General features: G+C 45.9%; 3 protein-coding genes across 4 annotated transcripts; 2 read left to right on the top strand and 1 right to left on the bottom strand.

Annotated features, from left to right (window-relative positions):
* The first annotated feature begins 11,782 nt into the window (after positions 1-11,782).
* On the top strand, positions 11,783-30,619 carry TTC22 (tetratricopeptide repeat domain 22). Its single transcript, XM_040407765.1, has 7 exons — positions 11,783-12,361; positions 19,339-19,394; positions 21,835-21,950; positions 25,515-25,633; positions 27,522-27,683; positions 27,911-28,063; positions 28,581-30,619. Exons 1-7 carry the CDS (start codon positions 11,813-11,815, stop codon positions 29,106-29,108), a joined length of 1,683 nt encoding a protein of 560 aa, XP_040263699.1. The 5' UTR covers positions 11,783-11,812; the 3' UTR covers positions 29,109-30,619.
* A 13,503-nt stretch (positions 30,620-44,122) lies between these two features.
* PARS2 (prolyl-tRNA synthetase 2, mitochondrial) lies at positions 44,123-48,007 on the bottom strand. Its single transcript, XM_040408242.1, has 2 exons — positions 47,906-48,007; positions 44,123-46,043 (listed from the first exon to the last, which is right to left on the bottom strand). The coding sequence occupies exon 2, from the start codon at positions 46,038-46,040 to the stop codon at positions 44,649-44,651; it is 1,392 nt and encodes a 463-aa protein (XP_040264176.1). The 5' UTR covers positions 46,041-46,043; positions 47,906-48,007; the 3' UTR covers positions 44,123-44,648.
* Positions 48,008-48,070: 63 nt separating this feature from the next.
* Positions 48,071-71,865, top strand: TTC4 (tetratricopeptide repeat domain 4). Of its 2 annotated transcripts, none has more exons than XM_040407789.1 (11): positions 48,071-48,162; positions 53,479-53,601; positions 54,265-54,370; positions 55,386-55,547; positions 56,607-56,684; positions 57,806-57,930; positions 58,722-58,808; positions 61,389-61,606; positions 68,268-68,352; positions 70,881-70,963; positions 71,125-71,865. In XM_040407789.1, the coding sequence occupies exons 2-11, from the start codon at positions 53,497-53,499 to the stop codon at positions 71,225-71,227; spliced, it is 1,152 nt and encodes a 383-aa protein (XP_040263723.1). In that variant the 5' UTR covers positions 48,071-48,162; positions 53,479-53,496; the 3' UTR covers positions 71,228-71,865. The 2 variants fall into 2 exon arrangements, with proteins under 2 accessions (XP_040263723.1, XP_040263725.1); XM_040407791.1 differs by having other exon boundaries at positions 48,119-48,175.
* The last annotated feature ends 224 nt before the right edge of the window (positions 71,866-72,089 follow it).

The raw sequence follows: 72,089 nt of genomic DNA, 5'->3' as shown, positions 1-72,089 counted from the left end.
GTGTTGAAGTGGTGTCCGAGATCCCCAAGGGCCAAGCCAAGTAATTGTAAGTTTTTATAGGGGTTCTACAAAAGAGCTATCGTGGGGCAAAGTTCATATTCGTGTTTACACACGTGTTTTAAAATGAATGCTTTCTCTTATTATAAACAAGTAAATAATGACGCAATGCTGTGGGGCTGGTATGCAACTTTTTCCAGGGCTGGTTTTTATCCCCAGTCCGGCCCTGGGCAGAGGAATATCTGAGCAGGGAGAGGATGGTGCTGCTACTAGGGGGTCATACCATGTGGGAGTAATAAAGCCCACCATAATACCCCCCAGTAGAAATAATTCTCCTTATAATGTGACAGTGCAAAAAATACCCCCTTGTAATGCCCCCAGTTTAGCTAATGTCCCCATAGTGCCCCCATAATGTGCCAGTATAAATTACCCCTATATAGTGCCCCTAGTAAATGCCTCCATAGTGCTCCTCTCCCCCCTTCCTCCTAGTGCCCCCCATAATGTACCAGTATAAAATACCCAGTGGCGTTGCTAGGGCTGGTGTCACCCGGTGCGGTAGAAAATTGTGTCACTGTATATTGTGTGGCACAGTGTATGGTATATGTGTATAACATAAACATTTTGCACATGAAAACGTATTTTATCCTAATGAGAAAGATTTCATAATACAGATTTGGGGAAGGGGCAGAGGAATAGCAGAGCAGGGAGAGGCTGGTGCTGCTATTAGGGGCTCATACCATGGGGGAGTAATAAAACCCACCATAATACCCCCCCAGTAGAAATAATTCTCCTTTTAATGTGACAGTGCAAAAAATACCCCCTTGTAATGCCCCCAGTTAAGCTAATGTCCCCATAGTGCCCCATAATGTGCCAGTATAAAATACCCCTATATAGTACCCCCAGTAAATGCCCCCATAGTACTCTTCTCCCCCCTTTCTCCTAGTGCCTCCCCATAATGTACCAATCTAAAATGCCCAGTAGATGCCTTTAATGTCCCCTTCTTTGTGGCCTAAGTAGATGCCCCTATAGTGCCCACCAATAATGTGCAGAAGTGCCCCCAATAGTGTGCCAGTAAGAAGTGCCCCCATAGATGCCCACCAATAATGTGCCAGTAAAATATGCCCCCAATCATGTGCCAGTAACAAGAGCCCCCTCAATCATGTGCCAGTAACAAGAGCACCCCCATCATGTGCCAGTAACAAGAGCAACCCCCATCATGTGCCAGTAACAAGAGCACCCCCCATCATGTGCCAGTAACAAGAGCACCCCCCATCATGTGCCAGTAATAAGAGCCCCCCCATCATGTGCCAGTAACAAAAGCCCCCCCTTATGTGCCAGTGACAAGAGCCCCCCCATCATGTGCCAGTAACAAGAGCCCCCCCCCCCAATCATGTGCCAGTAAAAGTATTGTACATATAAAAAAAAAAAAAAAAACACTTACTTACACACATACTTACCTCCATGTCAGGGATGCGATGCAGGCATCTTCCGGCCTGTGTCCCGGCTGTACGGCTCAGGCTGCGCGATGATGTCTTCGCGCCGCCTGAACCGGCCTCTCATAGGCTGCCGGCTTAGTGCCTGCAGCCTATCATAGGAACAGGGAAGGGACACGCCTCTCCCTCACCTGCCCCGCTGTAGCATCCATCTGTATTACTGTCCTGAGGACGGCGATACAGATGACTATGGAGATGAGCGCTTCCACAATGGAAGCCACCCGGTGCGGCCCGCACCCGCCGCACCCCCCTCACAACGCCACTGCATAGACATTTAATAGATAAAGTAGCGTCTATAGGCTTGGAAAGTATAGTTTGTAATTGGATTGAAAACTGGCTGAAGGACCGTGTCCAGAGAGTTGTGGTCAATGATTCCTATTCTGAATTATCTGCAGTTATAAGTGGTGTACCCCACAGTTCAGTGCTGGGCCCTCTATCATTTAATTTATTTATTCATGAATTTGAGGATGGGATTAATGGCACCATTTCTATTTTTCAGATGACACGAAGCTATGTAGTACTGTGTAGTCTATGGAAGATGGACATAAAATACAAGCTGACTTGGACACTCTGTTTGGGCATCAACTTGACAAGTGAAGTTCAATGTGGATAAATGTAAAGTTATGCATCTGGGTAGTAATAATCTACGTGCATCATATGTCCCAGGGCGAGTAACACTGGGAGAGTCACTTGTCACTTCTAAGGCTACCAGGATATTGTCATGTTTTAAACGAGGCATGGACTCGCGGGACAGGGATATAATATTACCACATTACAAAGCTTTGGTGCGGCCTCATCTGGAATATGAAGTTCAGTTATGGGCACCAGTCCATAGAAAGTATGCCCTAGAGCTAGAAAAAGTACAGAGGAGAGCGACTAAACTGATAAGGGGCACAAGGGTCTTAGTTATGAAGAAAGATTAAAAGAATGACTGTAAATGTATTTAGTCTTGAGAAGAGACGTCTAAGGGGGGGACATGATTAACCTATGCAAATATAGAAATGGGCCATACAAAAAATATGGTGAAAAGCTGCTTTGTGTAAAATCCTCTCAAAAGACAAGGGGGCACTGCCTCTGACTGGAGAAGAAAGAGTTCAGTCTACGGAACCGTCAAGGCCTCTTTACTGTAGGAACTGTAGATGTTCTTGTAGATAACCTGTGGAATAGACTACCTCTGGATGTGGTCACAGCAGGAACAGTGCGCAGTTTTATTTAAAAAAAAAGGTTTAGATGAATTCTTAAAATTAAATAACAATGCTTACATTGAAAATGTTTGGAAATCTGGGTCTCACTCCCCTTTTCTAAAATTCACATCCCGACCCATCGCTTGGTTGAACTTGATGAACTTATGTCTTTTTTCAACCATATTAACTATGTAATTAGGCACAAACTGGCTTTCCCCATAGCGGGACATTATGGCACCTGGTGATGGGGGGGGGGGGTCAGACCTTATATAAAGGATTTATGGTCCAGTGAGGGGTATTCATGGCTCCCAACTCAAAGATGGCAGAAGGAAACAAGCGGACACAGATGTAGCAGGAACAATGGCTTTTACTGTTCACACTTCAGGCAACAAGCTTGATGGTTACAATAGTCTTACAAGCAGGGGCGTCGACCAGTGTCCCGAATGTATTGCTGGCACTGGCAGGGCCGGCCGGCGCTCTGAGTCTCCTGTGCTACACCGGCCCCGCCGCTCATGTGTAAATAATCCTAATCTGCCGCCTGCCCTGTGCCTGCAGAGTGCAGATTTAACTTAACTTGAAAAATCATCCGCAGATTCCGCAGCCGGCTGCTCATCTCACTAGATTCCACTGCAGCTCCGCCTCCGGTAACAGCAGGCAGTGCGGGCGGCGCTCGCTCACTGACGTCAGGCACCTGCTCCTCCCACTAGGTGGCGCAGGCGCGTGATGTCAGTGAGTGAGCGCCGCCCGCACTGCCTGGATCTGACTAGCTGAGACTGGAGACTCTGATCCGAGTAAGACTAGGTCACTATGAGTTAAAGTTACTAGGATTATTACAGTTTAAAATAATGTACAGTTGTACACTCCTGTGAGTGGAGGGGAGGGGGATCTGTGGATGGCACTGTTATGGGGAGGGGGATCTGTGGTGGGTGGCACTGTTATGGGGAGGGGAATCTGTGGTGGGTGGCACTGTTATAGGGAGGGCCGGGGGATCTGTGGATGGCATGGCACTGTTATGGGGAGGGCCGGGGGATCTGTGGTGGGTGGCACTGTTATGGGGAGGGCCGGGGGATCTGTGGATGGCATGGCACTGTTATGGGGAGGGCCGGGGGATCTGTGGTTGGCACTGTATGTTATGGGGAGGGGGATCTGTGGATGGCACTGTTATGGGAGGGGGATCTGTGGATGGCACTGTTATGGATGATCTGTGGGGTTGCCCAGACGGCTAGGCCCTTCACTGTAGTTATTAACCCCATTCAGCAGTCCCCCAGGGCCCATTCACTGAAGGGGGGACTGTGAGGAGGGGTTAATAACTACTGTGAAGGCCCCCCTTTTTTTGGTGGTGATGAGGGCGTGGCTTCATTGGATGGGGGCGTGGTTTCATAGGATGTGGGCGTGGTTTCATGTCGGCTCGTGCCCCGGATGTCTTCAGACCCTAGCAACGCTCCTGCTTACAAGAGACAACAGGCTTAGTGGTTACAGAATACTCAGTGAAGGCAACTAGCTTGGTGGTCTGATACTGATGACCTATCGTAAAGTTAAGTCAACAATATTCATGTTTTGGTTAACCTCCTCAACTACATATCTACACACATGATGTCACACACTGTACTTGTATGACCAGCTGACCACATTAGTACAGGATCATTTAAGAAATTATATTTCAGCCATGACATTTGAGGGCAACTCAACACAAAAACAATTGGTGGTGACCATGAGTATTAAATATTGGGGCAACCCCTTTAATTATTGTCCTTCTGACCAGTGTCAGACTGGGGTTCCTGGGGCCTATCAGAGGAAATTATTCTTGAGGCCCAACCCCTATATCATCGATAAACTTTAAAAGGTTTTGAATCACAGAAATAGACCCAATTGGCAAGTGACTGGCTCTGAAGGAAGCCAAATAGTTTTTTTTCTCCTGGATCTTTAGGGCTCATTATGGCACCAGACCCAGATCAGGTTTTCCAGGACTTACCGTAGATATTGACATTGATATCTTCAGGATAGGTCATCAGTATCAGATCGATGGTGATCCAACACCCCCCACAATACGCCATTTCTGCCAGTTACTGACGCCAAAAACGATACAGTGAATGGAAAGCTCTATCCACCGTGTGGTTACCGGCACCAGCGTACAGCAAAACAGCTCCCATTCACTTGAATAGGAGCTGAGTTGCAGTACCTCGGCATGGCCACTACATGGTGGATGGATCCTTCTATGGTGGATGGATCCTTCTGCTTCTGTCTATTGCTTCTGCCTCACAGCCGGCCAATGGAAGGTTTTGGGGATGTATTTTGTGATGGACTGTGGTATTTGGCTCTGTTGGGGCGGTATAATGTGCTACAATATGGTATTGCTGGCCCGGCCTTCCATCAATTTGGACCTGACTACAAAACGGGGCCACTTTTAGTATTTTTGTCAGGGCCACTTTAAGTTCCCAGTCTGCCCCTGCTGTATAGTGTCAGGCGCTGGCGGATGCCCGAAACAGCAGATCTGTGGGGGTGGCAGGTGTCACACCCCCAGTGATCTTATAGAGATCTTAGACTGATGGAGCAAGTAGTCACTTCAGGAACATAAGAATAGAACAGGCAAGCCATATGTTTTCTTTGCAGGGACAGTATGTTATAGTATGCTGTAACGTCTTCATCCTGAGAAAAAAAAAAGCTTCATGTTTTCAATGTACACATTACACTGGAACAAATTGTGTAACTTCCTTCCTCCAGGCACAAGACGTGTTGAGCCGGTACAGATGAGTCTATCAGTTGTAATGACTCCAGGCTTCTCACTCGCCATGTAACACCATCAGAGCCGAAATCCAGCGCATGACCGCACACAGTGACCGGCATTATATAACTTTCTCCATAGAGTCCTATGAGCAGAATATGTCAGTAATTTGGAGCAGGAATGCGAAAACATGTGCCTAAGGCAGTGTAATATGTAAGGAACGATCCGTTCTAAGATGACAGATATATACATACTATTATTATGTTATACATCACTACACCATCTACAAAGGCTAATAAAGTGAATCAGGTGTACAGTAACTGAGGACAATGTTTACATTACAGCACTAGCTCATGTGGATAGAATGATGGATGGATGGAAAAATGATAGCTGCTTAGTGATTAGCACTATTGCCTTGCAGCGCTGGGGTCCTGGATTCACATCTGACCTGGGACAACATCTGCATAGAGTCTGTAGATTATCCCTGTGTTTGTGTGGGTTTCCTCCGGTTTCCTCCCACACTCCAAATACACACTGATAGGGCTTATGAGCCCCATTGGGGACAGCTTGATGTTAATTTCTGTAAAGCGCTGCAGAATATGTCAGCACTAGGGATTAGTGATGAGCGAGCATGCTCGGCCAAATACTTGTTCGGCTCGAGCATCTCTATGTTCGGTACATGGCGGTACTCAGCCGAGTACCACATGTGCTCGAGCCCCATGCTCGAGTCTCCTTCCCGCACGTTTCGCGGCTGCTAAGCAGCCAATAAACGTGCAGGTAAGTACTGCCATCACTGTAATGCAAGTAGCCATGTTGGCTACTGGCATTACAGCGATTGGCTGGCCAGAACGCCTCATCGGGTGCTATATATATATAGCACCAGATGATGCAAGTTCGGGTCATTGCGAGTCAGGGAGAGCTGCGCTTAGGAAGGGACAGATAGTGTAGGGAGTTTGTGATCGCAATTTATTCAATTTTAAAACGTTTCAAAGACCCAAAAGTCCTTTTAAGGACTATTGTGTGTGATGGCTGCAATTTAATTGTGCAAAGATGTACTCAAATTATTTTTTTTATACTTTTCGAAAATAGCGATTCTTTAGCTATATAGAAGGTGTCTGCAGTGACTTGTGACATCTGTGCAGCAATACCTTCTGTGTGTCAGGGGCAGAGATAGGAAGAATATTAGTGAAAATAATATATTTTTTTCCCATAATCCACATTTTTGCTGTCAACAGTGTAATCCGTAAATTGTGTGATCTGCGCTTCAATACATTGTGTGGTTGTCAGGCCTAGATATAGGGAAAAATATAAATATAAACTACATCAGAAAACAGTGTCTGTATCGCAGATTCCAATAATCTGGGCCTAAAATAGTGTCCATATTCTGTGGTGTTCTGTGACATATACAGTACAAAATCCCTTATTTAGGGCAAATTCCAAAAATCTGGGCCTAATATAGTGTCCATATTCTGTGTGTTTCTGTGACATATACTGTCCTGCATCATAAAACTGTGTCTTTAGCGGACTGTAAAACAATCTGCGCCACATCTAGTGACAAAACCATTAATATGAAGAAGGCGAGGACTAAGGGACGGGGAATTGGGCGTGATGCTGATGGTGCACGCAGTGGCCATGTCCCTGGGCGCAATGAAACTGTGCCTGCTGCCAGTGCACCAGAAAGAAAAGAAAAATCCACTGTACCCAGCTTCATGTCCAACTTAGCTGGGCGGCGCAGGACAACACTGTCCAAGTGGGACCAGTGCGAACAGTTGGTCGGTTGGATTGCTGAAGATAATGCTTCCAGTCGGTTAAGCACCACCCTCTCTTCCACCAAGTCCAGTCTCTATAGCCAAGAGTCTGGTCAACTGAACCCTCTCTTTGATCATCCTTCCTCCCACCATGGAGAGGCTTGCCAAACAAGTGCTCCCACACTCCGATATTCCGAGAAGCTCTTTCCAGAGCCACTATTACATTTGGCCCTCGCGCCCAGCATGCTTGAAGAGTGACCTGAGATATTTTTCACGGTGTGCCGTGCCTGCCTTACATCAGCATGTGTCCCAGAACATCAACCGTGCCCTAACCGACGCAGTTACTGGGAAGGTCCACTTAACCACGGACACATAAACAAGTGCTGGTGGCCAGGGACGCTACATTTCCCTGACCGCACACTGGGTAAATGTTGTGGAGGCCGGGAGCGAGTCGTACCCTGGGATGGCACAGGTGCTACCCACGGCGAGGATTGCGGACCCTACGTCCATCAGGGTCTCCGCCAGCAGCTATATTACTGGCTCCAACCCCCACTTCTCATCCTCCGCCGCCTCCTCCTCCACTTCCACCTCCAGCAGCAGTCAGCCATCAGTCGCTAGCTGGAAGCAGTGTAGCACCGCTGTGGGTAAGTGTCAACAGGCTGTGCTGAAGTTGATCTGTTTAGGGGACAAACAGCACACCGCCGCAGAGCTGTGGCAGGGTATAAGGGACCAAACCGAGCTGTGGCTCTCGCCACTCAACCTACAACCAGGCATGGTTGTGTCCGACAATGGCAGTAACTTAGATTCTTGCCTCTTTTGTATGACATTAGTGGGGGGACTCTGAACTCTTCTATATCCCCATGTCCACTTCTTAAGAAGGGCCAATGTTTAGCAATAATCTGTTTAATGTGTATACTGTATTCTGTGTACGTAGTTACCAGGGGAATTCTCTTGTGTTGTTTTTTGTCTGTTTTTTTTCTGTAGCAAGTCAATACGTGATTTTCTATTCCCACCCCTAGCGAAAGTACTGTGTAAATAAATAAAGTACAAAATACTTAACGTATTTATTATACTAAATAATATTCAGTGACAGATGTGCAGGAGCAGAACGTTACCGCAACGTCTGGTTTAGACAAGGGTGAATCCTCCTCTCTCACTATATACAGCCACCACCCTTTACTTACCTGTGTTCCCCCGTCATCCACACCCTTGTCACTGCCCTGTCATCTTTACTCCTCCCTGACTCACCTTCCGCCCCAGTCTTGTCTCCTCTTCTGGCATCAACTTTCCCTTCAGGGTGAAAATGTAGCAATCTTATTGTAATATGATACCCAGATCTTTCCCAAGGGTAAAATAAATAAGCATGATGTATATATCCAAAATTCTGTTTACAGGGGAAAAGAGTTCAGGTTCTCATGAATGTGTAACACTCCAGAGTGGTGTTACCACTTCTGCACCTTGCTACTGTCTTTATTGGTCTAACCTCATGTCATTTTATGCATTTATTCCAGGTCCTCCACACTGTGCATGTCTAATGTTATGTAACTGTTCATGTAATGTGCCTGATTCACCAGCAGGTGGCAGCAAACACGGCAGAGCTATACTTTAGCATGACCAAGTCCATGCAGCTCTTTCTTATTTCCTGTTATGTTATGTCCATATGTGTGGCAGTGATAGGGGAGTGTCTATGTAACTAGCTGGGTGGGAGGAGCTATAAAGTAGCTGGGTGTGGTTAGGGGCGGTGCTGGAGCTGTGGCAGAGGAAGGAGAAGTGCATCTTGGGTTTGGTTGGATACAGGAACAGGAAGTGCTGCATACAGGATGGAAACAAACCAGAGGGATTGATTTACATGGTGGAAACTGGACAGAAGAGTCCCAAAAAAGCACAGGGAAAATGTACATAAGGTAAGCAACTGCATGAACATATCTGTTAAAAAAAATGATGGTCAACACTATGTGATCAGCAGGGTCTGACAACCAGCGCCCCCTCCAGTCAGCTGCCAAAAGTTGATTCTGCAACTACACAGCTCCATCTACTTTTCAGGGGTCTCAACATGTTGCCCCCAGGCCTAGTACTGTTAATGACCCCTTAGTGTAATGTAATGTCCCTTATACATTCCACCCCAGCCATGCATATTTCTTCCTCATGAATTCCTTATGCTATATGATTATATGATTGTACTGTACATAGTAGTGACCTTGTGGCTTCAGTTGGGAGGTGGCTGTGGCAATGTATAAACTTCACTAATCATTATTTTATATTACTGTACATTAGAGATGAGCGAATCAATTCTAACAAATCAATTCATCTCATCAGCAGGACTTCTTCACCTGTGAGGGGCTGTCCCTGCAGGTGAGGAGGATGAGAGTGGTAGCTGTGGCCTTCACAGTGACAATCTCTCTCTCTGGCACTCCCCAGGGCGGTGCAGTGACAGGAAGGCACACCCTTTATTCCCTCAGGGCATACCTGGGTAGGGGCTCGGCCTGGTAGTAGTTGGGGTGACCTTGCTGTTAGGTGTTGTTATTGGTCTGGGTGCAAGGCAGGAGATCAGCTGGAGTGACTGGCGAATGGTGCAGTACAGAACAGGAGTAGTAGTACAACAGTAACAAGGCACAGTTCCAGCTAGACCACAGTGCAATTGTCACGCTCAGTGTGGGGGAGGGAAACTCCACACTGAACACAGGAGGGAAGGGGAACAGTAACTGGGCTTCGAAACTCGGGAAGAAACAGGTCACCTCCTACCTAGACAACCCAAATCCGGGCCATGACTACCTATCAATATGAATAGACCTTGAAGGTAGGAATATTCATAAGCAGGATACCTAGGCCCTGATTTCCCTATAAGGCCCTGGAATAAGTATAGGACCAGAGACAACCCATTCTTCCCCAGATGGACAAATGGAAGTCTCTGTCTCAGGCCCAGATACAAACAACAGGGAATATACCAAACACAAACAAACGCGACACTTAACTTCTGTAGAGAAGGAAGAACAGAAACACCAGAGAGGATCTCACACCAGCTCAGCCAAAAACCCAAATGAAGCTATCAACCACATAGTCAGAAGAGTGGGGTGAGACAATAAAGGGTAGAAGTGAGGACCACTGAGCAACAGCTGATAAAAGGAAAGTGGTCATTAACCCTATCGACACTGAATCAAGAGAAATCAAGGAGGCTGTTAGATTTCACCATGCTCAGCCAATCTCCTTGATTTCCTGACATCAGTCACCTGAGGGACAGTGAAAGCAATTCCTCCCAATGTCTCTCTCTCAAGTCTCTCTGCAGAACCTTAGGCATGCAATAAGGTACTTGTTAACTGCTTCTGCAAATTCATAGGCTGAGAGTTGCAGATTTAAGATACGGCTGGCCAAACCGTCTGTAAGCGTGGAAGGGCGCGTTAGCAATGTTCCCTCTGACAGCAGTAAGGTTTCATGCACAATACCTTGCTGGCTGACTCCAATGCACAGCCTTGTAGATTCTGGACCTTCTTTCTGGAGTACTTTAATGATCAGGTTGCTTCCTGGGGTGTAGAAGTCTCTCAGAGATGAAAGTTCTCTGATATCAGGCCTAGCGTTGAGGAGCTTGCACATGTAGGACCTCACTGTTCCTCAGGCAGCAGAACTCTGTCAGTGACCACCAAATTTAGCTGGGGGGTTCATTTAGCTGGGGGGTTGACCAGAGTTGGACCGGCAGCAGTCATACATTTATGGCCTATCCTAATAATAAGCCATTGAGGTGAAAATAAAGTAGAAATTTTAAGGGGGCAATTTATCATGTCCTGCACCTCAGAATTCTGGCTTTAAAAAGTTACAAGATATGGCTTTGACAACATTTTAGGCTTATTTACTAAAAAATTTGCAACTTTTTGTATTTTTACACCACTCACTCCAGTTTTGGGAAGTGGGTGTGGTTCATTATGTTAATGCTTTTCACTTCCAATTTATCACAGTGACATTTTTTTTTAAAACACTGGTGGAATAGAACAACTGCGGCCTCTTCCTAGGCCAGTGACGTCACGTTTATCGGTCACATGGCCTAGATGCCACTTAGTCCCATTCAAGTGAATGGGGCTTAGCTGCAATACCAAGAACAGCCGCTATGTAATGAACGGCGCTATGCTTGGTAAGCTGCAAGGAGGCTGCGGCCTCTTCAAACAGCTAATTGGCGGGGGTCCCGGGAGTCAGACCCCTACCGACCAGATACTGATGACCTTACAGTATCCTGAGGATAGGTCATCGGTCTGAAACCCTCAGAAAACCCCTTTAACAATGTGGCAAATTTAACAAATGTGCAACATTTTAAAAATTTGGACTAAAGAACGCAGACTCAAGGAAACGTGACTTCCGATATTAATCGTATGATGAACTTTACTTTGTACCTTTACAGGGGAGGATCAGTTTGGATTTCTCAGTTTTTTCTTGGCAGGTCTGAACACTTCTCACGTTTATACGGAGTAATTGTCACAAGAGCAGGAATTGTCACAAGAGCAGGAAACTATTGTAACAATAATCGTGGGATTGACTTGCAAAATCTGCACTGAAATACTAGGGTGAGAAGGGAATTCTTCAGGGCCTCTCCCTGTCTAAGCTCCTCCCGAGTTACAGGTGACTCAAACCAGACATACAAGTATAGAGAGCAGGTAGGACAAGAGGTACATTGCTCTGCCAACCATGGAGGAAGAACACAACGTGGACATAGAAACTCTCATAGACGAGTTTGAATATATTCCTGGTTATTTCCACTTGGAAATGAACCTCAACTTTGAGTCCTGCACCCCGCCACACTTGAGGAGAAGAGACATCAAACTGAAGCAAGAAGCCCTTCAGTTCCAGCTGGAGGTTGACTCCAGCTTCCAGCATTTTGGAATCAGGAATTTATCGGGTGTTTTTTCCTTCTACCTGGATGAGGTTGACAAAGCCAAGGAGATCTTTATAAACATTTGCAATCAGGACCCCAATAATCTGAATGCATGGGCAAACCTGGCCTATGTCTACGACAAGCTGAATATGGAGGAAGAGGCCTCGCAGTCTGTAGATAAGTTATCTCATCTGATGGACCTGGATACACGTGAGGATAGACATATGGCTGCCCGATGCCTGGCAGAACAGGGCTACGCTCATGCATTTGATGTGGGCCAGATGACCGAGAAAGACAACATGGAGAAACTGATCACAGGAATCAGTCTGTATGATAAAGCTGTCACCTATGGAAAACACAAGGTCAGTTTAACATGATATAGTCTACGTATACAATAGTTCCTTCAAGGTAACTTGGCATCTGCTACCTGCTTAATAAAGGGGTTTTCCAGTTTTGATAACCCAATTTCCATACACCCTATTAGGGAATTCTGGGTTACTAGAGGGGATCCTCTTTTCAGGATCCTCATTTCTTGGTCAGAGGATAGAGCAGTAACAATGAGCGTCTCTCGCTCTGGAGGACCTGCCCTGTCCTGCATTAAATCGACAACCAATTAATTTGAATGGGCAATGTGCTATGCTTCACTTCCCCTGTGGTGGCGCTGCAGGGAATGTGAGCACCTACAGCCAGATTTCAGATTACAGCTGATCACTGGGGTCTCAACAGGAGGACACTTTGTCATCTTCTTATTTTAAAGGAACCCTTCCAACAGGTAGGGATTGTCTAAAGTGGAGAAACCTCTTAAAGGGGTCTTCTAGGAGTTCGACATTGATCAGCTATCCTCAGGATAGATCATCACTATCAAATGGGCGGGGGTTGCGACTCCAGGTAATCTCGCCGATCAGCTGTTTGATGGAGCCATGGCCTCCTCACAATATACCAAGGACAGAATGATACATTATATAGCGGCTTCACTTGGTATTGCAGCCTCAGCCCATTCATTTGAGTGGGACCAAGCGGCACCTAGGCCATGTGACCGATGAAAGTGACGTCATCGGTCTACAAAGAGGCAGCAGGTCTTCAAACAGCTTATCGGTGGGAGCGCCGGGAGTCGGATCCCTACTGAAGAGATATAGATGACCTGTCCTGAGCTGAGAATAGACTATCAATATCAAATCCCCAGAAAACCCCTTTAAAGAGGACCTGTTAGGTTGAAAACTGCTTGCCTGTCCTAATGTATACTGCCCCCCTGCATATAGTGCTTTTTTCTGTTTACACTCCCCTCCCCCCCCTTTTCTGTATATATGGTTCCTGAGCCTATTTTGTGCCCTATATACTAATTGAGAGCGATGGCCCTACTGTGTGGAGCCTACAGCCGCGCTCTGTCCAATCATACCGGATAGACTCAGGTCAACACTCAGGGAGCATTCTATTGAACAGGGTGGGGGTGGGGGGGATATAAAAAGAAAAAAAAAAGGCTATACTCAGTGGAGAGTGGGTATAAGGACAGGTTAGCAGTATGCATTATTCAAACTCATGACATCCTCTCCTGACACGTCTGTTTTGGTAACTACTTGCATTACCCATGTAATAATAATTCTAGAACATTCATTCTTATGACTCTATGTTCTGCCATTCCTGTAATATTCCTGCTAAAAGTTATGGATGAATTACTAGCAGTTTGCAATGTAGGTCCTTGATGGGTATTATCAGTTGGGGGTGTGTCCCTAAAGAGTCTGACGCTATCCAATCAGTGCTGCCAGTATCAGACAGTGCGTGGAGACACTCCCAAATGGTAACATCCATCTGGACCTCCATTGCAAACTAAAGGAATGGCACAATATATGTAGCAAGGCCTTGATGATCCGGAGAAAGTCTGGCCAGGGCGTCAGTGTGATGGGTGTCTTAACTGTAGTCCCTCACAAGAAGCAAAGTCTGTATCACTGTGATCGTGGGTAACCTTGCTGGTTCCTATGCTTTAGCCACGCAGATTCTAAGCTGGGTGTACATAACATTATGTTACAAACCATTTGCAGATACCCCCTCTACTGGGGTAGAAGTGAAAGGAGGATTCTGGGAGTTGTAGTTTCAAAACAGCAGGTTATAGAGAGAGCAAATGGCGATGCTATTTGCCATATTATGTGATTACTGAGAACATTCTCTTTAACCCCTTAAAGGGGTTATCCGATCCTGTAAACACAGGATGTCTAGGTCTCTCATACAGAATATACTTACCTGTTATCCAATGCCTGAATCCCTCCGGATCCCTGCACGGCCGCTGCTGCACTGCATCTCTCTGCCTTGTAGATCACAACATCTGGCGATAGGGGGTGCAGCCAATAGCAGGCCGCGACGGTGACCTGCCCCCTTGCATCACGAGTGACATCGCCCGTGAGCAAGTGACCGTCGCAGCCTGCTATTGGCTGCACCCCCTGTCGCCAGATGTGGTGATCTGCACGGCAGGGAGATGCAGCAGCAGCCGCGCAGGGATCCAATTTGCAAGACAAATTCTGGGGCATCTATTGTTACAACTCTATGTTATGCCATTCCTCTGTTATTCCTGCTAGATGTTTATGAATGAATTGCCAGCAGTCCGAAGTAAAGGGTCCAACTGGGTGTTACCAGTAGGGGGTGTGTCCCTGCACAGTCTGACACTATCCACTCAGTGCTGCCAGTGTCAGACTGTGCAAGGACACCCCCCCAACTGGTAACATCCATGTGGACCTCTACTGCAGACTGGAAGTAATTCATTCATAAACCACTAAAATGAACAACAGAGGAACAGCCCAACATAGAGTCATAAGAATAGATGCTCCAGAATTGTTATTACATGGGGGGTGCGAGTAGTTACTAACACACACGTCAGGAGAGGTGACAGCCCCTCTTTAAGGACCGAAAGAATATTTTCATGTTGACGTCACCACATTCAGAAAGCCATAACATTAGTATTTTTCTATAGATATAGTCGTATGGGCTCTATTTTATAACGGCAGCATTTTGGGGTACATATAACGTATTGAGTATTATTAACTCTTTCTTGGAGGATGGAAACAAACAGCAATTCCACTATATCATGCCTCCCAACCGTCTCTCTTTTGGAGGGACAGTCCCTCTTTTTGACCCAAGTCCCTCTGGTCCTCTTTGATCCTTAAATGTCCCTCTTTTTGAACCGGGGAATTAATGCATAAATGTGCATTAATACATTTACTAAATTGCTCCTTACTAAACTATCTGTATGGTTTCTACCGGTATATTAGACCAGAACTTCATTATTTGGTGCAATATGGACCTCAACTTGGGGACACGTCCCCCCTGATGTCAGTCATTGGTTGCAGTAGTGCACGTAGGGGTACTTTCACACTTTCGGCAGAGGATTCCGGCAGGCATTTCTGTCGCCGGAACTGCCCGCCGGATCCGGCAATACAGGCGGCCGCAAACTGATGGCATTTGTCAGACGGATCAGGATCCTGCTCCGTATGACAAATGCATTGAAATGCCGCATCTTCGTCTTTTTTTTTTCGGTCTGAGCATGCGCAGACCGCAATGCCGGATACATTGATTCATTTTGCGGATCGGATGCGGACCCATTCATTTCAATGGTGTGCTGTCCGCATCCGTACTTCCGTCCCACAAAAAAGACAGAGCATGTCCTATTCTTGTCCACATAGGCATTTCTATCATAGGGCTGGCCGTGTCCATTCCGCAAAATGCAGAACGCACACAGACGTATATATATGTCTGTTTTGCGGATCCTCAATTTGCGGACCGCTAAACACATGCGGTCGTGTGAATGCACCATAGTCAGCAGACCCTTCTAACAAAAAAACAATCGTCCAAGGCGGACCACCTTTTTTCGCCTATTATAGTCAATGATACATTTGTAAAACTGCAAGACGCCTTCTGATGTGGATTCACGCAAAATTGTGTCTGCTCAACATACTTGAACATTATGCAGAGCAAAATGTACTCCAGACACGATAACCTCATCCAGACCCGGAGCAGAACTCATTGATGATTATATAAGCTTTATGGTCCAGCGCTTAGGACACAATAGGCTCTTCATAGTATTGTGCACGCCTCGTAACGCACACAATAGGACTTTTGTTTGCATGCTTTATGAGCATAATCCAAAAAATAATCTCCAGTGACCTTTGCAGATCCTGATGATTTAGTTATTTGCTACTAGAAGTCATAAATCGTGCCTCCAAAATGTGAGGCCATATTCAACATTAAAGGGGTCTTCCCATCTGGGACATTGACGCTGGCCTATCGATAGGCTGATTGGTGCGAGTGCCTCCTCTGGGATCTGCCACTATCTCAAGAATGGAGCCTCAAAGTGAATGGAAAATACATCACGCCTGCGCAGCGTGCCCTCCATTCACTGTAATGGGACTTCTGAAAATCAGTTCTATAGCAGTAAATGAAGGGTTGCCTGAAATGTGCTGCAAGCCCCAGGGGAGCGGAGCAGAACGGAGGATGGGAGTGGTAGTGGCTCTGGCTTCAATAATCCTTCCACCAATGCTCCCTAGGGCCAGGGCAGGCCGGCGTATGATGCTGGAGTCAGTAACCAGGTCAGTTGTACAAGATAAACGTCTCTACTGAAGTGCAGAATGGGAGTTGTAGTACATCCAACCGCAATAAAAACACAGTTTTAAATAATTGACAGTGCATATACAGTACATGCTGCAAATTTTCCAGATCGGAAAACCCACAGCGTATCTGCCAGAATCCTGCAGCAACATAAACGCTGAGGGTTTGTCGCACATGGCAAAGGGTGAAATCCAAAGTGAGAACCTGCAACAGAAATGGACGTGCTGTGGGTTTAAAATCCAAGTTGGATGTGAATTAAACTGCAGAAGTTTTCCATAGCGAGTCTGCAATATACGGGTACCGGCCGCGTGCGCACCGTATCACGGATGCGGACCCATTCACTTGGCTGGGTCTGCAATCCAGAAGATACGCAAGACCACGGAAGCACTATGGAGCGCTTCCGTGGCATTTCGGTCCGTGCCTCCGCAACACAAAAAGATAGAACATGCTCTATTGTTTTGCGGACAGATCTCGGACCCAGTCAAACTGATTTTGGAGGCAGATTTCTTGTATTACACGCCATTTTTGCCACAGATTTTGGAGCTGGTTGTTTCTTTTTTTTTTCTCTGCTTTCCATTGGTTGAATAGGATTTTTAGCGCGGCCGTGTGAATGAGCCCTTAGATTGAGTTTATTTGTTTTTTCCAGCATATTGATTCATAATCGCGTTGCAAAAAAACATGTTCATTCTTAGGGCTCATGCACCCGGCCATTGCCCGGCTATGCCAGCATTGCAGCCTGGCAAAAGGCAAACACCCATTTACTCGAATGGGTCCACAATCTGGAAGGAACGGAGGCACGGAACCCCATGGAAGCACTATGGAGTGCTTCTATAGGGCTTCTCTCCGTGCCTCCGCACTGCAAAAAAAAATCGAACATATTCTATTTTTTTGGGGTGTAGACAGATCATGGACCCAAGTTGAATCAGTCTGCATCCGTCTGCGGCCGCCGCAAGGATGATGCCCATGCATTGGGGAACGCAAATTGCGGTCTCCAATGCACGGAACGGCCGACGTACATCTAGGGGAATGCATTTAAGTGCAATCCCATAAAAGCAAAGAAGTCATACGTTTTCGATTCGCTACTATGGAATGTGACTTGACCCAACGGTCGCATTATGAAATCTGAGTTGCGCAGGACGTCGCTGCCAAGATTGTGCCAAGAAGTTGGCTCTGGTCGACCTCATATCTGATGCAGGTCTGCTATTGACTTTAGGTGGGGTGTGCACTATTACTAGTCAGAAAAACATGGTGGATTCCCTGAGCAGGCGTCAGTTGCTTGTTTTTATTGTGTATTTTAGCCTTAAAAACAATATCCCTTACTTACTTACTGTAAGTCTCCCTGAAGGTTCTTGTGTGCACGCTCAAATAAGGGTGTGTCCCTGGGCAAACAGCACACAAGTAAATCATCCTGGGCGCCATGCCGTGTCATATAAGTCAGCACGCATACCATGGCTGACACTGTTGAACTATTCGTTTCCACCAGGATTACATAGCTCTATAGGAAACAACATGCAAAAATTACACTCGCAATGGCGGACGATTATGTGACCACGAGGACTATATCGGATCTGGTTGCCAGGAATACACTGCCTAGAAAGCGCAATCTTTATGGAGTTGTCTGGATCCGCTACCCCAGGAACTAACCCGTCTAGATAACCACGGTCTTCATCTTAAAGGGTATCTGTCACCAGGTTTATGCTGCCCTAAGGGCGGTGTAATGTAGGGACAGGCACCCTGATTATATGGGCGTGACAAGATTTTGCAGAGTAGCTTTCTTTATTAGGTGCAGCTTGAGACGAACTATGAGTTGTGGGCCGGCTGAATATCAAGGCACGCATAATATTGAGAGGTCTCCTGGCCGCACTGCACCTAAAAGGGTCATGCACACGAATGTGTGCTGGCCATGCCCGTATTGCGGCCCGCAAACAGGGGGTCCGCAATATACGGGGCCCGGATGTTTTTGTACCGCATCACGCATCATGGGTCCGCAATCCGGAAGGTCCAGTGCAGAATGGGGGCACGGAACCCCACAGAAGCACTACTGAGTGCTTCCGTGGGGTTGCTCTCAGTGCCTCCACACTGCAAAAAAAATTGTCTTTTTTTGCGGTGCGGATGGATCACGGACCCATTCAAGTTGAATGGGTCTGGATCCGTCTGCGGAATCCCCATGGACGTTGCCCGTGCATTGGGGACCGCAAACTGCGGTCCCCAGTGCAGGAGACGGACGTGTGCATGAGCCCTAACTGCCACAGCTTCTGACAGATCATATGGCTGGTGGCAGAAGAAGATTTAGGCTACAGCACGACAAAAAGGGTACAACTACACTGCGACATGTGTTGCGCGACAATTTTTGTAATGACAGTCAATGGTATCGCACTGCGACATGCAGTGACTGGATGGAGTTTTTGCAACTGTCGCGTTGCAGTGCGACACCATTGACTATCGTTATAAAAAATGTTGCGCAACTTTTCTGCGACACATGTCGCCATGTAGCTGTAGCCTTATGGTAAGGCTACACGGCGACATTGGTCGCACAACAACCATTGCAGCCAGGTTCTCTGAGTAGCGGTGATCCCATTGAAATGAATGGCATCGCCATGCCCATCGGAGGAAATCCAGCACTGTTGGATCTCTTTTGCGACGGATACAGTTAAAGTTGCAAATCTGAATTCTTGCTGCTGTGTGTGATGTGAACTATGTAATACATGGACTATACATGTATGTTAATATTTGATGTCTTCTTTTACAGATCTCCATAGAAGAGAAAAGAAGTTGGTTTTTCACAATGGCGTCTCTGTGTATGAGGTATGTCGCCATCACTACTCATGGCGGCCTTCGTAAAAAAACAATAGTATGACCTTTAGGTTCTAAGACATTGGGGTTACCAAGGAACTGTTGGTAGGTTCACCTACTTCAAGATATGAGAATTTAGATTTTCCCTTGGAAACTAACTTTTCCTAGAGGTGACAGCCGTCATTCATTATAAGCCACTTTACACATAGCGCCCAGTGCAGATTTGATCAGTATTTTGCATCCATATGGGTTTTTTTAAGCCAAAACCAGATGCGGATCCTAAACCCAAAAAAAGTATACGATTTTTAATCATTCTTTTTCTTGGTGCGGGCCTTAAAACACGAATGTATTTCACGTCCGTGTGCTGTCTGTTTTTCCACGCTAAATTCTGTGTGGGCCTTAAAGGAAATGTGTCACCAAAAATGTTCTCTTTTCTGCCAGTTAAAACCAGATAGGGACACATATTCTTTTTTTTTTCTAAACAGTTTTTATTTTATTTTTCTATTTCCTGAACATGATTATGGGGGGCGGCCATCTTGCCTGAGCATTTCTTAACAGCATTTAGAAAGCATTTGGAAAATTGCTTTACGGCAGCCCCATGGGCCATAGACACAATGATCAGGGGGGAAGGTCATTGACTTCTATGGGAGAGTCTTCATGCTCTGTGACCTGTGCAGAGGTCATTGTACAAGGAAAGAATAGATAAGATCTGACAATCGCCTATTTTGAATGGTGGATCCTGTCTTATCTATACATAGAGGTGATATCATTACATGCAGGACTAGAATGACAGATGAGCAGATAACTGCAAGTGATTTGTAATGGTGATGCCTATTATTAGGCTTAGCGGTCAGTGAAAACTGCAGGGTTTTATGGTTTTTGTTTAAATATAGATATTGACATGGAAAATTAAAAAAAGTGACATAAAAAAAATCTTTAGAAAAACATGATTTAAACAATAGGTCATTGTCTGATGACACATTCCCTTGTGGTTCCAAGTTTGAAAGTTATCCACGAGATAAAGGGTTAGCTATCTGATCAGTGGGGGGTCCGAGTCCGACCCCTGGGATCCCCATGAATCCTGAGAATGGTAATACCATTCCCCTGTCTGGTCGGACCGGTCGAGCATGCACGATGCTGCGCCATTCTTTCTCTATGGAACCGCCAAGAGATAGCCAAGGGCCATATTCAGCTATGTCTGGTAGTCCCATACGAATGAACTGACGAGACCAACGCTCCTTTCACTATGGGGGCTCCGGGCCTCTATTCTTATGATTGGCCAGACCTACACCAATCAGATACCTATCACTCATCCTTATGGTTGGACAACCCTTATAATGATAGATAAAATAATGATCAGCTGCATGTATTTTTTAAGCAATTTTTGCTGAAGATATCTGGCATATTTTAAACCAATTTGGGCACATAAAAAAATAAAAATGTCCATCTCAGTATGCAGTATTTCCAGGTTGGTCATGTGTGAAGAAGACACACAGGGAAATCTATCATGAAGGGCATTTTTTAAATCAGGGGAGATTTATCAAAACTGCTGCAAAGGAAAACTGGCTTAGTTTTCCGATAGCAACCAATCAGATTGCTTCTTTCATTTGCCAAAGGAGCTCTGAAAAATGAAAGGTGAAATCTGATTGGTTGCTATGGGCAACTAAGCCAGTTATTCTTTGCAGCAGTTTTGATAAATGTCCCCAAGTTTCTGTTGAGTCTGAGTTGCTTGACAACGTCATGCGTTGTTTGATAAATCGGGCCCATCTTAAAACGTAACACTTTTGTCCTGTAATGTTTACTCCACTACTGCAGAAGGAATACGCCTTTTTTGGCCACTTTTCAAAAAGTCGCCGGGGGAGATTTATCAGACTGGTGTAAAGTAAAACTGGTTTAGTTGTCCATAGCATACTTACCAACGTTTCAGTTGATAAAATCGGGACATCTAAGCCCCGCCCCTGGGAACGGCACTATTTCACCCGGAAACAACCACTAACGGGCACGGTCTGTGTTAGCCCCACCTATTTTCAGCCTGGGACAATGCAAATCTGCCAGGACTGTCTCTGAAAGGACAGGAACGGTCCTGCCAAATTCGGGACAGTTGGCAACTATGCTATAGCAACCAATCAGACTCCACATTTCATTTTTCACAGCTCCTTTGGAATATAAAAGGTGGAATCTGATTGGTTGCTATGGGCAACTGAGCCAGTTCTTCTTTACACCAGTTTGATAAATCTCCCCACAGTGGATAAATTGCCTAATTATCATACCTAACCACGATCATTTATCCACTCACTATTCAAAAGTCGCAAGAGTGGCGTATAATCACACATAAAGTATTATAGTGTGAAGTCCCTTCAATAGTCCTCACCTGCTGTAACCCCACAAATGCCTACACAGTCGGTTGGTTCGAGGACAGGAGTCATTGATTGCTTCCTTCCTGTGATTCCAGGTTAGATGAAATATTAATAAAAAAAGAACACGCTGGAAAAAAACGGCTGCAGTTTTACAACAAGACGCTGATGCTGCTGCGGGAAGCCGTAAAGTCATCCAACAATCAATACAAAGGTAGCGTATGCTGTACCTTATAATAGGACGGTTCTTATTACAGGCTCAGTTTACCAATCCTTTGTTACATGGGAAGTTCTTTGACATTCCAGGTTCTTTCAATTATTAAGACTTATGTCAATGTGGCTTGTATATTCTTGTTTTTTGTGTCTCTTTACATGGATTATACTAGAAGAAGAATAACACTTTACTACATAGAAAATGTACATTTAGTTAAAGAGGCTCTGTCAGCATGATGAACCGTATTAAACCAAGCATATCAAGCCTGGTAGGGTTGATCATGCTGATTAAAACAATACTTTTCTTTTATTTGTATGTTATACAGCTGCAAAGATAAGTGGTTTTTATTCATATGCAAATGAGCACATTGGAGCACCAGGGGGCAGGGCTGAATCCTTGGAGCACTACTTTTAGGCTGAGTTCACACGGGCGAGATTTCCGCGAGGGTGCAATGTGTGAGGTGAACGCATTGCAACCCGCACTGAATCTGGACCCATTCATTTCTATGGGGCTGTGCACATGAGCTGTGATTTTCACGCATCACTTATGCATTGCGTGAAAATCGCAGCATGCTCTATATTGTGCGTTTATCACGCAACGCAGGCCCCATAGAAGTGAATGGGGCTGAGTGAAAATCGCAAGCATCCGCAATCAAGTGCGGATGCGGTGCGATTTTCACGCATGGTTGCTAAGATGACAGTCTATTCACTGTATTATTTTCCCTTATAACATGGTTATAAGGGAAAATAATAGCATTCTTTAATACAGAATGCTTAGTAGGTGGTCAATTGAGGGTTAAAAAAATAATAATAATTTACTCACCTTCTCCTCTTGATCGCGTAGCTGCCGGTCTCTTCTTACTTCTTTAATCATGAGCTGCCGGCTAAAGGACCTGTGGTGACGTCAGATCACATGGTCCAATCACATGGTCCAATCACATGGTCCAATCACATGATCCATCACCACTTCCGGGTCCACAATTTCGTTCCCGAAAAAAATAGAACATGTCCTATTCTTGTCCGCAATTGCGGACAAGAATAGGCATTTTCTATTAAGTTCCGGCGATGTGCGATCCACATAATGCGGAAAGCACATTGCCGGTGTCCGTGTTTTGCGGATCCGCAAAACACACACGGACGTCTGAATGGACCCTCAATGGGTCAAAAAAAAAATAACTGAAGTTACTCCGTGTGCATTCCAATTACGTATGTCCGTATTTCCGTTCTGCAAAAAAATAGAACATGTCCTATTATTGTCCGCATTACGGACAAGGATAGGACTGTTCTATTAGGGGCCAGCTGTTCGTTCCGCAAAATACGGAATGCAAATGGACGTCATCCGTATTTTTTGCAGATCCGTTTCTTGTGGACCGCAAAATACATACGGTCGCGAGCATGAGCCTTACTCAGTGGATGTGTGTACTGTCTGGCGAGACCATGGACATTACATGCTTGTGATTCACTGACGTATGAAAAAGTCCTTAGAGATTTGAGCTCTAAAGCCTGTAGAGGTATGAATGCATGTGATACAGGCTGTAACTCAATATCTATGTGTTTAAAAAAGTAATAATCCAATATGGAAACCGTAAAAATACCTGTATTTCTGTATATCCATTTGAAGGAAAATTGTCTTAAAATTGTCTAGTAACGGAGTCAACACAGTACACCGTGCCCTATATATATATATATTTTTATATATATATATATATATATATATAGTACAGACCAAAAGTTTGGACACACCTTCTCATTCAAAGAGTTTTCTTTATTTTCATGACTATGAAGGCATCAAAACTATGAATTAACACATGTGGAATTATATACATAACAAAGTGTGAAACAACTGAAAATATGTCATATTCTAGGTTCTTCAAAGTAGCCACCTTTTGCTTTGATTACTGCTTTGCACACTCTTGGCATTCTCTTGATGATCTTCAAGAGGTAGTCCCCTGAAATGGTCTTCCAACAGTCTTGAAGGAGTTCCCAGAGATGCTTAGCACTTGTTGGCCCTTTTGCCTTCACTCTGCGGTCCAGCTCACCCCAAACCATCTCGATTGGGTTCAGGTCCGGTGACTGTGGAGGCCAGGTCATCTGGCGCAGCACCCCATCACTCTCCTTCATGGTCAAATAGCCCTTACTTTCAAAGTTTTCCCAATTTTTCGGCTGACTGACTGACCTTCATTTCTTAAAGCAATGATGGCCACTCGTTTTTCTTTACTTAGCTGCTTTTTTCTTGCCATAATACAAATTCTAACAGTCTATTCAGTAGGACTATCAGCTGTGTATCCACCTGACTTCTCCTCAACGCAACTGATGGTCCCAACCCCATTTATAAGGCAAGAAATCCCACTTATTAAACCTGACAGGGCACACCTGTGAAGTGAAAACCATTTCAGGGGACTACCTCTTGAAGCTCATCAAGAAAATGCCAAGAGTGTGCAAAGCAGTAATCAAAGCAAAAGGTGGCTACTTTGAAGAACCTAGAATATGACATATTTTCAGTTGTTTCACACTTGTTTGTTATGTATATAATTCTACGTGTTAATTCATAGTTTTAATGCCTTCATAGTCATGAAAATAACGAAAACTCTTTGAATGAGAAGGTGTGTCCAAACTTTTGGTCTGTACTGTATATCTCCTCCAGAAGGAAGAAAATGGTCACTCTAGTGCCACCTGCAGTTGGCTACTCTGTAAGTCATTGTTTAAACCCATTAAAGGGGTTGGCCCAACTCACACATTGGTGGCATATCACAAGGGTATGCCATCAATGTCAGATAGGTGCAGGTCCCACCTTTAGGATCCACACCTATCTCTAGAACGGGGCCCCCAAAGCCCAATTCTATGGGAATTCAGAAAAAAAGACCTGAGCGAGCGTGCGCAGCTATTTCTGGAGCTCCCATAGAAGTGAATGGAGAGCGCATGTGTGGCCACCTTTCCATTCACCTCTTTGGGAGTTCCAGAAATAGCCAAGGCGGTGCTCCCAAAGAAGTGAATAGAGGGTGGCTGTGCTTGCGCGGTGCACCCTGTTTCACCCCGTTTTAGAGATAGATGCAGATCGCAGAAGTGAGACCCGCACCTATCTGACATTGGTGGCATATCCTAGGGATTATAGTTGCAGATTGAGGCGCAGATAACCTGTGTGTCGCAATCTGTGCCAGAAATACGCCTATTTCTGGATAGTAAATCACCCCCTTAGTGTTTACTTAGCAAGCAAGGTAGGTGTCTTGTCACGGATGACTCGTTCAGGTAAATTATAGGGATTAAGGCCACACCAACACACACACATACACTGATGGTACAGGTTATTGTCAGGCAGCTCTCACCTTTCCCATTCTTAAAGGGAACACAACAAAGGTTGTGTATTTTCTCACCTGGAGACAACTAACTTCGCAATCGACATGATGTACTGTATGTCATGTGCAGAGCCAGATTAACCATGGCCGGACATCCATTCTCCATTATCAAGTCTTTCTAATGAACCCTTCTACTGTGAATCATCCTAAATACGTAAAATGAAGCGCTCCTATGTCCTGTATTCACACGTATGTTATTACGTATCTCCTAGCTTTGTCTTGGTGCTACATCGGGATGATGCTGGAAAAACAACATTCCTTTCCTACCACACCAATGGGAATTCATGACTACGGATTTTCAGGAACAGACGCCTTGGACTGCTTTAGCAAGGTTTGTGCCAAAACATCTTGTTTTCTACATGCTTATAGAATTACGATGTGTAGGAACCTGCGGTCCTAGGTTCTCCGTGACTCCTAAACCGCCTGATACCAGGGATAGCCTATGCAAAGCAGAGTCGAATGCGAGGATTGTAGTAGACACGCTCTGAGTTCTCTGAGAGTTGATACTGCGGCTGTAATGGATTGTTTGTTTACATATTCTATATGCATATAATTCTCCTGCTGCGCCACCACAGGAAAAATGAAGTATTACACGGTACATATTAAAATCAATGGACTGTCCGTGTTATGCATGAACAATCTACTTTTTGCAGCTACTCTCCACTCTGGTTAAGGCCTCATGCACACAACCGTGTCCATTTTGTGGTCCACAAACCGCAGATCCACAAACTATGGATGCGGTGTGTGCTGTCCGCATATTTTTTGCAGATCCATATACTTCAGTGGGACCGTGGTCCGCATTTTGCAGACTTTTTTTTTTTACAGAACGAACATACGGATGCAGAAAGAGCACAGATAATCCATGTACTTTCCACGTCTGTATGTCCATTCTGCAAAAAGTTAGAACATGTCCTATACTTGGCCGCAAAATATGGACCATGGACCCCATTGACGTCAATGGGTCGGCAAAAAAAATGCGGATGCAACGTGGACGGTATCCGTACGGTTGTGTGCCTGAGTACTAATGGCGCCTTCACACACGGCAGATTTGGTTGCAGAAATTTTCTGCAACTGAAAATGAGTTCCATTCACCTGAATGGAGCTTGCACGGGGGAGTAGCTAGGGCCCAGGAGCCTGAGGGGGCCAAAGACCCTTGTGCCACATAAGACACTGGCATTATAGAAAGTGCATACTGGTCAATTTACACCTCTGGCTGGAGGGAAGGGGTTAGGTTAAGAATTTGGCATGAGGGGGTGCCCTTTCAATGTTTGCCTCAGGCAGCAGGAAGGCTATGTGCTCCCCTGCCCCTTGCCAACAAGCACTGAGGGACGGGGGCCCAAGCTGAAATCTTGCACCAGGGCCCATGAGCTTTTAGCTATGCCCCTGAGCTTGCAGATATCCATGTGCTTGCCACCAAAACAACCCCATTCAGATTAATAAAAGTGATTTTAAGTCACAGAAATGTATGCAACAAATTGTGCAGCATGTGAAGGCACCCTAATACATGAGGGTGCCGAATGGAGGGACCACCCTTTTCACTGATTAAAATTAAGCAAAATAAAAAATAATAATTCACAAAAAATTGTTGTAAATCGTCCACTGCTTGAAAAATGTTTATTGTTTTTACCTGACTGGACATTTGTAGACATTTAGGGGTGTAGCTGTAGGGAGCAGAGGTAGCGGTTTTATCAGGGTATTGGTGTGAAAGGGACCCAAAGACATTGATGAAACATGATATAAGGTAGGTGGGGGCCCTTCTTACAAATGTTGCATTGGGACCCTGGAGTTCAAAGGGAACCTGACACTAGATGTTAAGACACCAAACCACCAGAATGTCGTTCGCCTGCTGGGTTTTAGCATTCTAGACATGTCCGTCTCAAACACACCATTTTAGCATTGTCTCTAAAAAGAAGACGTTATATTACAGCGCATGCTATATGTAAGAACTGAGAAGAGTCTAGTAGCATCCAGCGCATGTGCAGTGTACTTGCCTCAACTTCCATCTGAAGGGCTAGAACTCTTCTCCAGTCATTTGCACGTAGCAGGCACTGTATTGTATTGCTGATTATTTTTAGGTGCAGTTCTAAAATGCAGAGTTTCAAGCACTAAATCCAAGCAGAAGAATCACAGGAAAGTGGTTTCAAGCCCTACAATCAAGTAACAGCTCTGTAGACACTATTGACCTGCTAATAATTAGTGCCTTTCTTCATCACAAACAGGCCATAGAAATAGGCAAAGGCGACCCTCTGATCCTAAACCGTCTGGCCAAAATATTTCACTTTTTGGGAAAGCAAGAAATGGCTACTGGAATCTGTAACATGGCGCTGAGTGCCCTTCAAGACCCAAAACTGAACTGGCAGGCTTACTGCACACGGTCCCAGGTAATCACATACTTTATAGTGTGGAGTCCTAATCGTCTCCACCCGGACCCCCCACCCAATTTTATGTTTACATTTTTTAGTATGTATCTACCCTATATAGTGTTACATAAAGTGTATCGTCCCCGCTGTCTCATTTTTTCTTGAGATTTTCTTTCAGTTGATTGTTCTACCTTTGCAGTGTCTTGTTCTTGCTGAATATTAAGCTTTTTACATTTGCTTCGGTTTAGATTTTTATCTGGATGTACATGCGAGACTTGGAACGAGCCAAGTTAGGGTTAGGAGGACTGCCGGACAGAAACCATCTTACCAATGCCAAATGTGACCTGGAAAGCATCATAGATGTATACCCCTGCCTGAAAACATATCTGGAAATGGGGCAAGTGAGTACCGCTGAACTCTGATTGACGGATTCATTAGGTCATGTTGTTTGAAAAACATATGGAAAACTACACCAATACTAAAGTGAAAAAAAAACATTGCTTCTTTCTTCCAGAAACAGCTCCACCCCTGTCCATGGGTAGTGACTTGGTATTGCAGCTCAGCTCTATAATGAAGCGAATGAGGCTGAGGAGCAATACGAGGGCAATCTGTGGACAGGTGTGGCGTTGTTTGTGGCAGAAATTAGCTATTGTTTCCAATCCTGTACAACCCTTTAAAAAGGGGTTGTTCCCCTTTGGGGGCCTTTCTGCCAGACACTCTGACCTCACTTAGTTGCCTTTGCCAAAGCAAAATGTCCAAATTATTTACTGTGAATAAGATGAGGCAACACTTTTCTATACTTTTATGATGTGATAGTATTGCTGCTTCTTGGTACCGTCTATAGGCCCACGTGACTGTATGTGTATACTCCATAGTACCAGCCATTGTTCTTACAATTCCTCTTCATCTTCATTTGAGGTGTATTATTACATGGGTGTGGACTCGGTGCAGGGGCTGATGTTAACTGACGAAGATTCCATAAACCATGCTTTAGTTTGCATCGCCAAAGCCATGGAGTATGACCTGGCCGACACCCTGCCTGAACTGCAGTTGCTGAAGGGAAAATGCCTGCAAGTGAAAGGGGAGGAACTGAATGCAAGTGAGTGCTTCAAGAAAGCCATAGAGCTGGAGAGCAAAGGCTCCCAGGCCACAGAGACCTTCAGACATTTAATGGAAGCATTACTCAGCCTCTATAGCCATACCAAGATGGACGCCGAGACGCTGATCCAGGAGGTGGAATTTTGGGTGAAAGAAGCTCAGCAGAAATATGAAGTAGAGTCAGTAAGTCAAGAGCTACAGACTGTCTGCAGAAATAACACGACGGAGATTGTCAATCTTTCCAAAGCAATGATAGCAGCAGGTAAAATGGACTTGGTGAGGCTTTTGTTTCAGTCTATGATGGTGAAACCCAGAATGAGACTGAGCAGCCGCTCCTCTTCCTTCTAAGCGGTGGCTTCATTCAGAACACAATACAAAAAGACTGTCCATTATCATTGGGGTTATTTTCACCAATGACATCTCTATGGGGTTTGTAGGTTCTTGCCATATTGATGTTGGTTTGCTAATTAAAGGAGTTTTATGGGTTATAGATATTGATGACCTAATGAACTAATGCTATATGCATTCTATACATTGAATATGATGTACTTAGCAAATATATTTTGATCAGAATAATTTGGACCCATCCACCACGGCAAGGTGACCTCATTCTGGATGGAAACCTACTCCATAAGATACCTCTCTCTGAACCCACTGACCTCTTATTCATTTAGCTACAGCAGGCTACACATGTATACTGTGTCTGCTCTGTTTGTTACCTCTCTCTTTGCCAGCATGCCTTCAGGGAGAGAAGACTACAGCTATATATTGGGTTCGTTAGGTGTGTGCCTTCATCTTGGTTAGGCATTCATAACTAAGCCATCCTTTCTTTATGATGCATTTAGTGCAGTACACATAGCTAAAGTGTCGGACTGGGCTGTCTAGGGCCCACCAGTAAAATTTATTTTGAGGGCCCACCATACGGATACATCCAAATATTACCTGCTTACACATCTGCAAGACGCTACAAGATAATTAACTCTGGCAGGTCTCTTGGATTCAAGGACACTGGCCATCCTGCCTCTGTACCTATAAGTCATCTCAGCCACATAAACGTGTCCATAATAATAAACTGGGGAGTTTCTTAAATATTCTCCCCAGTTTTTTATATGAACTTAGGCTGGTTGAGGTGTTGAACACTGCCTATCTATATGTAGTGCAGTCAGTTAATTGTGTTATGTGCAGGGTGTGGGAGGCTAGGCGGATTCACCTGTACCCAAGCCTGCATAGCTGTCTCCCTGAATTCATTGAAGGCCTGCTGGCACAGAGAGAGGTACCATATAGTGCAGACACTGGCTAGTTATCACGACGATTCATTTATTTTAAAGAAACAATAACTGCCCAATGATGCACAAAATGCTCAATAACGGTAAGGTGATCATCTCAATAAGTGTGGGTTTCACTAAATGTTGTCTGCTGTCCCTAAATTAATTAGAGGCTAGTAGGCAGAGAGAGGTATCATATAGAGTAGGTTCCCATCTAGAAAGAGGTCACCTTGCCGTAGTGGATGGGCACAAATAATTTTGATTAAAGTATATTTGCTAAGTACCTCATATATTCATTTATATAGTGAATATATAGTATTAGTTTATATATTCTATGTTTGCAGAGTGCTGGTCGAGTGCGTTTGCTTTTACATTTGTAGTTTCAGCCGTTGTGACGAGCACCTGTCCATTCACTTCATTTTTCAGGATGTGCTGACTAACTTGGTCTTATGTTTTTGCACTATCCTTAGGATGTCATCAATATCAGATCAGTGGAGGTCCGACACCCAGAACTAGCTAGTTGCAGCAACTGGCTGAAATAACAGAGTGAACAGAGTTGGTAGCACAGCTCCATACACTGTGTATTGGTCATGCCTGGTTATTGCAGCAGAACTCGGGGTACGGATAAGTGCTTCTGGCTTTATTCTCTGCGTTAGATTAGTGGGGGTGCCAGGTTTCATACCTTGTCTGATCTAATATCGATGACCTATCCTGAGGATAGGTCATCAATATCTAGAACCCAAACAACCCCTTTAAAGGGAACCTGTCACCAACTTTATGCTGACCTCACTGAGGGCAGCATAAACTAGAGACAGAAATGCTGATGTCAGCGGTGTGTCACTCATGAGCTAATAGTAAGTGGTTGCTGAGAACCAGCATCATAATCATTGCAGCCCAGGCCTTGAAAAGAGTCCAGTCTACCTGAGAAGAGTCATGGTTATTGATAATCTCCTGCTCTCTCACCCACCTGCTGATGATTGGCAGTTCTTTCCTAGAGAGAAAGGGAGAAAACTCGGTATTAGACGGTCAGTCATCAGCAGGAGAGCAGGAAGTCATGAATAACCAGGACTCTTCTCAGGTGGCCGCGACTCTTCTCCAGGCCCGGTCTGCAATGATTGTGATGTTGGTTCTCAGCAACCACTTATTTTTAACTTATAAATGACAGACCGCTGAAATCATCTCACCTGTCTCTACTTTATTCTGCTGTTAGTCTGGGCAGCAGAAAGGTGATGACAGGTTCCCTTTAAGGCCTAAATCCACTAAAGAAGCTGCACACTCCTAATGTAATTAGTATTAAAGACTGTCAAAGAATCAAAGGTGACTTCCTGTTGTCACTTTTGCAAAAATCCCCTTTAGTGGAATTAAATAAAGCCAATGTCTCTGCACATAAAAGAAATATAATTACCAAACTTTGATTGCTGCTATAATGTCTGAATGAACATGTGGCAATTTTTATGATTTGGGTGGAACTGGACTTTGAGGCCTGTTTACACTGGCTGCTTATCACAACGATTCATTAGTTTTAAAATGAAAGAAACAATAATTGCCCAATGCTGCACAAAAAGCTCAACGACGGTAAGGTGATCATCTCAATCTACTGTACGTGCAGGTGGCGGTATTAGTAAATGTTACTTGTAATGCAATCTGTATGGATCACTATATACGGCACATTGAGTGCCTAGAGCTTTATATGGAACCACGGGAGGTCTAAACCTAAAAGTGGTCAAACACCTTTAATAGCGGTCAGCCGAACGCTGGTATTGCTCCCGAGCTGTCCCTGGAAATGCACACTTGATTTGGCCGGGTGTACATGTCTTCTCAATAGGTAGAGGGGCCAGATTCCTCTGGAAGTGGCTTAGCTCCCTTGAGAATAAGATTGCAGAATTTTCCACAACTTAACATTAGTTCCATTCATTTGAAAAGCAAGCACATGCATTTCTGCAAGATCCATTCAGGTGAATGGAACTGATTTTCAGTCTCGGAAAATTCTGCAGCGTGTCAAGGCAGTCTAAAGGATTGGGCATGTTGAAATTCATCATGCCTGATCCTCTCCAACAACTGCCAAATAAAATGTCTGCTAAACATGTAATACACACTAAGGCCTCTTTCACACGGGCGTTGCGAGAAAAGGTGCGGGTGCGTTGCGGGAACATGCGCGATTTTCCCGCGCGAGTGCAAAACATTGTAATGCGTTTTGCACTCGCGTGAGAAAAATCACGCATGTTTGGTACCCAAACCCGACCTTCTTCACAGAAGTTCAGGCTTGGGATCGGTGTTCTGTAGATTGTATTATTTTCCCTTATAACATGGTTATAAGCGAAAATAATAGCATTCTGAATACAGAATGCATAATACAATAGGGCTGGAGGGGTTAAAAAAAATAGAATAAAATTAAACTCACCTTAATCCACTTGCTCGCGCAGCCGGCATCTCTTCTGTCTTCTTCTTTGCTGATTGCAGGAAAAGGACCTGTGGTGACGTCACTCTGGTGATCACATGGTCCATCACATGATCCATCACCATGGTAAAAGATCATGTGACGGACCATGTGATGACTGGAGTGACGTCACCACAGGTCCTTTTCCTGCACACAGCAAAGAAGAAGACAGAAGAGATGCCGGGCTGCGCGAGCAAGTGGATTAAGGTGAGTTTAATTTTAAATTTTTTATTTTTAACCCCTCCAGCGCTATTGTATTATGCATTCTGTATTCAGAATGCTATTATTTTCCCTTATAACCATGTTATAAGGGGAAATAATAATGATCGGGTCCCCATCCCGATCGTCTCCTAGCAACCGTGAGTGAAAATCGCATCGAATCCGCACTTGCTTGCGGATGCTTGCGATTTTCACGCAACCCCATTAATTTCTATGGGGCCTGCATTATGTGAAAAACGCACAAAGAGGAGCATGCTGCAATTTTCACGCAACGCACAAGTGATTCGTGAAAATCACCGCTCGTGTGCACAGCCCCATAGAAATGAATGGGTCAGGATTCAGTGCGGGTGCAATGCGTTCAACTCACGCATCGCATCCGCGCGGAATACTCGCCAGTGTGAGAGGGGCCTAAGTGGTTGACTTTTCCCACTCAAATTGGTGTGTTTGGCCTGCATTAACCTAATTTCCTATTAATTAGACAGGGAGGGGGTCATTTACTAACTGATATACAACAGTTTTCTGGCGTATATCTGTCGCAGATTGTGGCATGAAGGTCCTTTGCACCGCAATCTGCGACTATTTCCTACTCACATCAGGTCTAAAAAAAAAAAAAAAAGAGGATCCTGGCGTGGGCACGCTGCTAGTCCAGTCTCATTTATCATTTTCTATGCCTGTTTTAGATGTAGAAAATTTTCTAAATCTACGTCAGGGTAGCTGGCATAGATTTAGACAGGCGGTGGATCAGCCTAAGTTATGTATAGGACGACGTCTCTACATAACTTTGGCGGATCCACCGGCAGCGCAAGGGTTATTAAGACCGACATCTAAAATGCCGGTCTTGATAAATGACCCCCGGTGTCTTTAAATGTACCACAATTATCACAGCGGCTCAGGTTGTATGAAAAATCTACAGATAGGCCGTCTAAACGTTTACAGAGGTTGTCCCATTACGTGGATAGGGGATAAATGTCTGATCAGCGGGGGCCCGACCGATGGAGAGAACAGGGGCCTGTGCTCCAAATTTCAATAGAGAGGCAGATATGCATGCAAGTCCGCTGCTCCACTCAACTCTGTGGGACTGCAGAAGATAGCCAAGTACAAGCACTAGGCTATTTCCAGCAGCTGAATGGAGCGACAGCACGCATACTCCATTCAAACAGGGGAGCACAGGCTCCCATTCTCATGATTGGCAGGGGCCCTCTGCCGATCAGACACTTATCTCTATCCTGGGGATAAGTCGTCGTAATGGTACAGCCGCTTTAGGCTACCTTTTGTCTTATTTTCTTTCAGATTTTGACACCAAAAAATGTAAAACATTCTGGTGCAAAAAGTTTTATTTTTGGTCACACCTCCTTTCCGGTGAAGTCATACCTGTGTGAATTTTTTTTATAGATGTGACTTTATGCGCCATACTGCGACAAAATTGTAGATAAAACCGAGGCCGCAAACCAGTGATCGGTCACTACTCTGTTTTTTTCAAGTATTTGTATTCACCTTTGTGTGAAATAAAAATTAAAAAATAACTGAAAATACTGTGATTTCATAAAAAATAAAGACTAATATGTCAATGTAATTACAGTGTGTGCGTCTTCATTACATGACATCGGTATCTGAGCCACACAGTGTCGTCACCACGTTCCCCCAGCTGGGTATTACTTCTCTAGGATAGTGTTTCTCAATGTTCCTAGGAAATGTACCCCTTAATAAAACAAAACTTCAAAGAACCCCTGAGGCTTAGATACTTAGATGCATATTAAAAGCACAGTGCAAGTACCCCCCCGGAGGACATAGGGTTGAGGACATGGGGTCTACTGTCACTATTAGTCTACTTTCACACCAGCGTTTTCAATTTCCACTATTGAGATCCGTCATAGAATCTCAATAGCAGAGGAAAACGCTTCCGTTTTGTCCCCATTCATTGTCAATGGGGACAAAACTGAACGAAACGCAATGCACCAAAATGCATTTCATTCCGTTTCATTGCGGTCCCATGACGCACACAAAAGCACAGCAAGCAGTGTTTTTGAGCGCGTCCTGGGATGCGGAGCAAGACGGATCCGTCATGACTTACAATGGTGTTCAGGATGGATCCGTCATGGCTGTTTTAAAGATAACACAATCGTTCATGATGGATGCAGATGCTTGTATTATCATGACGGAATCGCTTTGGCTGATCCAGGACAGATCCAGCAAAAACGCTGGTGTAAAAGTAGCCTTACCTCCATTGAGTTCCATATAGCTTAATGTCTTGATGATACTTTTTTAGGACAGGTCTCACAGCCACCTCAGGTAGAACTACTGGCACTACTACACCACAAGGTAGCAGCCCTTCCAAGTCTATTTGGTCTATCTACTCTACTTTCGGTGATAGGACACTTAATAAATTCATTCCATGTAGACCTTAGCAAAAGTATTTCTGCGTAAAACGTCCCTGGGGTTCGACCTACTGAACAGATGTAGGGAGCGGAGCAGTGCCTAGGCCACGTGGCGTCATTGGCCTAGGCTAAGCTATGAGAAGGCCGCGGCGCTTACAGGAGCGCTGGGGCTTTCTCAAACAGCTGATCGGCGGGGGTCCTGGGTGTAGGGCCTCCACCGATCAGATACTGCTGACCTATCCAGAGGATAAGTCATCAGTTACAAACAGTGGGAGAACCACTTTAAGGTGTGCATATATGCTCATGCATAAGGGGGCGAAACTTCACTCGTGATGTGGTAGTGTAGAAAACTCTGCGTTCTCCGTGAGTATTTGTAAGACTTGTTATTCAATAGACAAAATGAAGATCATAAAGAATGTTTGTGCCAAAGGATCATGAGAGGTGATGATTCGCTCAATGTATCGATGAAGCAAATTATTTTTTTCTTCCTCCATTTCGAAAGAGACTGTGTATGGGGGTGTCCCCACTCTTCCCCGACAGCTGATGTTGTGGGAAAGGACTGTGCATGTAAAAATGTACATGCCCGTGATAGAAACCAATGCTTATTCCCCTCTCGCTATTCACAAGGCATGCATATTCGGCTCAGCCATATGGGTATGTATAGGTCAGGAGGAAGAGCTGGTTCACTAATTATTACTAGCTAATCAGGTGATCTTAAGGACAGAGGGGGAGAAAAAGACCACTTGGTTGACCAGAGAACTTAGGCTACTTTCACACTCGCGTTTGGTGCGGATCAGTCATGGATCTGCACAGACGGATACGCACCGATAATACAACCGCATGCATCCGTTCAGAACAGATCCGTTTGTATTATCTTTAACATAGTCAAGACGGATCCGTCTTGACCACCATTGAAAGTTAATGGGGGACGGATCAGTTTTCTATTGTGCCAGTGAAAACGGATAGCTGCAGAGTCGGACTGGGCTGTCTAGGACCCACCATACGGATACATCTAAATATTACCTGCTTACACATCTGCAAGACGCTACAAGATAATTAACTCTGAGAAGGCAGGTCTCTTGGATTCAAGGACACTGGCCATCCTGCCTCTGTACCTATAAGTCATCTCAGCCACATGAACGTGTCCATAATAATAAACTGGGGCGTTTCTTAAATATTCTCCCCAGTTTTTTATATGAACTTAGGCTGGTTGAGGTGTTGAACACTGCCTATCTATATGTAGTGCAGTCAGTCAATTGTGTTATGTGCAGGGTGTGGGAGGCTAGGCGGATTCACCTGTACCCAAGCCTGCATAGCTGTCTCCCTGAATTCATTGAAGGCCTGCTGGCACAGAGAGAGGTACCATATAGTGCAGACACTGGCTAGTTATCACGACGATTCATTTGTTTTAAAGAAACAATAACTGCCCAATGATGCACAAAATGCTCAACAACGGTAAGGTGATCATCTCAATCTATTGTACGTGTGGGCAGCGGTATTAGTAAATGTTGTCTGCTGTCCCTAAATTAATTAGAGGCCAGTAGGGGGGGTATTATATAGAGTAGGTTCCCATCTAGAAAGAGGTCACCTTGCTGTAGTGGATGGGCACAAATAATTTTGATTAAAGTATATTTGCTAGGTACCTCATATTAATTTATATACTGAATATATAGTATTAGTTTATATATTCTATGTTTGCAGAGTGCAGGTCGAGTGTGTTTGCTTTTACATTTGTAGTTTCAGCCGTTGTGACGAGCACCTGTCCATTCACTTCATTTTTCAGGATGTGCTGACTAACTTGGTCTTATGTTTTTGCACTATCCTTAGGATGTCATCAATATCAGATCGGTGGAGGTCCGACACCCAGAACTAGCTATTTGCAGCAACTGGCTGAAATAACAGAGTGAACAGAGTTGGTAGCACAGCTCCACACACTGTGTATTGGTCATGCCTGGTTATTGCAGCACAGCTCCCAGTCACTTGAATGTAACTCGGCATGGCCTCTACTCGGGGTACGGATAAGTGCTTCTGGCTTCATTCTCTGTGTTAGATTAGTGCGGGTGCCAGGTTTCATACCTTGTCTGATCTAATATCGATGACCTATCCTGAGGCTAGGTCATCAATATCTAGAACCTAAACAACCCCTTTAAGGCCTAAATCCACTAAAGAAGCTGCACACTCCTAATGTAATTAGTATTAAAGACTGTAAAAGAATCAAAGGTGACTTCCTGTTGTCACTTTTGCAAAAATCACCTTTAGTGGAATTAAATAAAGCCAATGTCTCTGCACGTAAAAGAAATATTATTACCAAACTTTGATTGCTGCTATAATGTCTGAATGAACATGTGGCAATTTTTATGATTTGGTTGGAACTGGACTTTGAGGCCTGTTTACGCTGGCTGCTTATCACGACGATTCATTAGTTTTAAAATGAAAGAAACAATAATTGCCCAAAAGCTCAACGACGGTAAGGTGATCATCTCAATCTACTGTACGTGCAGGTGGCGGTATTAGTAAATGTTACTTGTAATACAATCTGTATGGATCACTATATACGGCACATTGAGTGCCTAGAGCAGCGGTTCTCAACCTAGGGGTCGTGACCCCTTTGGGGGTCGATCGGCCCTTTCCGGGGGGTCGCCTGAGGCTTCCTATTAGGGCTGCACGATTGTAGCGTTACATTACCCTACTTCGTGAGATTTCCCTACCTCCTGACTTCCCGTCGCACTGCTAATGACGTGAGGAGGTGTTCCTGAGTTTTGACGATCTGCGCATGTGCAAACCGACAGTTTATGGAAACTCTCAGCGGAGTTCAGCTTCAAACCGGGACACTGCGCATGCGCCGGCCGGAGTTAGCCGCGCTTGCGCACTGGGCCGTAATATTTCCCTACCAAGGCTCTCCTGCGCATGCGCAGTGTCCCGGTGTAAAGCTGAACTCCGCTGAGATTTTCCATAAACTGTCGGTTTGCGCATGCGCAGATCGTCAAAACTCAGGAACGCCTCCTCACGTCATTAGCAGTGCGTCAGGAAGTCAGGAGGTAGGGAAATCTCACGAGGTAGGGTAGTATAACGCTACAAATAGGAGAGAGATTGTTTCACACAGGAGTAACATACTTTACACGCAAAGACAGTTATGTGCGCAGTTTAGGACACATGAGATCCCCCATAACTATGTCATACCCAGCCGAGTCAGCGGCTCATATGGGAAAATGTAATGGTTGGGGGTCACCACAACATGAGGAACTGTATTAAGGGGTCACGGCTTTAGAAAGGCTGAGAACCACTGGCCTAGAGCTTTATATGGAACCACGAGAGGTCTAAACCTAAAAGTGGTCAAACACCTTTAATAGCGGTCAGCCGAACGCTGGTATTGCTCCCGAGCTGTCCCTGGAAATGCACTCTTGATTTGGCCGGGTGTACATGTCTTCTCAATAGGTAGAGCGGAATAAGGCTACTTGCACACTCGCTTTTTGTGCTGATCCGTCATGGACGGATCCGTTCAGATAATACAACCGTCTACATCCGTTCAGAACGGACCCGTTTGTATTATCTTTAACATAGCCGAGACGGATCCATCTTGAAGACACTTGAGAGTCAATGGGAGAAGGATCCGTTTTCTATTGCGTCAGTGAACAGATTGGCTCAGTTTCATCAGACGGACACCAAAATGCTGCAAGCAGCGTTTTGGTGTCCGTCTCCAAAGCGGAACGGAGACTGAACTGATGCATTCTGAGCGGATCCTTTTCCATTCAGAATGCATTAGAATGCAAACTGATCCGTTTTGGACTGCTGGTGAGAGCCCTGAACAGATCTCACAAACGGAAAGCCAAAACGCCAGCGTGAAAGTAGCCTTCACTCCATGAGGGGTATCATGGCTGACAGGAAACTAAAGGCAGAAGTTGGGGCACAAATGGCTGGAGAAACACAACACTAGTCCCTTCACATAAGGATTCAAAATGTAGAGTGAAAAAAGCAATGACACGCTGTTATCAAAATGATTGACTATATGTTTACTAGGCAAATAAATATGAAGAATAAAAAAAGAAAATGTACAAACCGGATTCCAAAAAAGTTGGGACACTATACAAATCGTGAATAAAAACTGAATGCAATGATGTGGAGATGCCAACTTCTAATATTTTATTCAGAATAGAACATAAATCACGGAACAAAAGTTTAAACTGAGAAAATGTACAATTTTAAGGGAAAAATATGTTGAATCAGAATTTCATGGTGTCAACAAATCCCCAAAAAGTTGGGACAAGGCCATTTTCACCACTGTGTGGCATCTCCCCTTCTTCTTACAACACTCAACAGACGTCTGGGAACCGAGGAAACCAGTTTCTTAAGTTTAGAAATAGGAATGCTCTCCCATTCTTGTCTAATACAGGCCTCTAACTGTTCAATCGTCTTGGGCCTTCTTTGTTGCACCTTCCTCTTTATGATGCGCCAAATGTTCTCTATAGGTGAAAGATCTGGACTGCAGACTGGCCATTTCAGTACCCGGATCCTTCTCCTACGCAGCCATGATGTTGTGATTGATGCAGAATGTGGTCTGGCATCATCTTGTTGAAAAATGCAGGGTCTTCCCTGAAAGAGATGACGTCTGGATGGGAGCATATGTTGTTCTAGAACCTGAATATATTTTTCTGCATTGATGGTGCCTTTCCAGACATGCAAGCTGCCCATGCCACACGCACTCATGCAACCCCATACCATCAGAGATGCAGGCTTCTGAACTGAGCGTTGATAACAACTTGGGTTGTCCTTGTCCTCTTTGGTTCGGATGACATGGCGTCCCAGATTTCCAAAAAGAACTTCGAATCGTGACTCGTCTGACCACAGAACAGTCTTCCATTTTGCCACACTCCATTTTAAATGATCCCTGGCCCAGTGAAAACGCCTGAGCTTGTGGATCTTGCTTAGAAATGGCTTCTTCTTTGCACTGTAGAGTTTCAGCTGGCAACGGCGGATGGCACGGTGGATTGTGTTCACTGACAATGGTTTCTGGAAGTATTCCTGAGCCCATTCTGTGATTTCCTTTACAGTAGCATTCCTGTTTGTGGTGCAGTGTCGTTTAAGGGCCCGGAGATCACGGGCATCCAGTATGGTTTTACGACCTTGACCCTTACGCACAGAGATTGTTCCAGATTCTCTGAATCTTCGGATGATGTTATGCACAGTTGATGATGATAGATGCAAAGTCTTTGCAATTTTTCGCTGGGTAACACCTTTCTGATTTTGCTCCACTATCTTTCTGCGCAACATTGTGGGAATTGGTGATCCTCTACCCATCTTGGCTTCTGAGAGACACTGCCACTCTGAGAAGCTCTTTTTATACCCAATCATGTTGCCAATTGACCTAATTAGTGTTAATTGTTCTTCCAGCTCTTCGTTATGCTCAAATTTACTTTTTTACTTATTGCTACTTGTCCCAACTTTTTTGGGATTTGTTGACACCGTGAAAATTGGAATCAACGTATTTTTCCTTTAAAATGATACATTTACTCGGATTAAACGTTTGATCTGTCATCTACGTTCTATTACAAATAAAATATTGACATTTGCCATCTCCACATCATTGCATTCAGTTTTTATTCACAATTTGTTTAGTGTCCCAACTTTTTTGGAATCCGGTTTGTATTTGTAAGCATAGTTAAATGCATAAAGGAGGGTTGCTTCTGGATTATCTTTTCATATATTTTGTACCATTCCATCTGGGTGTTAGCAGTTGGTGGGGGGGGGGGGGTCACTGCACAACCTGCCACTAGTAATGCCGACTGGACAGTGTCAGACTGTGCAGGGACATCCCCTCAGCTGGTAACACCCAGATGTAAACATATTCATAAACTTGTAGTAGGAATAATGGAGGAATGGGTAATGATAGATGCTACAGAATTGTCATTTTATGTGGAATACAATTATTTACTAATAGAGAGGTAATTCTGGGTTAACAGAAGGAGAAGGGGTGTCTCCCATTCAGGGTACTTATCTATTAAGGGAAGTGTGGCCCCTCCACCCACCCATACAGGGATTGAAGGGCATCTGTCAGCAGTTTTGTACCTATGACACTGGCTGACCTGTTACATGTGCACTTGGCTGCTGAAGGCATCTGTGTTGGTCCCATGTTCATATGTGTCCACATTGCTGAGAAAAATTTTGTTTTAGTAAATGCAAATGAGCCTCTAGGAGCAATGGGGGCGTTGCCATTACACCTAGAGGCTCTGCTCTCTCTGTAACTGCTGCACCCTCCGCACTTTGATTGACTGGGTCAGTTGTGATCTCATATACACTACATGGTCCTGTCAAAGTGCAGGGGGGCGCAGCAGTTGCAGAGAGCAGAGCCTCTAGGTGTAATGTTAATGCCCCTGTTGCTCCTAGAGGCTCATTTGCATATATATTAAAAATTTATTGAACATATGAACATGGGACCAACACAGATGCCTTCAGCTGCCAAGCGCACATGTAACAGGTCAGCCAGTGTCATAGGTATAAAACTGCTGACAGATGCCCTTTAAAGGATATGGACACCTTTGTAAAAATAATAATAATTTTTTACACTAATATATTTTGTGGAGAAAATCATTTCTCCAATTGGTTCTGTTTATCTATCGTTCATCTTTTTGGTTCTACAGCCCGCTGTGCTTCCTATGCACAGCAGGCTGCTCTCAATGAATTTACAGAGAATCCGGCTTGCCATGGTATAGCTGAGCATGATCAGGCTAAGTTTACATGCAAATACACTGCAGTACACTATACAGTGTACTGCAGCGTATGATAGAGGGATCAGACCCACTGGATCTTCAAGAACCAAGTGGGTCTGAGTAAAAAAAAAAAAAGTATAAAAAAAAATATATATATATGAAAAAAGTTAATAAAAAAACATCAAACTTTTTCATATATCCGCACATATAAGTGGTTAAAGATAAAAAAAAAAAAAAAAAAATAAACATGGTAGAGATGAGCGAATTTCATATTTTGAAATTCATTCACACTTAGTTTGTTGGTAAAAGGTGAATTGCGTTATAGATTCTCGTTTCGGGATGGATCCGTTTTGCAGCCCATAGACTTCTATTATGACGGAATGAATAACAGAATGCCTCTAAAGGTATTTTCCGTTATGCATTCTGTCATAGAATTGTGTTATGGTCCGTGGTAACGGAATCCATAACGCAATTCACCTTTTACCAACAGACGAAGTGTGAACGAATTTCAAAATATCAAATTTGCTCATCTCTAATGTTTGGTATCGCCGCGTCCGTAACGACCTAATCTATAAAACACCATAATTTTATTTTTTTTTTAAATATGATAGAATTGCGATTTTGCCCACCTCACTTTTCCAAAAAATGGTATAAAAAGTGATAAAAAGTCATATGTATCCAAAATTAGTACCAGTTAAACAGTCACCTCATCGCGCAAAAAATGAGACCCTACCTAAGACAATCGCCCAAAAAAAAAATAAAAAAAATATGGCTTTCAGAAAATGGAGACACAAAAACATGATTTTTTTCTGAAAAATGCTTTTATTGTGTAAAAAAAAAATAAAAATGTACATATTAGATATCGCCGCGTCCGTAACGACCTGCTCTATAAAAATATCATGTGATCCAACCCGTCTGGTCAATGCCGTAAAACAACTAAAATAAAAAGCCATTTTTTTATCACCTTACATCACAAAAAGTGTAATACCGAGTGAGTGTGCCCCAAAATGGTACCAATCAAACCGTCATCTCATACCGCAAAAAATGAGACCCTACCTAAGACAATCGCCCAACAAATATAAAAAAATATGAACTAGTTTTGATAAATATCCCCCACAGTGTACTTATTATATGTGTACATAGCATTATGTTTTCCCACACAGATTAGTACAGTGTGACAAGTGACAGCTCACGGTGCGGACTGCACACAATACTGTATTCAGAAGAGAGCATCAGTAATGAGATCTATATCCTGCTTATAGCGCCATGGTTCTGACTGTAGATCGCTGCACTAATGTTATCAGCAGAAATATCTATTGTGTCTACAAATAATGGACAGAATGGAAAGTGAGAAATAGATCTGCTGATTACAGGCTGTCTGTATGTAAGTGGCTGCTAGCTGTACTGTGGAACAGGATGTGGGGGTGGGGCTGTGGAACAGGATGTGGGGGCGGGGCTGTGTGACAGGATGTGGGGGCGGGGCTGTGTGACAGGATGTGGGGGCGGGGCTGTGTGACAGGATGTGGGGGCGGGGCTGTGTGACAGGATGTGGGGGCGGGGCTGTGTGACAGGATGTGGGGGCGGGGCTGTGTGACATGATGTGGGGGTGGGGCTGTGCTGTGTGACAGGATGTGGGGGTGGGACTGTGTGACAGGATGTGGGGGTGTGGCTGTGCTGTGTGACAGGATGTGGGGGCGGGGCTGTGTGACATGATGTGGGGGTGGGGCTGTGCTGTGTGACAGGATGTGGGGGCGAGGCTGTGACAGGATGTGGGGGTGGGGCTGTGCTGTGTGACATGATGTGGGGGCGGGGCTGTGTGACATGATGTGGGGGTGGGGCTGTGCTGTGTGACAGGATGTGGGGGCAGGGCTGTGTGACATGATGTGGGGGTGGGGCTGTGCTGTGTGACAGGATGTGGGGGCGGGGCTGTGTGACATGATGTGGGGGTGGGGCTGTGCTGTGTGACAGGATGTGGGGGTGGGGCTGTGCTGTGTGACAGGATGTGGGGGTGGGGCTGTGCTGTGTGACATGATGTGGGGGTGGGGCAGCAGAGCTGTGCTGGTGCATTTGAAATCCACAGGAACGCCCACAGAGCTGAGCACTGGAGATGCTGCCGTTGCCTTTTTGTTGATCACAGAGCTGAGGAGACCTGACAACAGTGAGTGAATCTCATAGGCCCCTTTCACACGAGCAAGTATTCCGTGCGGGTGCAATGCGTGATGCGAACGCATTGCACCCGCACAGAATCCGGACCCATTCATTTCAAAATGGGGCCTGTGTACGTGAGCGTTGGTTTTCACACATCACTTGTGCATTGAGTGAAAATCGCAGCATGTTCTATATTCTGCGTTTTTCACCATAGAAGTGAATGGGGCTGCGTGAAAATCGCAAGCATCCGTAAGCAAGTGCGGATGCGATGCATTTTCCACGGATGGTTATTAGGGGAGATGTTGTCTGTAAACCTTTAGTTTTTTTTATCACGCGCGTGAAAAACGCATCATTGCGCATTTCACCCGCGCGATAAGAACTGAACAACTGAAAGCAATAGCAGGCAAAAATGAATGAACTTGCTTGCGAAATCACGCATTTTTAACTGAACGCATCCGGAACTATTGCGCTCACGCTCGTCTGCAAGGGGCCATAGAAGAGCATTTCTGAGGGCATGTGAAGAAAAGCTGATACCAGTAAACAAAACAAGTGCAATTGTATTATGTGCTGCATTACGGTAAGATATGGGGTTATTGATTTTTTTGGCACAAAGGTGTCCATAGCCTTTAAGGCTGATACATAGCTTGTAGTCCAGGGGTCCATCTAAATAAAAAGGAAATGTCCAAAACTGTAACTCTCCGGACTTTATTATCAATTATTTTACACCTTTAATTAGTGTCCTAGATTACCCGGACTTCTTGTATAAAGCTTAATACTCCTTCTTTGGAAAGAAACTGCACTTCACCCGTCCTGTGATTCCGCACTTCAAACACCGGGGGGCTCTCTAATGCTTTTTTACCTATGACAATAACATAGGGGTAACCCATCATGTGAGCTTCCTTTACCCTTTTCCCAATAGTTAAGTGATCTCTATCATCAAGAACGGCCTCGTTACTCATATGAGGAACTGCGCATATAGAGTCATAGAGTTCTTCTGCCACCAACGATGCCGCCGTCTCCTTGCTTCCCTTTTTAGGGGGAATGAGACAAATCTGGTATGGGGAAATCAGACCTGGCCAGTGAATATCCTCCTCGGTAGAGAGGACTTCTAGAGACGCTGCCAACAGCCTCGAAACGCCGATGCCATAGCAGCCCATTTCGGCCACGACAGGCTTGTTCTGAGCGTCGAGGCAGACGGCATTAAAAACATGGGAGTACTTGGTGCCGAGGTAGAATGTGTGCCCTATCTCGATGCCCTTGCTTTCTGCCAGCTCTCCTTTACAGCTAGGACAACTCTTCTCATCCGGGTGCAAAGTCTCCACGTTGGCGGCAAAATCACAGCTGCCACACACCATCAGTTTGTCCTCGCCGATACTGGCAGGGAGGTGAAACTCGTGCGACATCTTCCCCCCTATATTGCCGGTATCTGCTTGGACTTTCACATGCTTCAATCCAAGGGTGCGGAATATGTTAGCGTAGGCATCACAGACGCTATTATAGGTGCGGTAGGCGGCCTCCTCAGTTATATCGAAAGTGTACATGTCTTTCATGTAGAACTCCCTGCCACGCAGCAAACCGAAGCAAGGTCTCTTTTCATCTCTGAATTTCCGGGTGATCTGGTACAGCAGCAGAGGAAGCTGCTTGTAGCTGATGCCGCCTTCGGTGGCGACCAAACTGGTAACATATTCTTCATGCGTCGGCCCTAGGCAGTATTCCTGATTGTGCCGGTCCACCAAACACAGCAGCTCTTTTCCCACTAGATCCCAGCGTCCGCTTTGCCTCCACAGAGCTGCTGAGCAGAGGGTCGCCATGTCAATCTTCTGCCCCTCAATCTCCTGCATTGCCCGGTCTATTAGACGAACGAGTTTCTCCATTGAGCGCACACTATGGGGAAGATAATGAAAGCATCCCGGGCTGGTGGGTCGGATTAATCCTGCTTTAAACATAAGTCGCTGACTCTTGCTGGTGGGCTCATTCGATTTGGCTTGAGGTTCAGGCGAGTTTTCTTTCCATAGATTTCCGGGCTGGTAAATCCTGGAGAGCAGGAGGCGTTTGATTTTGGATGTGTCATTGTAGTGTGCTCTGCTGACCACTAGATGGGGCAGTGATGACCTCAGCAGTGTTCTCATCATAAACTGTATATAAATAGAAAAAAAAAAGATCCAAGATCATTATTCCATTATAAAACATTCATGTATAAGATTTACCCCCCTCCCCCCTTCTTCCACAAGCAGGGACACTCATGGGTCTGGCATTTTACCTGAGCCCCCAAAATGTTGTTCAATGACAGAGATTGAAAATCTAACTGTACATAGATTTGTTGGCCCCATAAAGTCAAATTATCTAATACGGTCCCTGTGGGCCACTCTGTTGCTTTAAAGGCCCTCTCTGCCGCATCCTCTGCACTTTAATTGACAGCACCAGGTATGATGACGTTTTCACTGCCTGGTCCTGTCAAAATGCAGAGGGTGCGGCAGTTGCAGAGAGAGCAGAGCCTCTAGTGTAATGGCAACGCCCCCGTTGCTCTCAGAGGCTCATCTGCATTTATAAAAACATCACTTCTCTCAGCAATGCGGACACATATGAACATGGGAACAACACAGATGCCTTCAGCTGCCAAGTGCACATGTAACACGTCAGCCAGTGTCATAGGTACAAATCTGCTGACAGATGCCTTTTAAAGGGTTTGTCCACCTTTTTATTAAGTGATGGCCTATCCTCAAGATCACTAGCTGACTGGCGGGGTCTGATACCCCTGACCTCCGCTAATCAGCTGTTCGGCAATAGCTCCAGCGCTGGAAGCAGACAGCTCCATCTACTCTGTAGTAGACTGAGCTTGTCACTGCAGCGCATTCCAGCCCATTGAATTTATGATGCACACGAACAGCTGATTAACGTGGGTGCGGGGTATCTGAGCCCCGCCGATCAGCTAGTGATGGCCTGTCCTCAGGATAGGCTATCACCTAATAATAAAAAGGTAGACAACCCTATAAATTTACCCATGACTTGACATTAACATACAAATGTCCTAATTAACCCACTTTCACATCATATGTTCGGGATCCGTTCTCCTGTACATCACTTTAGGCTACTTTCACACTAGCGTTTTTGCTGGATCGGTCATGGATCAGCAACACTTCCGTCACAATAACACAACCGTCTGCATCTGTTATGAACAGATCCAGTTATATTATCTTTAAAATAGCCAAGACGGATCCGTCATAAACACCTTATTGAAAGTCAATAGGGCACCATATCGCGGACAGAAAAACGCGATGGGGACGCAACCAAACGGAACGCATTTTTGTGCATTCCGTTTCCTTCAGTTTTGTCCCTACTGACAATGAATGGGGACAAAACGGAAGCGTCACCCCCCCCCCCCATCCTATGATGGATCTCAAAAGCGGAAAAGGAAAGCGCAGACATGAAAGCAGCCCTAGCTGTAAAGAAGAATCAGACTTCAGTAAAAGGTAGAGCAACAGAATTCGTGTCCCCACCCATCCCTTGGTTGAACTTGATGGACTTATGTCTTTTTTCAACCGTGTTAACTACGTAACTGTGTAATTGACACATTTGCAGCCATTTTGTTTTACATGTATTTTAGGCAAATAAACATTATTGTAACAGGTTTTCATTACAAAATGTGGCTTCTACAGAGCTGATGTTTCACTGTAGACAGCGGCTGTAATAAACCCATCAGAGGCCCGTCAGCTCGGTCCCCAGCCCCTTTCTGACCTCACCTTCAGGATATTCGCAATTCATGCATGCCCAAATAAAGTCCAACATTGACTTGGGTCTGAATCAGATGAGAAGATCGCTCAGCAGAGGTCAGCCTATTGGTCTGCAGCTGCAATGTGCTGTAAAACTATTTGTTCAATAAAAACCTATTTTAAAAAAATGTCATCCCTGCGGTCAGGGTGCAAGGTCGCACAGTCCTTAGTGGTAACCTAACGCTATGAACCATTGTCCCTGGCCCCTCGTTCCCCGCTCTGCTCACCTTTACTATACCGTACCGCAAAATTCAAGGGTAAAAGAACCCGGAAGTCACACACCGGAAGCACATGGGGGAATGAAAAGCGCGGCGCACAGCGAGAAACACGTGAGAAGCATAGAGTAAACCGGAAGTGAGGAAACCATAGAGTAAACCGGAAGTGAGGAAACCATAGAGTAAACCGGAAGTGTGTACAAGACGGGAAATCAACGGAGAGCTTGCTGGAGGACTAGAGACTTCGTGGAATCAGCTGACGGTAGAAGGTGGGTTTCTTGGGCAGGTTGTGACACTGCGGAGTTGCTCGTGATTGTTACATACGGGAAGGTTATTGCTATTCACCTGTTGGGGAACTACATGTACCAGCATGTCATTACAGTGACTTGTAGTCGCTCTGATACAACTGAATAGCAGCTGCATCTTCCTGGGTTTACCACATGTTAGATATTGATGGCCTATAGGTTATCACTATACAATCAGTGGGGGTCTGATGCCCTGCCCCCTCCCCGGCTGTATATCGCAGCCACTGGAAGCATTGTGTGGGTGCCACGCTCCTAGAAGGCGCCATACACTTATGTGTGGACGGCTGATCAGTGGGTGTCGCACCTCCACCTATTTGATATCGATGACCTGTCCGAAGTCTGGGTCCAACCTTTTTCCACTTCTTTAATGACCTGTCAAATAAACGTACCCGCTGTGACACTTGTGAATTTGGCCTCCCAAAGAAAGGGGGCGCTACTCGATGTAAGATTCTTTTCTTTAGGCGCCACGCTCTCTTTTTAAAGACTCCCCCCTTTTCTTATTTTTTTTCATAGCTTCTCATGATTCTTGTGGCAATCTGTTTTTTGTTTTTGCCTGAGCACTTTCCCCCTGTTGGGTGCAACACATACAGTTACGTGGAGGGCTGCTTGTTCTAGGATAGGGGTGCTCAACCTGTTGCAAAACTACAACTCCCAGCATGCCTGGACAGCCTACAGCAGGGTACGATGGGAGTTTGAGCATCCCTGTTAATCTAGGAGATTTGCCAACTTTTCCGTAAGCTTCCAAGATATTCCCGTAGAGTTGGCAGGCATGCTTTAAACCAAATTGTGTGCCAGGGTTTAGCGCTCGGCAGCAAACAAGTAGTGTGGATGGTATTGTGTGGTATCAATGGATACCTGCGCTCCATCTGCTGTGAAACTACAACTCCCAGCATGCACACTTGCTCGGCTGTTTTTGTAACTCCCATAGAAGACAAAGCAGCATACCAATACGCCTTAGACTTTTCCCTGCTTTTCATCAGCGTAGGGCGCGCTGTGAACGGCGCAGGCAGCGCAGCGATGCTGCCTGTGCCTGCAATCACCAATAACAAGGCTCCTTACAGCAAGGAGCTTTGCTATTGGTTGGTTCAGGCAGGCACCAGAGCGATACAGCGCCCTGCAGCAGGGGAAGCTGGAAGGAGGAGGGGTTGGCTCCTGGGGGCGGCGGAAGCAAGCAGTGCTGGGCGCGCTGCGCAAGGACCCCTAGAAGCATGGTGGCGGATGAGCTGAAGACTACAGCCAGGGAGCGATGACGAGTATGACAGCGCGGCCATAAAGCCACTTTTACTCTTCTTCCCCTACAACCTGAACCACTAAGTTTTGTGAACAGACGCAGAGCGCGGGATTTCTATTAATAACCCCCTGGAAGCCAAATTCCATTAGTTCTGGGTTTACCTGGGGGTTCAGTGGAGTTGACACTGCGCTATGCCTGGACCCGATAATCGTAGTCACACCTAGCAGTGGAGATGTGGGCAGTTTTCTCGAGGCAGGGAGACAGGAGGAGAGGCTCTTGCAGATCTGTGGTTGCGCAGGACGACAGGACTACAACCCCCACAGAGCAGATTCTCTTCCTCATTCTCCATGATGCTGCAGCTCTCTAAATAATGGGCAAATATAGTAGAAGAGTCTCCAGCCTGGAGCAGTCACTGCACCAAGGCGTCACTTCCCAAGTCCAGGGCTTCTCTGCTCGGCCAGAGGGTCCATGCACAGACGCTACGCAAACGTATCCATCATCCCACTGAGTCAATGGTAAAAATTCATTCTGCCCCAACTGGTTACACCAACTCTCCCGTGACACAGAAGGGTCCTGAGCACACGGAAAAGGGTCTTCTTGATGGGGCAGTCCCTCTAGTTCTTACTATTAAAGCTGCAGGCCGGCACTGTCCTAGCAGCAGATCCTGCCCTGTGCATTACTCATATCCACCAGTCACCGAGCAAAGAAACACACCCAGTGCAGCACACGCCATGGCCACCGCATTATCACATGTAGCCAGGATCCAGCTCACATTCATGTCTGCAGCTCTGAAGGAATGATGGTGGTTGCAGTTCCCCTTCATGAATACCCACCTCTTAAGCCCCGTTCACATCACTGCTATTTATTTCTGTTGTTCTGCTCATCTAACGGAGCAGAACAACGAAAATAACGAAAGTGCTGGATCGGGTACATAAGGGTGAGTTTTTGTCATATGTTCAATGTACACAAAAAACGTATACATTAACGGACACCTCAGACAGATGCCGTACTGGGGCATCCGTCACTATGGAGTTCCATTGCAAAAAAAAATTAAAATATGCTTCGTGTACCACGTTTTTCCATCCTGCAAAGTCCAGCAAAAAAACGTATAGGCTGAAGTATGTGTGTGTGTGTGTATATATATAAAAAAATATCTTTTTTTTACACAGTGGAACTCTATGGTGACGGATGCCGCAGTATGGCATCTGTTAACATATAATCTGCAACAGAGGCTCCAGATGTGGACAAGTGCAGGCCTATGTATTATGTATTTGAATTACCGCAACTTTCAAACTCCTCCTCGGGTAAAAAATGTTTAGAGGAGTATTTTTACTCTTCCGGAAAAAATGTAGTGCGACCTCTGCTGTGAGTTGTAGTTTAAGAATAGCCGATACCTGCCTGTAAGGCTGGGTTCACACGAGCGTGTCCGGATGTGTCCCGATGTATTGCGGCAAACCCGCGCGAGTAGGAACGCAATTGCAGTCAGTTTTGACTACGATTGCGGTCCGATGTTCAGTTTTTATCGCGCGGGTGCAATGGTCCACGGTGATGGACCATGTGATTGGAGCATGTGATCTGACGTCACCACAGGTCCTTTAGCCCACAGCTAATCATTAAAGAAGTAAAGAAGAGACCGGTAACTGCGCGATCAAGAGAAGAAGGTGAGTTAATTATTTTATATTTTTTAACCCTCAATTGATCACCTACTAAGCATTCTGTTTTCAGAATGCTATTATTTTCCCTTATAACCATGGTATAAGGGGAAATAATACAGTGAATAGACTGTCACCTAGCAACCATGCCTGAAAATCGCACCGCATCTGCACTTGCTTGCGGATGCTTGCGATTTTCACGCAACCCCATTCACTTCTATGGGGCCTGCGTTGCGTGAAAAACGCAGAATATAGAGCATGCTGCGATTTTCACGCACAAGTGATGCGTGAAAATCACAGCTCATCTGAACAGCCCCATTGAAATGAATGGGTCGGGATTCAGTACGGGTGCAATGCGTTCAACTCACGCATCACATCCGCGCGAAAATCTCGCCCGTGTGAGCGCAGCCTAATACGTGATCACTGAGTGCTCTGGATGAAAAGGCTCCCGAATAAGGCATAGGAACAGGAATTTCTAAAGACTTTTTCAGTGGAAAGCCCCTTTAAATGGTTGACTAATAATCTAACACTGTTATGTCATGTGACCTTCAGACTGCTGTGAAACTACAACTCCTAGCATGCAAACGTGTTCTTCTAACTTCCATAGAAGTGAAAGGAGGATTCTGGGAGTTGTAGTTTGAGGTTGCTGATCCCTGGACTAGGTTCTGACTTTACATTATGATTGGTGAAATCCTGAGCTGGTCATGAAAGTGAAGGAACAGAGGTTACTTTCGTATTTCTCCTTCATAAGGGCACTTTCACACTAGCATTATTCTTTTCCGGTATTGAGTTCCGTTCTAGGAGCTCAATACTGGAAAAGAACTGATCAGTTTTATCCTAATGCATTCTGAATGGAGAGCAATCCGTTCAGGATGCATCAGTTCAGTCCCTCTTTCGTTTTTTGGACGGAGAAAATACCGCAGCATGCTGCAGTTTTATCTCCGGCCAAAGATACTGATCACTTGCCGGAATGCCGGATTCGGCATTAATTTACATTGAATTTTATTAGTGCCGCATCTGGCATTGTGTTCCGGCAAAACGGATCCGGCTTTCCGGTCTGCGCATGCGCAGACCTTTAAAAATGCAACAAAAAAAACTTAATACCGGATCCATTTTTCCGGATGACACCAGAGAGTCGTATCCGGTATTTCAATGCATCTGTCAGACGGATCCGCATCCGGATCCGTCTGACAAATGCCATCAGATTGCGTCTGGATTGCCAGATCCGACATGCAGTTCCGGCGACTGAACTGCTTGCCAGAATCCTCTGCCGCAAGTGCGAAAGTACCCTAACCCTGCTCCTTGCCTCTCGCTTTGCATGGAGCTCTAGGACTGCAGAGAGAATCTGGAGGAGCCACAATGCTTAAAGGGATTCTGTCATGAGATTTTAGCCCTATAAGCTAAACATATGCCCATGTCCGTACTAATAACATGAATCCTAAACTGGCCTTATTAAACCTGCTTGTGGCTCTATAAAAGAACTGTTTTTTATAACCTTTCAATCGCCTACCTAAGGTGCCCAAAGGGACGTCCGTTAATACAGGGTGCCCTGCCGTCTGGTGCCCAGCGACTCCTTCCCAGTCTTAATCGCCGCCCTCCCTGTCTACAGTGCCGCCTTCCTCATCTCAGCGCCGCCTCAGCAATCCTCCCGTCCCTCTGCCAGATTCGGCGCCTGCGCACTAGGCTCAACCTGAAATAAATGTATGGGGAGATCCCTGGATCCATGTGAGGTACAGGGCTGGTTCTAGCTTTGTTTAGAGATTGTCATGTACTATGTGATGTCTGGTTTTCTTTTGTACATTAATCATGGGTTATTCCCATCTTATCAGGTGATGCTGTATCTTTAGGATATGCTATTACTTTATAATGAGCAGAGGTCCCCTGTCACCAGATTTATTTTATTTTATTTGCTGGATGACCCCCCTTCAAGGATCATGAGGGATTCAGGTAGTTTGATGTGTAAGTAATGGAAACCAAGGTAGGAAGCCCCCTTTAAAGGGACTGTCACTGTAGATTTGTAGTGTTTAGGTACAAAGTTTTGCTTTTCTGTTGAAAGGACGCTTGCTTTCTTTTTCCTACAGTTTTTTTTGTATATATGTATGACCACCTAATAACTATCCACAGTTCTCATCACTATTGATCTGCTTTCTTTAAAAAAATAAAAAATAAATGCAAATTAAAATTGGGGGAAAACAAATAAAGTGCATTAATAAATCCTTCCAGTTGTTGGAAGATCTTTATGCAGAAAGTATCCTCCATCCTGGTGATGTATCAGTGAGTAATTACGGTGTGTGTATATATATATATATATAGCCCTCATGCAGAGGAATCAACTCGGGTCTTTGTTGTCCCTAGCGAGCAAAATGAATAAAAATCTAAACTATTCTAACATTGTAGAGCAGAGCCTGCGCTGTCATGGATCCGAAGCAACCGGAGGAAGATGAGGTCATGGACGAGTTTATGGATAAATTCCGGACGCAGAAGTACAAGGCGGCGTTTAATGAGGACAACTGGGAGGAGGTAATATTCTATTATGCCACGAAGAGAAAAAGAGAGAAAACTGTTTAGGCTACTTTCACACTCGCGTTTTGTGCGGATCCGTTCAGATAATACAACCGTCTGCATCCGTTCAGAACGGATCGTTTGTATTATCTTTAACATAGCCGAGACGGATCCGTCTTGAACACCATTGAAAGTCAATGGAGGATGGATCAGTTTTCTATTGTGCCAGATTGTTTCATAGAAAACGGATCCGTCCCCATTGACTTACATTGTAAGTCAGAACGGATCCGTTTGGCTCAGTTTCATCAGACGGACACCAAAACGCCGCAAGCAGAGTTTTGGTGTCCCCCTCCAGAGTGGAATGGAGACTGAACGGATGCATTCTGAGCGGATCCTTTTCCATTCAGAATGCATTAGGGCAAAACTCATCCGTTTTGGACCGCTTATGAGAGCCCTGAACGGATCTCACAAACGGAAAGCCAAAACGTCAGTGTGAAAGCTGCCTTACAGATGACTGTCAACCAAGAGATGGGTTTCATTTTACCCAAAAAGTCTGGTGCTATAGAGCTCTCTATTGGGGGGGGGGGGGGGGGAATTGCGTTCACCTACAGAATACCTGCTGTAGGGTAACCTCTGTGTGATTTCTTGTGATGTAACTTACATGTTCTAAATACACCATAGGAGTTTGAGAAGGTTCCCATGTTCATGAAGAAAGCTCCAGAGGAAATTGACCTGGAAAACACCCCGGAGTTGGCCTGCCTCCAGTCTATGCTCTTTGACAATGAAGGTAGTTCCATCATTGACGCCTCAATGAAGCTTGATCATTTTTAGAATTACCGTAAAACATGTTCTACTCTGTGTTGTACAGACTGTAAGAACGACGCTCTACTCGGATCGATTGGAGTCGTTCCATACTAGTATGTGAGGGCGGCGTGCTCCGCAGTTCATACAGTTGGTGCTTGCTACATCTGTGCTTTGTATTTTCTTTCCCCATCATCTTTTAAATGTTTTTTGCTGAGAATAAATAGGCACATTCTTAACTGACCCGAGATCACAGCATAAAAAATCAGTATGATGATGTGCGTTCGGGTCAGTTAAAGGGGTCGTCTCACTTCAGCAAATGGCATTTATCATGTAGACAAAGGCACTTACTAATGTATTGTGATTGTCCATATTGCTTCCTTTGCTGGCTGGATTCATTTTTTCCAGCATCCTCTAGATGCTATCAGGCCTGTTCACATTTACTGCAGCAAATTCCATCTCATTCAGAGGACAAATGACTCAATAGGACAGTTAGGCTGAGGCCACGCGGCGATCATGGCCACAACACCAGTCACTGTGTAACAGCGCAGCCATTAAACTAAATGGGGTTGCAGTGTGACTTGCAAGTTGCCATGATCCCCACCCTTAGAACTGCAGCAGCTTGAGTGTCGTGCTGCAACCCCATTCAGTTCAATGGCTGCACCGCCATGGTGTCGTAGCCAACATCGCCTTGTAGCCTCAACCTAAAACATAGGAGACATTCACTTGGAATTCTTCAGGTGATTTATGTATTATTATTATTATAAATTAAAGGGGGTTTATGAGGTTAGAAAAAAAGCACCTATTTCTTCCAGAAACAGCACCTCCCTTGTCCATGGACTATCTCTGGTATTGCAGCTTAGCCCCATTCACTTAAAGTGCTGCCAAACCAGACCACATGGACAAGAATAGCACTATGTCTTCTGATCTCATACATCCCCTTTACCATTACCAGTCATGTCACGCAACATAACTGCTTGTTGCTTGTGGTTTATTAACAGAACAAGCCAAATCCTATAAAGAAGAGGGAAATGACTACTTTAAAGAAAAGAATTACAAGAAAGCCATCACTGCTTATACAGAGGGCATCAAGAAGAACTGCAAGGATGCAGAGCTGAACGCGGTGCTGTACACAAACAGGGCAGCGGCACAGTTTTATTTAGGTGGGTGCCCATTACTGCCCAAAGTGTTTCTCTTTCTCCCAGATGCACATTTGAATTCAACCTAATGACCACAGTGAGAAAAAGATCATATTAATAGGTCTTGTCAAGTCTTCCTGCCCTTTCTCTTTCCTGAAATAAGTTGTAACTTGAGCCAGACTCATAGCCAGTGCTATGGACATGTTGCCTGACAACCCCATTGATAAAGCTGGGTTTGTTGGGCGTCCTTCCTTAGTAATAAGACTAGCAATGCTCCGCTCACAGTGGGATTGGCACTATGCCGACAATACAGGAAGAGGAAGTCGGCCTGGCACCACTCATCCCACGTGACTTCCCATTAAGCAGTATTATTCAGATTTTTTTCTAATTATAGTAAAAGGGCTCTGTCTGTTTCAGGGTTTAAATACTGATATGCCTAATAGTCAGGTTGGGAAGGCTCCCCACAGACCCCAAAAATAGGGTTGTCCGCTTCTGACAGAGTAGTGGTTGTACGTTCCTTCGTATGTCATTATCTCATATAGACTTTAATGGTGATTGCGCGGCACTGGCACCCCCATTCAAAGCAGTGGTGATGGATCTAGCAGTCAGATCCCATTGATCACACCTTAAAGGGGATGGCGCACGAACCAGGATAGATGATAAATGTATGATGGCCGATGTCCAACCGCTAGGAACCCAACCAATCAGAAGAACGGGTCGCCACGTGTGTGAAAAGAGTGCTAGGGCACATTCGTGACAACCACCCCATTCACTTATGTGGGACTGCCGGAACGCTGTAATTGTCACTTCCAGAGACTGTGGATGGAGCAGTGATCACACGTGCAGTACAACACCATTCATACAGGGACTCACGTTTTTGTGATTGTGTGGGCCTCAGCCATCAGATCCCCTACTATCAGAACCTTTTTCCCCTATCCAGATATTGTTCTTGAGCCAACCCCTTTAAAAGTATATCTTTATGGGAGTGCCCCTTTAATACTTCCAGTAACACGATTGGACTGCCATCTTGTGGTAGGTTTAGGTGATTTGTTTCTCCTAAACTAATCTGTTCTATTCTTCCAGGAAACTATCGCTCTTCTCTGAATGATGCCGTTGCTGCAAGAAAGCAGAAGCCTGACCACTTAAAGGCTGTGATTCGAGGTAATGGGCAAAATGTGTGCTAAAGATTATGTTTTGCGGATGGAGACCAAACTAACCATCATTCTAATCATCATTGTCCATTACTCTTCTTGCATAGGGTATTCATGTTTGCTGAGTTTATGGCAATTATTAGGTAAACTATTGGTTGGGATCAGTTAAGGTTTATCGGAGGGTTCAAGTTGCCTTAGATGCGCAGTTAAAGGGGTTTAGAGCTGAACCCGGACATATCCCCTTTTTTACCCAGGCAGCCCCCCTGACAGGAGCATCAGAGCAGTTCATGCTCCGATGCTTTCCTTTGCCCTTTGCTGGATCGCGCAGGGCAAGGGCTTTTTTTGGAGATCCGGTGACGTACCGGGCTCTCCGTGGGGACTGCTAGGCAGATGCTTCCGCCTAGCAGTGAGCCCAGTGACATGACCGGCACTGATGGGCGGGCTTTAGCGCTGCCCTAGCCTGTTGAATGGCTAGGGCAGTGTTAAAGCTCACCCGTCAGTGTCGCTCACGTCACTGGCAACACTGCTAGGCAGAAGCCTCCACCTAGCAGTGTGAAAATATAAACAAAACTGCTCCGAGGGGCTGGAGTGGTGAAAATGGGGATATGTCTGGGCTATGAACCTGGACAACCCCTTTAAGGCTAGTTTCACACATGCAGCACAGCAACCCGACAGGCTGTTTTAGCAAAGAACAGTCTGCTGGAGTTCTCTGGATCTGGCATAGCCCGGCAGTGATACATGCACACTGGACCCACACAATGTTTTTTGTGCTGCCAAATCCCAGCATTTATGTCGGAGAGCATCCGGATCGCCTGCGATTCCCATTACAGTTAATGTGATCAGTCGCTATCTGGCTCGGCCGGATCCACAGATCCTGCCGGATCACACTGCCACATGTGTGAATTTACCCTAATTCAGTATAATTGATAATCAGAGCTTGTACAGTGGGGTGAGCGCCTGCTCAATAGGTAGCTCTTACCTTAGGTTTTAGAAAGAGAATCTCAAGTGACAAATATTGCGTGCTAAAAATAATTCTGACAGTTTTAATTACAATATAAAATGATAGATTAAAAAAAATAGCAAACTACATTTGATGTGTTGATAAAGAAGAATTCCGATGTCCTGTTTTAGGTGCTCTGTGCTACATGGAGATTAAGAACTACCCGGACGCACTGAAGTGGTGCGATGAAGGCTTAAAGATCAGTCCAACCGAGAGGAAACTTTTAGAAACAAGGACAAAAGCAGATAAACTTCATGTAAGTAAAAAAAAAACTGGCTACTTCTGGGCTGTTGTGAACTTAGTTATCAGTTATCTAATGTGTGTCATAGTATAAGGGCTCATGCACACGAACATGCGCCGGCCTTTCTTGTGCTGCGGAGCGCAAGTTGCGGTCCACAATGCACAGGCCGTGTGGCCGCCGTCTGCAGGCACGAACCCATTCACTTGAATGGGGTCCGCAATCTGCGTCCGACGGTTCACACTGCAAAAATGTAGTGCATGCACTACTTTTTTGCGGTGCGGAGGCATGGACAGAAAACCCACCGAAGCACTCTGTAGTGTTTCCGTGGGCTTCCGATCCGTGCCTCTGTTCCGCATTACGCATTGTGGAGGCTCATAGAAGTTTATTAGTTTGTGCACAGGTAACCCCACTTTCCTGAGGAGAGTAGATCACAGTCAGTTCTCAAGTATTAAAAGGGACAAGGCCTTTTAAATATACTATATGTCTGATTGATATGGCTTTTACCAGTTAACTACCACGGATATGCATTAGATCCTTGTACTAAATTCTAGTAATACTTTAGTACCATAGTATCCATTGCTACCAACAGCTGGGGAGCCACATGCAGGGGGCCTGAAAGCTACGTGTGCCACCTGAACCAATTGACATTAGAAATTAGCAAAAAAGATCTGCCAGGGGAAGTAATACAGCAGACAACTCTTATTTGCCATAATAACAAACATGTCAGATCAGTACTGCGTCGTATGCTGGTGGGAGTTTGCCACTTGTATGGCTGATATAGAGTAAAATACTTTCTCCTTGTACAGAGGACTGCAGAACGAGACGGCAGGAAGTTGAGACAGGCAGAAAAAAAGAAGCAGGCAGAGAAAGACTCTCTTCTCCATGCAATTAAGGCAAGTATATTAGACCTATAAAGGATAAGACTATATGCACATGGGGATCATTTATCAAACTGAAAGGCCTCATGCACACAGCCATTGCCCGACCCGCAAACAGCGGGTCCGCAATATGTGGCCACTGCCCATGTGCTCTCCGCATCACGGATGCGGACTCATTCACTTAAATGGGTCCGCAATCCGGAGCTGCGGTGTGTAACGGAGGCACGGAACCCCACGGAAACACTACGGAGTGCTTCCGTGGTGTTTCTGTCCATGCCTCCGCACTGCAAAAAAATAGAACATGTCCTACTTTTTTGCAGTGCAGAGGGATCACTGACCCATTCAAGTTGATGCAAATTGCAGTCGCCAAAGCACGGAACGGCCACACAACGGCCGTGTGCATCAGGCCTAAATTAGAGGTATTTCTGGTGCACATTGCGGCGCAAAGGTCCTTTGCGCCACAATCTGCAACTTCTCCCCACTCACGCCCGGTCTAAAAAAGGGGACGCTGCGGGGAAGGGGACAGGCCCATCTCATTTACCATTTTCTATGCCTGTTTTAGACGTAGAAAATGGTTTAAATTTAAGACTGTTCGTAAGCTGTCCTACATTTAGGAAGTGGGCGGCGCCTCTACATAACTCCGGCGGATCCACCACCAGCTATAGGGGATATTAAGACCGTCGTCTAAAACGCCGGTCTTAATAAATATGCCCCATGATGCGTATTACATGCGGCTTTTCATTTGGAAAATCCACAGATTTTCCAAATCTTATGCATGCATGGAATTTGACCTGCAGTGCGTATTTTGAAATCCGCAGCATGTCAATTGTTTGTGCAGATTTCACCCTTTGCAGTGCTAAGGGTGGGATCTGCAGCAAATTTGTGTGAAATCTCCTGACAAAATTAGCAAGACCTGCAGATTTTGTTTCAGAATTGGTACAGAAATGCAGCGAAAACCTCACAAAAATGCCTACAGAAAATCTGCATTAACTAGACTGTTGTGTGTGTGTGTGTGTGTGTGTGTGTATATACACCCTAAATATTCTGAGCAGAAGCAGCACATGGACCTCCCGTTCTACTATAATGTGAATGTATTCAGGTCCACCATCTCTGTGCTCAACAAGGAGTCGGTTTCAAGCATGAGAAAGGCAGGCTTAGTATTGAGCAAAATGTTGAGTATAAAACCATTCCCCAAGACTGTGGTATAAACAGCCCATCCACATAAAGGCAACGTCCCATCAGGGTAGTCCTGGTCTACGTAGTATGTCATAGAAGGGGGTCATGCTCTATTAGCCAAATTGGAAAGCCGCTGCAAAAAGCTTCTGCTCGGGAGCATTACATGGTCACCAGTTTATTACCATGAGCACTGTGTGATGCCACATTTTCCCTCTTCCAGCAGCTTCCCCTTGTGATATCAGCTCCTCTCTAGGGGTTGCAACGTAAAAAGGTGTTGTCCTAGGAAAGTAGAACTGAGAGGGCGAGCTCTCTCCGTTTGCTTATCTGACCTCTCAGTACCTTGGCATAACACTTTGACTGTATTTTCTAGGGATCGACCGATTATCGGTTTTACCGATATTATCGGCCGATATTGAGGTTTTTGACAGTTATCAGTATCGGCATCTATTTTGCCGATATACTGATAACTTATTGGGAACACAGAACGCGCTGCTGTCAGCGCTCTCTGTGTTCCCTCAGCAGCACAGGGGAGAAGGAAGCAGTGTCTCCCTCCCCCTGTGCTGCTGCTGCCGCCAATAAGAGGAGGGAGGACAAGAGGAGGGGAGGGGCTGTGGCTGCTGCGCCACCAATGAAGATGCCTCTCTCATTCACTCATATACAGGAGGCGGGAGCTGGCTGCAGAATCACATAGCCGGCTCCCGACCTCTATGAACAGCAGCTGCGGTCCACGGTAGTTAACCCCTCAGGTGCCGCGGATCGCAGCTAACGCTCATAGAGGTCGGGAGCCGGCTATGTGATTCTGCAGCCAGCTCCCGCCTCCTGTATGTGAATGAGAGACTTATCTTCATTGGTGGCGCAGTGCACCCCCCACCCCCATCCCAATAGTAAAAACATTGGTGGCAGTGGCCACAGGATCCCCTCTCCCCTGCTCCTCTGATCGGAGCCCCAGCAGTGTAAGCCTGGGGCTCCGATCGGTTACCATGGCAGCCAGGACGCTACTGAAGCCCTGGCTGCCATGTTCAGCTCCCTGCTGCTGTGTGCACAAAGCACAGAGCAGCAGGGACAGTGTGAGCTCCTATTCTCCCTGATAGAGATCTATCAGGGTGAATAGGACAAGGGTTCTAGTGCCTAAGGGGGCTAAAAGTTAGTAAAAAAAAAAACACAAAAATATTAAGTATAAATGAAAAAGATTTACAAAAAAAAAAATAATACACGTTAACAATAAACATATTAATTTTCAGCAGATTTGTGTAGGAAAAATTTTTTTTTCTCAAAAATACAAATACCCAGAATATCGGTATAAATTATCGGTATCGGCCCTAAAAAATCAATATCGGTCAATCCCTAGTATTTTCCTCTTCTCCTCTACTTGACTGACCATAACCTGTATTGATCACGATTACTCAACCTTTACTATAGGATCGAGGAATAAAATTACTTGAACAAAGTAAGAAGAAAGACGACGGTGAAGAGGAGGAGACATTGGGGGCATTGCACAATGGTATCTCCTGTTGTGAAAATGTAACTGGAGCACAAGTCTTTTTAGATGAAAATGGACGGCTTCATTGGCCTGTGCTGTTCATTTACCCGGAACACAGTCAGACAGACTTCATCTCTGCATTTCATGAAGACTCCAGGTAGAAGATACCTTTAGTATTACATATTGGGTTGACTTTGAATTGATTACAGAAATAATAAAGAGGTCAAGCAGATGTAGCCGAGCTAAAATGGACTCTGAGAACACATGTCACAGTCTCTGTTATCTCGTGACAAAATCCATTGAAAATGTAGTTAACTTTTTTTTTTACATTCTTTACTTAATGCATTAACCATCAAATTTAGCTCTGCTGCATCTGTACAGGCATCTGTGTGTCCGCAGGAAAAGTGCTGGGATGTTGAAATTTACGGCAGGTTATTGTTAGAGGATTCCTGAAATTTAAGGGCATCTGTCAGCAGATTTGTCCCTATGACACTGGCTGACCTGTTTCTGTTGGCAGCTGAAGGCGTCTGTGTTGGTCCCATGTTCATATGTGCCCGCATTGCTGAGAAAAGTGATGTTTTAATATATGCAGATAATCCTCTAGGAGCAACAGGGCGGTGTAAACGTGATCACACCTGGCCCTAACAAAGTGCAGAGGGTGCGGCAGTTGCAGAGAGAGCAGAGCCTCTAGGTGTAACAGCAACGCCCCCGTTGCTCCGAGAGGCTCATTTGCATATATCAAAACATACATTTTCTCAGCAATACAGGCACATGTGAACATGGGAGCAACACAGATGCTTTAAGCTCTCAAGCGCACGTGCAACAGGGCAGCCAGTTTCATGGGTACAAATCTGCTGACAGATGCCCTTTAAAGGGCTTGTCCAAGAGCTTAAGTAATTCAAGTAACTGCAGGAAAAGTTTTAAAATCCAAAAACAGACATTACCTATCGGTTAAATCCCTGCTGCTTCAGCGCTAATGCTCCTGTTTCCCTGCAGCAGTGACATACCTTACATCCACTTGAGCGCTGCAGCCAATCGCTGGCCTTTGTGGTCACATGTGCTAGCATTACCACGGAGGCCAATGATTGATTTAATTGGTCAAGTGGATGTAAGGCATGCCGTTGCTCCTGGAAAATTAAACATGGTCAGGAACCAACAGAGCATCAATGCTGGAGCAGCATGAGAATTAAAGGGGTTATCCCACTAACAATACTTTTCTCCGATCCACGGGATAGGAAATGAACATCTGATAATAGCATGTGATCATTGCTGTCTCAGCAGATGTTTAATGGGAAGATGAAACTGTCGGGCCCATTCACACAACCGTATTTTCTCGCCCAGTTTCCTTGGGGGACACAGAAGACCTTGGGTATAGCTCATCTCCATAGGAGGCGTGACACTAAGTGAAGACTGTTAAGCCCCTCCTCCACAGCTATACCCTCAGCCTGGAGAGAGAGACTGACAGTTTTTGCTTAGTGTCCAAGGAGGCCAGACCTCCCTGCTCTGCAGGGCTGTTTTTCTCCTTGTTTAAATTTTGATTTTTACTTTTTTCTTTTCTTTTTGTTCCAGACCATCAGGGATAACAGAGACGCACTAGACCTCTCTGTTCTCCCGGGGTTGAGCTGCGCCAGTGCCAGTCACCCGCACTGCTGCCTCCCGCACAGAAGGCAAGGTGGATCAGGGCAGCCCAGCTCCCCTACATCCCGCCAGCGCAAGGGTCGCCCGCACGCCAAGTCCCTCTTCCAGCGTCCTGCCACTACGGTGCCAGTAGCTGAAGGGGCGACCCTGCTGGAATGGACCGAGGGTGAAGACTGCTATGGTGAGAGAGTGGCTTCTCCAGCCCTGTCTCTCAGGTGCCCCTATATGGTGGCTCCCCTTTAGCCTCAGAGAGGCTGTGCTTAAAAAAAAAAAATATAATAATAATAATAAAATAAATAATAATAGATCACTGATTTCTATTGGACTGCGCAGGACGCTGCAGCCTCATCAGTAGTGCTGCATGTCTGCATGACCTCTTTCCACAGGCGGCATGTTGTTGCGCTCCCAGCCTGCGTCGCTGCTAGGGCATTTCCCCTTTTAGGCGGTTTTCTTGCCTCTTCCAGGATACGGCGCTGGCCAAGTGCATGCGGCCCTTCCGTAGGCAGCATTCATCATCTCTCCAGTTATGGTGCCTGCCAGGTGCATCCCCCCCCCCTCCTAGGCGGGATACAGCACTCTCCCTGGCTGCCGGCTGGCCATGTGCATGACCCCCTTCTTAGGCGGAATACTGCACCTTCACCGGATACGGTGCTGGCCATGTGCACGACCCCCTTCCATAAGCGGAACGCTGCACTCTCTCTGGATTCGCTGCCGGCCATGTGCGTGACCCCCTTCCATGGGCGGAACGCAGCACTCACTGGATTCGCTGCCGGCCATGTGCGTGACCCCCTTCTCTAGGCGGAACGCTGCACTCTCACTGGATTCACTTCCGGCCATGTGCGTGACCCCCTTCCATGGGCGGAACGCAGCACTCTCACTGGATCTGTTGCCGATCATGTGCATGACCCCCTTTTTTAGGCGGAATACTGCACTCTCACCAGATACGGTACTGGCTATGTGCACGACCCCCTTCCATAGGCGGAATGCTGCACTCTCACTGATGTGCTATGATGTACTTGTGTACTATGTTACTATGCTGCACTCTCACTGGTTTCGCTGCCGGCCATTTCATAGGTGGTATGCTGCACTCTCATTGGATTCCCTGCCGGCCTTGGGTATGCCTCCTTCCCTCAGGCAGCATACATACATCCCTCTGTCTGTGGTTGTTTCCTCCCAGGTACGTTGCTGGCCATGTGCATGTACCCCATACATGGCAGGGTGCTTGCACTCTCGCTGGATCCGCTGTCGGCCATATGCATGACCCCTCTTCCGTGGGCGGTGTACGCACTCTCGCTGGATTCGCTGCCTGCCAGGGGCATGCCTTCCTTCCTCAGGCGACATACACACATTCTTACTGACTGTGTTTGTCTCTCGCCAGTACGTTGCTGGCCATGTGTATGACTCCCATACATGGCTGGGTGCTCGCACTCTCCCTGGATGAGATGCTGGCCATGTGCTTTACCCCCCTTTTTTCTGGGCGGCATGCTACACTCTCACCGGATACATTGCTGGCCATGAGAATGGCCCTCTAACATGGGTGGAACGCTTGCACTTCCATTGGATACGGTGCTGGCCTTGTGCGTGACCACCCCTCATTTCAAGGGCAGAATTTGGCACGCTCATGGGATTCACGGCTGTCCTTGTATGGCTGTGCTGGACTTGTACATGTCCCCCTTCATTGGCAGAGTAGTGGCACTCTCGCTGAGTTCAGTGTTGGGTGTATTATTGCACACTCACTTAATGCTAGGATACCCCTGTGCATGTTCCCCTTTCACTAGGTGGACCTCCTGCGTTCCTGCTGGATTATAGAGTATGTCCTGCTTCTCTGAAGTAGGTACGGCCTTAGGCATCACTCCCTTTTGGGACCGGCCTTTGCACTCTTGCCGACTGCAGTTGGCCAGGTACAATTTCCCCCCTTTCGGGGCGGACTGATTGCGTTCCATCGCATGCTATACTAGGTTGGTGCATAACTCCCTTTCAGGTTGCACTTTGCAATTCCGTACATGCTGTGGCACTCTGGGGCGAGCCCCCCTTTTTCTAGATGGGTTGGCCTTCTCGCTGCGTACGGGGCTGCTCGTACGTATGCCTCACCTGCTTCCTGCGGCATACTTTTGTTTTCTTGGGATACGATGCTTGCCGCAAGCCTTGCACTCGTCTCTAAGGAGTTCATTCTGTCCCGGACGGGCTCTACTTGCTCTCTGCTGCACCGAGCTGGGTGGTACTCATTCATTTAGTTGGCCTTTCATCCCAGGGAATGTTCGTGGGTCCTAGATGCATGCCCATTCGTCCTTCCGCGGTATTGCTTCCCTGCGCTAGTGGTCACATGGTCGAGAGTGCTGTTGTCTGCAGCGCCTCTCGAATTCTTTGTTGGCTCTGGCAGGACTGCGGTTCCCTTGCCTGCTGCAATTTCCTCCTCTTCGGATGCAGTGTGGTATGAGTCCTTCCTCTTGGCGCCTCTACGCTTCTGTCTGATCTGCTACCAGGTTCGGGCCGCTCTTCTCGGGAAGGTCACCCAACTTCTCTTGGGTGCTCGATTACCCAGGTCCGGAGGACCTCCGCCTTGGGTTCTTCAGGGTATTCGCCTTCTGCGAGGCAGTGAACCGGGCGTCTCACAGTGTAGCGGGTTCCGCTTTTGAGCTGTCCTATGGCTTCCCTGTTGCCCACTCCTCCTCCTTTCGGTTAGAGGGTGTTAGGCCGGCCTCTGTCTCGACTACCTTATATCGCCGGCTTTGTTTGGCTCCCGCTCGGTACAGATCACTCTGATGTGGCTTCCCGCCAGACTTCAGAGGCTGTTCTTTCACTGTCCTCCCCTCTGGGGAGAGCATGGTTGTTCATGTGGATGGTTCCGGTGTTCCTTTTGGACTCGTACTGTCTCCCTTGTTCACACTGGCTGTATTAGCTGTGCCTATTTACCGAGTCTACCGCGTTCTGTCCTCCCGCTGAGTGCAGATTGCGTGGTCCATTCTAAGACAATGGTCCTGCTGTAGACTTACCTTCTCGGTAACTTGGGGGGACTACCTTTCGGTCCAGATTGTCCTTTGATCTCCCACACCGGGACTGTACAACGTGGTTACTTCAGCATGGACTTTAGCCTGTCTTGTCCTGGCATCTGGCGGATCCTTTGGTTTCTTTCCGTCTGTCCTTCTGCTCCCCCACTCGGGTGGATACGGGACAACGTTGCTCGAGGGCCGACGGGACTAGTTTTGTCGACCCTTCTGCCCGTGTTACTGGTCTTTGCCTGATCACATTGGGTTTTCGCCCGCTTGCCAGGCGACTCCAGCGGGTTCGCTACTGTCCGCTCCTGGCTGTGTTTCGTCCAGGATCTGTCGTAAGACTTAGGGTTTTTTGTCTGGGGTTCTGTGGGAAGCTGTGCATTCCCCACTCTGAATTTCTCTCCCCATGGTTCTGTCTTTTTTCCAGTCCGGCCTGGACCTGGGACTGGGACTCCTTTACTTGAGGTGTCAAGTGTCGGCGCTGTTCTTCCTCTTCCAGCGTTCCCCGGCCCTCTGGGCCTGTCAAGTCCTTCTTCCTCGGAGTGGCTCTTTGGTTCCTCTGTACTGTCCTTCGGTACCGCCCTGGGGACTATATTCTGAGCTCTCGGCGCTCCAATCTTGTCCTTGGAGCCGTTACAGAAGTTCTCTCTACCCCTTCTGTCCTGTACGGTTGTGTTTCCGTATCAGTCGTGTCTCTGACGGGTGCCTGAATGGCCCCTTTTTTGTTACGAGCCTTCTGTCTTTTCCAGGACAGGGCTGTTCTACATCCCGTTTCTTCCTTCCTTCCTTCTGAAGGTGGTGTTTGCCTTTCACTTCAACACTTCACCTATTTGGACGTTGTTTGGGCCTTGCCGTTTTTACTTGGAGATCTCCGACTCTTGTCGACGTTCGGCCTCTTGGGTTTCCAGGAGGTCTGTGCATAGGGTTGACGGACTCCAGGGTGGTTTTCCTCCGCTTGATCAGATTGGCTATTGCTGAGGTTACCGCACCAAGGGCAGGATTCTGTCTTTGGTGTCACCGTTCATTTCACCAGAGCGGTCGGTGCCTCCTGGGCCGGAGGCATTGGGCTTCGGCCATGCTTTTGGGCAAGGCGGCCACTGGTCTTCCTTGCACTCCTTACCGAGTTCTACAGGGTGCATACTCTGACTTTGGCAGATGCTGCCTTGGCCCGCCTGGGTCTGCAGGCGGCGGTTCATTGATGCCTTCGGGTGCTTCACCTTGGAGCTGTGGTCCCTCCCCTTTTGGACTGCTTTTGAACGTCCCAAGGTCTTCTGTGTCCCCCAAGGAAACTGGGCGAGAAAACGAGATTTTTGTATAACTTACCAGTAAAATCTCTTTCTCGCTCTTTCCTTGGGGGACACAGCACCCACCCATTCATTGTTTTTTCTCTGTACGGTTTCTGAGTTTTTGTTACCCGTTGGGTAGTTGGCTTGTTGGTTCCTTGATGGACTTTGCCTTTTCTCACTACTTGGACACGCAACTGGCTGCCTCTCTCTCCAGGCTGAGGGTATAGCTGTGGAGGAGGGGCTTAACAGTCTTCACTTAGTGTCACGCCTCCTATGGAGATGAGCTATACCCAAGGTCTTCTGTGTCCCCCAAGGAAAGAGCGAGAAAGAGATTTTACTGGTAAGTTATACAAAAATCTCGTTTTTCTTTCCGCATCCGTTCTGCATTTTGGCATATCAGATGCAGACCCATTCATTTCTATGGGACTGCAAAATCCACTGATAGCACACTGTGTAATATCCGCTTCTGTATGTCCACATAAAAGATAGAACATGTCCTATACTTGTCCTCTAAATGCGGTCCGTGGCCCCATTCAAGTCTATGGTTCTGCAAAAGTGCGGATTGCACATGTAATGTGTAATCCGTGTTTTGCGGATCCAACTTTAATGCCCTGTCATGTCACCTTTTGAATCTTTATTGTTTGCGGATCCGCAAAATAAGGAAGACATACGGAAATATGTATTTCGTATTTTGCGGACATGCGGAAGATTTTGCTGAACTACTGATAGTTCAGCAAATAACATACGGACGTCTGAATGAGCCTTTCAGTGTGATGTGTCTGACTTTGTAATAACTGGGTAATGTGATCAGTGATCCCATATTTAGATATTGGGGTATGGGATAATCTACTTGGTTGTCATGTTCCTGCTTTTAACATTATTCTTTTTTATTTTATGTTAGATTTATAGATCATCTGATTGAAATGTTCTCACAAGATTTGCCCCCATGGGATACAGACCAAAAATACTTTGCTCACAATCTAGAGGTCAGTGCTATAAAGACAGTCAGTCCAGCCATTACTTCTGTCACTGGTTGCCTAATTCGCAGACATTGTAAGGTGTAATACACTGCTCAAAAAAAAAAAGGGAACACTTAAACAACACAATGTAACTCCAAGTCAATCACACTTCTGTGAAATCAAACTGTCCACTTAGGAAGCAACACTGAGTGACAATCAATTTCACATGCTGTTGTGCAAATGGGATAGACAACAGGTGGAAATTATAGGCAATTAGCAAGACACCCCCAATAAAGGAGTGGTTCTGCAGGTGGTGACCACAGACCACTTCTCAGTTCCTATGCTTCCTGGCTGATGTTTTGGTAACTTTTGAATGCTGGCGGTGCTTTCACTCTAGTGGTAGCATGAGACGGAGTCTACAACCCACACAAGTGGCTCAGGTAGTGCAGCCTATCCAGGATGGCACATCAATGCGAGCTGTGGCAAGAAGGTTTTCTGTGTCTGTCAGCGTAGTGTCCAGAGCATGGAGGCGCTACCAGGAGACAGGCCAGTACATCAGGAGACGTGGAGGAGGCCGTAGGAGGGCAACAACCCAGCAGCAGGACTGCTACCTCTGCCTTTGTGCAAGGAGGAACAGGAGGAGCACTGCCAGAGCCCTGCAAAATGACCTCCAGCAGGCCACAAATGTGCATGTGTCTGCTCAAACGGTCAGAAACAGACTCCATGAGGGTGATATGAGGGCCCGACGTCCACAGGTGGGGGTTGTGCTTACAGCCCAACACCGTGCAGGACGTTTGGCATTTGCCAGAGAACACCAAGATTGGCAAATTCGCCACTGGCGCCCTGTGCTCTTCACAGATGAAAGCAGGTTCACACTGAGCACATGTGACAGACGTGACAGAGTCTGGAGACACCGTGGAGAACGTTCTGCTGCCTGCAACATCCTCCAGCATGACCGGTTTGGCATTGGGTCAGTAATGGTGTGGGGTGGCATTTCTTTGGAGGGCCGCACAGCCCTCCATGTGCTCGCCAGAGGTAGCCTGACTGCCATTAGGTACCGAGATGAGATCCTCAGACCCCTTGTGAGACCATATGCTGGTGCGGTTGGCCCTGGGTTCCTCCTAATGCAAGACAATGCTAGACCTTATGTGGCTGGAGTGTGTCAGCAGTTCCTGCAAGACGAAGGCATTGATGCTATGGACTGGCCCACCGTTCCCCAGACCTGAATCCAATTGATCACATCTGGGACATCATGTCTCGCTCTATCCACCAACGTCACGTTGCACCACAGACTGTCCAGGAGTTGTCAGATGCTTTAGTCCAGGTCTGGGAGGAGATCCCTCAGGAGACCGTCTGCCACCTCATCAGGAGCATGCACAGGCGTTGTAGGGAGGTCATACAGGCACGTGGAGGCCACACACACTACTGAGCCTCATTTTGACTTGTTTTTCCACTTTAAGGCTACTTTCACACTAGCGTTCGGGGCTCCGCTTGTGAGTTCCGTTTGAAGGCTCTCACAAGTGGCCCCGAACGGATCCGTCCAGCCCTAATGCATTCTGAGTGGATGCGGATCCGCTCAGAATGCATCAGTTTGGCACCGTTTGTCCTCCGCTCCGTTCAGCAGGCGGACCCCTGAACGCAGCTTGCAGCGTTCGGGTGTCCGCCTGGCCGTGCGGAGGCAAACGGATCCGTCCAGACTTACAATGTAAGTCAATGGGGACGGATCCGTTTGAAGTTGACACAATATGGCTCAATTTTCAAACAGATCCGTCCCCCATTGACTTTCAATGTAAAGTCAAAACGGATCCGTTTGCATTATCATGAGAAAAAAAATAAAAAATGTTTTTTTTTTTGTTTTTTTTTTGTTCATGGCAATGCAAACGGATCCGTTCTGAACGGATCTAAGCGTTTGCATTATAGGTGCGGATCCGCACCTAACGCAGGTGTGAAAGTAGCCTAATTTTGAGTGTGACTCCAAATCCAGACCTCCATGGGTTGAAAAATTTGATTTCCATTTTTTTATTTTTGTCTGATTTTATTGTCATTCAACTATGTAAAGAACAAAGTATTTCAGAAGAATATTTAATTAACTCAGATCTAGGATGTGTTATTTTTGTGTTCCCTTTATTTTTTGGAGCAGTGTATAAAGTGAGGTTTAGATTTTACAGAGGTGGAAAACTAGTAACAAATTTCAGGTTGCCATTAATGCTATTAAAGGGATTGTTCTGTTCATAAAACCATATCTGAAAGAGTAACAGAATACATGGTGTTCCTCCATTCAGGAAACTCACCACTAGGGGGTGCGCAGTGCATCGAAATGTATACAGTTGTCATTAAACTCAATGGAAGCTGTAACATCTCTTTGTACTGAGCTCCTACTAATGGTGCACCGTGGAAAAATGCATTGGATCTATGATGGGAATGGGAGAAGTTTAGCCCAGGCCTCATATCAGTGGTGTGGTCCATGGTAAGCACCCTACTGTAGATATGCCAGTGCAGGGAAAATGTCGACAGCTCTCCTATATCTCTGATCAATCTCTTGTCGCACTGGGCAGATCTTCTTCGAGGATGAAAAATCGCAGTTCTTTTACCAGGTGAACCCAGAGAGCACATTACTCCAGGTCATGCAGCATGGCAGGTGAGCATTCAGCCGTAGAACAAAACAACTTCAATTTGGCAAAGGATGATGAGTGTTATAGTCATTTTAAAAACAGGAAGATGTTGACTGTCTATAATACACTTTCATCCAGCTCCGACTATTGCTTTACTGTGAGATATCCCTTTTCTTTCTTTTCTTAGGTTTTTTGTGAAAGCCGGGACCCCATCCTTCCTCATTTCTGTGAAGCAATCCCCCTTCTGCAAAAAGTATTTTTCAGACAAAAAACTTCACAGGATACGGTGATTCTGTAAGGATGTCTGAACTTTGAACAGCGACATAATGTCATGTCAACCTGAGAGGAGGATGTGATGCAGATTCTATATTGTTACTGGAGGCCTCGGCACCATATTCAGTCCTCTCTGAATCCACGACAAAAGCGCAGCAGTAAAATCAGGATACCCCTGGGGTTAAAGGGCTTGTCGGGAATTTGGGAAAACAGGACTTTGTTCATCCAAAAACAACGCTACGTCTGCCCATAGGTTAAGGCTGGTATTGCAGTTGAGCCTTATTCACTTCAAGACCCGTCTGCTTTGGCTCATAAAATAGGAGACCCCACTCTATGATATCCTTATGACCAAAGGGTATAGAAGGGGAGACAACTCCTTCAATCACCAGACATCAACATGTCCTCACTTCTGTTAGACCTTTCCATTAAATGGAGTGTGTCACCAGGGAGTTCACGGTTACACCAGGCACCATGCCTTTCACTTAAAGCCCCTTTAGACGGAACAATTCATCAGGCGACTGTCAGGAAGGAATCGTATGTGGAGGAGCGATTGGTAATGCCATTGCTCGTCCCCATATTGAATCGTTGTTTACACAGCACCGATCTGCTGCTGCCGGCAAAAAAGTATTTTTGTGACTGCGTGAATTATGAGATTATAAGGCTACTTTCACACTTGCGGCAGTGTGATCCGGTGGGCAGTTCCGTCGTCGGAACTGCCCGCCGGATCCGCCGATCTGCCGCTGACTGAAAGCATTTGTGAGACGGATCCGGGTGCGGATCCGTCCCACAAATGCATTGCAAGGATGGATCCGTCTCTCCGCTTGTCATGCGGACCGACGGATCCGTCTTGTACATTTTTTCACATTTTTACCGATCTGT

Source organism: Bufo bufo, chromosome 9, assembly GCF_905171765.1.
Source record: "Bufo bufo chromosome 9, aBufBuf1.1, whole genome shotgun sequence".
In the NCBI taxonomy this organism is placed as follows: Eukaryota; Metazoa; Chordata; class Amphibia; order Anura; family Bufonidae; genus Bufo; species Bufo bufo.
Note: the sequence above shows the minus strand (reverse complement) of the source record. Positions and strands in the feature narration are given on the sequence as shown.

Bases quoted from the DNA above. Each gene is read 5' to 3' on its own strand.
- TTC22 (XM_040407765.1), top strand. From the start codon at position 11,813: ATGGAGGAAGAACACAACGTGGACATAGAAACTCTCATAGACGAGTTT. The intron at 12,362-19,338 runs GTCAGTTTAACA...CTTCTTTTACAG, and splicing joins TCACCTATGGAAAACACAAG to ATCTCCATAGAAGAGAAAAG. The intron at 21,951-25,514 runs GTAGCGTATGCT...CGTATCTCCTAG, and splicing joins ATCCAACAATCAATACAAAG to CTTTGTCTTGGTGCTACATC.
- PARS2 (XM_040408242.1), bottom strand. From the start codon at position 46,040: ATGATGAGAACACTGCTGAGGTCATCACTGCCCCATCTAGTGGTCAGC.
- TTC4 (XM_040407789.1), top strand. From the start codon at position 53,497: ATGGATCCGAAGCAACCGGAGGAAGATGAGGTCATGGACGAGTTTATG. The intron at 56,685-57,805 runs GTAATGGGCAAA...GTCCTGTTTTAG, and splicing joins CTTAAAGGCTGTGATTCGAG to GTGCTCTGTGCTACATGGAG. The intron at 58,809-61,388 runs GCAAGTATATTA...CCTTTACTATAG, and splicing joins CTCTTCTCCATGCAATTAAG to GATCGAGGAATAAAATTACT.